Here is a 72,089-nt window from a genome sequence, read left to right as displayed (position 1 = left end):
ATGATGATAGTCACAAGTCTAACTCTCTTAGCAATGAACTTGCATCCGCAAGTGAATTCTCTGAGGTCGAAGAATCTTCCCCAAGTGAATATGAAGATGATGCAGAGGTAGATTTCTCTCAACCTCCAATCTATGACTCAAGTGATGAGGAAGACATAGAAGACTTTGACCAGGACACAGATACAATTGAAGATCTCTGTAAGGAAGTGGAGGAATTCACAGAAGAGCATAAGGAAACGGAACTTGCAGAACCACCAAAAATACCTATCCCAAGGCCATTACCACCTAATACAAGCTTCAAGTGGGTACAATCCTTAACTTATAACTTTACTTATTCACTTGAATATGGTTTGCTTGAAACAGATGGCCAGCTTAGAGCTCTCTACGGCTTTAAGAGTAAGAGGGAAATGGCTCGTACTCAGAGCTGGTGCACAAGGTTCAATAAGGTTCCACGCTTCACTTCGAAGTACACGGATTGGTATCATGCTCAATCACATGGATCACGGAAAATGTTTGGTCACCAAGGTGAGATTCTACTTTTTAACCCGCCCGAATGGAAACATGCAGATCAAGACGGAGGCGGATTTAAAAGCAAGGCTTGGAATCCTGGACTCTATCCTGACATTCGTAGTCCCGGGAGCTTGAAAATCTGTTTGGAGCTGCTCAGAAGCTTTGCATGCTTGGTTTGGGACCCCGGAGGCTATTGGCATTCCAAGCACTGGTGGAGATTTTTGGACGAATTTAAACATAAACCACCATAACTGGATTCTCCTCCAATGTCCAACTTAAGGACTTTAACTAAAAGTGCTAGGTGGGAGACAACCCACCATGGTATGGTCGCTTCTTTTTCAATTTATTTCTTATTAATTGCTTTCATTTTTCCTTTTTCATTTTAATTTATTAAACCTGGAATCATGCATAGCATTCATGTTAATCATTGCATTCTGCATTTTTCATGCATAAAAAAAAAGGGGTGCACGACGCGACCGCATGCCCATGCGATCGCGTCATATTGCGAAAAACACCACCCGCGCGACCGCGTGACCCACGCGGCCGCGTGATATATATATCGGCGTAAGGATCCAACGAACAGAAAGTTAGGCTGGAATCGTGCGGCCCTTGTGCGTTTCGCACAAATTGGCCCACGCGATCGCATGCCCCATCCGATCACGTCACTTGCACAATACCAATCCCACACGACCGCGTGAGCGACGCGATCGCGTCGCATGGATTGCACATCACCCCAAAAGGAGACAGAGAGTTGCACTAAAACGGCGCTGGAGTCGTGCGTTTAGCACGAATTCCAGCGACGCGATCGCGCGACCCACGCGATCGCGTCACCCCTCTTTTCCCCCTCTCATGCGATCGCGCGCCCCACGCGATCGCATCACTCCCATTTTCGTCCCAACCACGCGACCGCGTGCCCCACACGACCGCGTGCCCCACGCGGCCGCGTGGATTCGAAAATATAACCCCCCAGCCCGCGAACCCTATCAGTCGCGAAGCCACCCCCTCCCCTCCCTTCTTCTCCCTTCGTCCTCTCCCCTCCCCTCTCCACTACTGCCTCCGCGACCACCGCCCCCCCACCGCCGGCCATCCAGCCGCGCCCCCCTCCTTCGCCACCCACCCGCAGCCCCCCTTCTTCTATCACTAACCCAAAACCTTCTCCGCCACTACCCCCCTCAGCCGCCATCGCGACGCCGTGCCCCGCCACCGCGCCGGACGCCGCCGCTGCCACCTTCTTCCCCGTTCCACCCCCCCCCCCCGCCTACCAGGTTCCACAAACCGTAACCCCTTTTTATCCGTTCGTCATTTTTCTGTAATTTTTTCCGTTTCTGTTCATCATTAGGATAGATAGATATGCATGCTGTAGTGGAATTTTTAGGTTGTTAGGTAGCTTAGGCTGTGGTTAGTGGATCTAGGTCTGTTTACTTGCACTGTTCCTGTTTCTGTTTTATCCTAACTGCTATTCTGATGTTCCTGTGACCTCGTTCATATGCTAGGATTTCTTGAAATTGCTGCTTGTTACTCTAAATTTTCCTGTTTCTATTCATTGCTGGTAACTGCAGCTAGTTTTTAAATTCATATGAACTGCTATGATTGCTGTTTATTTCCCGGGATAATCCAATTTTAGCCGGAATGCTGCCCAAATTTTTTAAAAAATTTTTTCATTCATGTTTTGGTTTGGCATTTCTGAACTCTGTTTTACTCTACTTTACCCAAACCATTTCATGAATGCTATGGCAGACTTTCTTATCCTCTTTAATTTTCTGGTTCATAAACTGCATTTGTGATTCACTGATTCCAATTTTAGATTTCTTTATTTCTATTCGAATCAGCATCACCCTATTTTTCTTGTTCGATTATGAGTACTTCTATTCTTACCTGTGAATCCTTGTTATATGGAATTTTTCTATGCCACTTACTTTAACCCGCACTTTACTAACTCACTAATTTTAATTTACTAATTTCTTTTTCAAATTCTAACCATACTAACCCTTTTAATCTCTTTTCTGATTATTTTCACTTTCCTCTAACTTTCTAACCATGGCATATTATTTATTTTTCCATTTAACATGAATTCAATCACATTTCATTTACTCATTTTTCTTATTCTATTTCTCCCTTGCCACTTTGAGTTTCCTTTATTTAATTGCCTATTTGCTTTCCTATTTTATCCATATCCTGATTTTTTGTTTTTCAGGATGTCTGCCTCACAAAGGAAAGGAAAAGGCAAGGCTACTGGCAAGCGCAAGAGAGGAGACTCATCCCAGTCCATCATTGCTCTAATGTACGATTCTTCATAGCGGGAGAAGAACTTCACCCAGCAGGAAAAAGCTGACCAGCTGCTCCCTGCGAATGATCCTATCAAATTTGCAAACCGGTACTGTGAGCTGAAGTACCCGGCTTTTGCAAACTCCAAAAATCTATACCTGGAACGAACTCTGAAGATTCCAGAAGCCCTCCAGTAGTACACAACTGAGCAAATCAAGCAAAGGGGCTGGTTCTTTCTGGAGAGAACACTGACAGAGATCAATTCATCTTGGGTACGGGAATTCTACTGCAACTACTATCTCACTACCCTAGATGCAGTGCACCTGGGCGGAAAACAAATTCTGGTCACTGAAGAGGCCTTAGAGGACATTCTCCGGCTCCCAGCCAAGTCCGATCAACCTGATGGTTATTCAAAGGCTGAGGAGGACATGCGCCAGATGCAGTTTGATTGGGATGCCGTAAAGGCACGGATAGCTCTCGACCCGACAGTTCCTTGGGAGATGGGTCAGGACACTACCATGCCTAGAGGGATCAAGAGAGCATACTTAAATGATGAGGCTCGGTTATGGCATCAGATCTTGAGTAATTATGTGATGCCGAGTACTCACGAGACAGAGATCCCGGCTGCTATGATCACCCTCCTTTGGTGTGTGCTGGAGGGTAAGGACCTTTATCTGCCACGTTTCATTTGGCATTATATGGCCAGGGTCCACGTCCGAGGCACCCTCCCTTTTTCATATCTAGTTACACAGCTTGGCCGTCGAGCTGACGTGCCATGGGAGGCTGCCGATGAGAGACCACCAGCGGCAGATTGCAGGAAGATCATTCCGCACAGCCGGAACTTCTTAGCCTTGGGCCACAGACCACCACCATTCACTGCTACTGATGAGTCTGCCCCACCGTCTGCTGGACCCTCTTCCTCCACTGCTGCACCACCTACCCCTGCTACCACCACTGCACCTCCACCTGCCACAGAGCCCGTCTATCATCTGGTGCACCGCTTGTTCTGACGACTTGACCAGATGGAGCGTCGCAACAAGCGGCGCTATGAGCACCTAAAACTGATGATACGATCCGGTGACATCCCCTCCGAGCCCGACACACCATCCGAGGCATCTGAGGAGGAGGCGGATGCACCCGAGGCAGAGACCCATCCCCAGGAGGCAACACCAGCCGCACCACAGGCAGTGGTTCCACATCAGATTGAGGCTGCGGATCTTGAGATCTCGAACCAGTCAGCACCGCCTCCACAGCAGCCAGACCCTCAGCCCACCACCACCATTGAGATTCCAGCTACCATCCCTTCCAGTGATGACACTCCTTCACACCCGGCTTGATTGAGCATTGGGGACGATGCTTCCTTTTAAGTGTGGGGAGGTCGCCATCTCTGGCGTTTATTTTGGTGAACCACTACATACTTTTTCTTTTATTTTGGATATTTTTCTGTATTTTTCTTTTTATTGTTATTTTCTGAGTACTTATACATTGCTTTTATGTATTTTTACTCTATTTTCTGCATTTTGCATCTTGAGTTCATATTTCAGCCATTTAGTTTATTTTAGTTATTTAGTTTAGTTTGCAATTCTGATTTATTAGTGGATTAATTAGTATAGTTTATCCTTTTTAGCATAAGATAGTATAGTTTAAATTGAAAAATATAAAAAGGAAGTAAGCTAGGAAATTGAACATAACAGATTTAAATCCACAAAGCTTGTATATAGCATTACATGATGTAGTTAAGCTGACAACATTTCATTAAGGAGGAACATTAAAATTTTAAAAGCTACCCTAAATAATTTTTTTTTTGAGAATAATGGGAATTTTTAACTAAACCTGCATACAATATATAAATGATATATGATGCTTGAGTTAGAGAACACACAGCCTGTGAGTCTTGAGCTTAAATTGTATGGTTGCATTCAAACCATAATTTCATTTCTGTGTGTTACATTTCTTTTTATTCTGATGTTCTTTCCTTTGCTTTAATCTATATGTCCAATTATAGAATATAGAATAGATACATACCAAGAGAATGATTGAGGCCATCATTTGATTTTAGCTCACTCACCCCAAATTAGCCTACCTTTTACATCACCCTTGTTAGCCCCATTGAGCCTTTTAAAAACCCCTTTATTCTATTTAGCCAAATTACTAGCCTTAAGCAGAAAAACAAAAGAAAATCCCAAGTGAATCCTTGGTTAGCTTAAGATAGAAAATTATGAATAGAGTTAAATGTGGGAAACCTGTTGGGAACATGGATGATAGAAACAAAAGGTAAAAAAGTTAAAAGGAATAAAATAAAATTTGGAAAGCATGCTCATGAGAAAATCTAAGTGATTCAATTACCATGTGCATTAAATTTTTTTTTTTTTTTAATAAAAGGGGATACAAAAGAAATCCCCCAATGCAAAATAAAAACAATGCACATGGGATAAAAATAAAGAGTGAAACATGAGCATGTAACAATAAGTGGGATCATATGGTAGAATAGGTAAAGAAGTTTTATCTTACTAAATATGTATGTTAGGTGAGATCTTAGTCTAATTAAGGATTCACTTATTAGCTCACTTGACCCTATACATAAATCCTTACCCTTACCTTGACCCCATTACAACCTCAATTAAAGACCTCATGACTTTTTGGTATGACTATATTCTATAATTGTTGATTGGTTAGATGAAAAACAAAGCTATAGAAATTAAGAATAAAAAGAAAAATAGAGTGAATAAACCCAATAAACACTGGGTGACTAGAGAGTAAACACAAAATCCAGTGAGGGTTCTATAACTCATCAACATATATCTGTGCTTAATTTACTAATTGTTTTGCAAGTTTGTACAATATTTTCTTTCCCATCTCATTTGCTAAAATGCTTTATTATTCAAGGGTTAGCTATATATATATATATATATATATATATATATATATATACATGACTCCTTGAGAATGTGAATTAACTTGACTACATGTAAGCTTTATATATGAGTGAATAAATTAGAGTTGTATGATGCATCATTCATTTAGGTAGTTGCATTTAAATTAGGTTGCATTGCATGACATTCCATCACTTTAACCCTAATTATTTACCTTGGATATAGCATGAGGACATGCTAGTGTTTAAGTGTGGGGAGGTTGATAAACCCATATTTCATGAGTTCTTTTGTGCTTAATTTGAGTGATTTATACAATCCTTCACCTGCTTATTCACATTAATTGCATGGTTTTACTTTCCCTTCCTTATTATATCATATTGTGAAAAACATGTTTCCTAAGCTTTAAAATTAATTAATTTGATTACCTTTATTTCCATTCGATGTCGTAATTAGTGTGTTGAGTAGTTTCAGATTTTCTAAGGCAGAATGACTTAAAGGATGGAAAAGAAAACATACAAAAATGGAAGGAGAAAGCAAAACGGAGCTTTAAGGAAACTGGTATCCACGCGATCGCATGGATGACGCGATCGCGTGCCAAGCACGAATCAGCAGCGACGCGGCCGCATGACTGACGCGACCGCGTGCCTTAAGCAGAACGCACATGACGCGATCGCATGACTGACGCGACCGCGTGGCAAGGAAAAGCTCCAAATGACACGACCGCGTGACTCACGCGGACGCGTGACAGAGGCCACGTATCAGAAATTACAGAATACGCCCCCAGCAAATTCTAAAGCCCTTTTTGGCCCAGATCCAAGTACAGACAGCATAGACCAGAGGTTATAAAGTGTGGGAATGCATCCATTCAAAGAGAGCTCGCATATTTTTACTTTTCAATGATTTAGATTTAGTTGAGAGGGAGATCTTCTCTCTCTCTCTTTTAGGATTTAGGATTTCTTCTTGTTTTAAGAGTAACTCTGGATCCCAGGTTTAATGTTCTTTTATTTTAGTTTTACTTTTATTTATTTATTCCAACATTTGAATTGATTATTATAATTTGATTTATGAATTATTCCATGTCACAGATTGTTCTTTGAATTAATGATAATTGAGGTATTTTCAGTTTATGATTGTTCTCTTTGATTTAAGTCACCATTGCTTCCCATCTAAGGATATTTTTATTATTCCAGCAATTTTACTTTTTTCCCTTTTGGTCCTGGTTAAGAATTCAGTAACTCAACAGTTATTAAACTCAACATAATTGATAATCGTTATCTTGCTAATTGAGCTGAACTTGAGTAATCCCAACCTTTTCTTAGGAAATAAATAGGATTCAAAGGTCAATTTAATTAGTCCCTTGACTTTCCTTTGCCCTAGTACAGGTTGATCAAGTGGAGTTTAGATTCAACTTTCATTATAGTTGAGAGAGATAACTACGTTGGACCTCCAACTTTTCTTACCTTGCCAAAAGTCTGCTTTATAGTATTTATTTATTTTAATTGCCATTTACTTTACTTGTCATTTAAATTACTTGCTTCTCATCTTCTAAACCCCGATTACAACCTTTATAGCCAATAATAAGAACATACTTCCTCGCAGTTCCTTGAGAAGACGACCCGAGGTTTGAATACTCGGTTAACAATTTCTAAAGGGGTTTGTTACTTGTGACATCCAAAACGTTTGTACGAAGGGATTTTTGTCGGTTTAGAGACTATATCTACAACGCGACCATTTCTATGAATCTCTTTACTGGTAAAAATCCTCTCATCACACGTACATAACAAATGGAGTTATAGTAATACCTAAAATCGTATCCTATTAATGAACAGTTGCTAATGATACATTCAGCCACCTAAACCATAAATTGTATACTATTTTTTGGCAAGTATCCTAACCATGGCTATACATATATGCAATAACATAAATGTGAAGATAACAAAACTAAATGCGAAGTCAGTTGCCCCGACGACGTGCCATATCGCATTCAATCGATTGATGTTTGGATCACGTTTATCTGCACACGCCATCTTAAAATTACTCAATAATATGGTCAGAAAATGATATTTTTTGGTAAATAGATGGGGTCAAAGACCTGGAACAATAGAAAAGAAAGAAAAAAGGCAACGAGAGGCCTTACACTCACCTCTCATCCTAAAGCAGCCAAAACAATCAAAGCAGATCTTCTACATAATATCAAGGAAAAAATATAAAAAATGTACAAACCTAAAGGGAGGTTCTGACCTTTTTTGCAAGAGAGTCAGCCACACAATTACCTTCACGAAGAGTATGGTTCCAAATTATATCTGACACCCGTCTAGCGAGGATATGAATATCTTGTAGAAGGGGCATACATGGATGATACGTTGGGCAGCCGTTCTTGATGAATTTAATACTCGTTTGAGAATCAGTTTCAACGATGATATGGTTTATACCATTTGCCACAGCAATTTGGAGGCCTTTAACCACACCCTACAGCTCCGCCTGCATGATTGAGCAACTTCCGAGATTACACAAAAATGCTTTTAAAATTTTTCCCAAGTTGTCTCTAAAGATGCCACCATAAGCAGCACTGTTATTTTGATCACAATAAGAGCCATCTATGTTTAATTTCACAAATCCTTCAAGAAGGGGGTTCCATCGAATGAGGGAATCCTGACTGGTTTGGGAGTCCGAAGCAGGGGACCCTTGGTAAAAGACCTAAGGATTTCCTTTGTATAGGCCTGAATGGGTATAACTGCGGCAACTTGGGAGGTGAATTTCCCTTCAAACACCAGCAAGTTACGAAAGTTCCAGATAGAGGAGGTGACAACCCCGAACACGCAGCTCCAGTTATCCCTCTTGGAGAGGTTTGACACGATCCAGTCATTAATATTAAGGTTAAAGAAATGTGCTCTATACTCCTTTGGCATAATGTTTCTCCAGATGCTTCTAGCATAAAAACAATCCCAGAGGAGACAATCCAAGATTTCATCATTCTCATTGCAGCGAGGATAGGTTGCTATATTTGTCATATGGCGTCTTAACCTTGAAACATTTGTAAGAAGCGCATCATTTATGACCAGCTGTAAAAAATATCTGATTCTTTCTGGTCCTCTCCACTTCTAGATCAAGTTGAAGCTAGGATTTGGCGAGGCTGGATTCTCAATCAGTGACTGATAGGTAGACTTGAGATTAAAAGTACCCTCATTGGAGAGGGCCCATGCAATCTAATCCTCCTCTTTCCATGGGGAGGGAGCTGCCATAGCCATGATGCTCGTAACAATCTCATTCAGTAGCCACTCTCGGAGTCTCATTTCATCCCAATGACCTGAAATAGCAAGAAAATCATTCAGAGATATATTGGCTTCAAAGGAATTTGTTACCTAAGTGGTATGCCGCCGCAGTCCAGCTTTCAGAACCTAGTTGTGTTCCCAAAAATTTATGCTTTGCCCATTTCTAATTCTCCAAATAGTGTTGCTTTTCACATCATTCCAAACTTGGCAAACTCCTTTCCAAAGGTTGGAATCCCTATTCCTTTTTCTGACTTCTGGTACAATATCACCACCACATATATATTTAGATCTTAATACTTTTGTCTAGAGGCTGTTTTTGTTTTCAACTAAACCCCATCTGACTTTCATCATATAGTCTCGGTTCAGATCTCTCGTGTGCCAAATGCCTAACTCACCTGAATTTTTCGAATCCTTAATCTTCCTCAAAAAGTTGGAATGGGCCGGAAACGTGATATGAACGACATGTATATATAAGCCGCGTCCACTCTTATCTTGTTTATCGTGTAAATGAGATAAATTTATATATATCTTGTTTACATTGTAAACTAGATATACACGTGTCATTTGATCTGTCTTATCTCATTTACACTGTAAATGAAATATGAGATGCAACGTATTTTCGTAATTATTTTACAAATTATTTATTTCAATAAATAAAATATTTTTTATTTATTTAAAAAAATTGCTCATTAAAAAGATATGATTAAAATAATCCAAATTTTTAATACTTAAAAGAATACATACAAATTTAATTTTAAATTCGCAACAGGTACAAAAAATATGTATATTTAATTTTTTTAATACTTAGAAGAGTATATCAAAATTTTATTTAAATTTATTCAACTTACAATTCTTTTGATTTGACATCTTCTTCCACCACTTATTTAAATCTCTGGTTTATTGATTTTTCTTCCTATAAATTAGATTTGAAACCGCCCATTATTCTGTTTAAAAAGTAACTACGCGCAAAAAAATAAAATATTGAAATAATGTAGGGAGAGTCTCGCTCTTCGCTCCTCTAGGAAAATAGCCCCCAGTTTCAAATCCTCGTACTCCCGCTCTTCACTCTTTCTAGGGAACGTGAGAACTTGTTGTTTCAAATTCTCCTCAGAAGATAATAGTGGTTTCAAACACAATTTAGTGGGAACATGATGCATGAAAAATTGGAAAACATGAAAAACCGTATTTAGTGGGAGAGGATTTTGACGCTAACAAAACAAATACAATTTCTGTAACTACTTCTATATTTGATTTTTTTTTTAATTTAATGATACAACGTTAATATTCCATTCTATCTAAATAATAGCAAAATATATGAATTTTTTTAAATCGATCTAAATTAAATTATTAATATTTTTATTATTTTAAAAATTATATTTTTAAACCTATAAAAATGATATTTTTATACTTACAAATACATATCTCGTTTACAGTGTAAAAGAGATATATAGAGTACGTCTATTCTCACATATTACGTGATATGAGTTTAAAAAGTTGTATCTTATCTCATTTATAATGTAAACGAAATATACTCATAATTAATTCGTATATACGGTAAACGAGATAAGTAATAAGATGCAAAAATATAAATGGTGTCCAAATTATCTATATTAATAAATAAAATATTTATTTAAAGAAAAAATCTGCTAATTTGTGGACCATTTTGTAGTTACTACTTACTAGATTTGTCTATTTAGTAAAATAATTTTTATAATTATATTGTTGGATATTTTGAAAAGTAACTTCCATTTCTATCCACCAAAGTTGAAAACGCTGATACATTTATCCATAGAAAAAGGAAATTACCATTTGTATCCATGAAACATGGCTTCCACACAATAAAATTATCCAAAGACTAAAATATTATCTAAAAACTCCAAATTACCCTTATTATCATCGGCATCATCTTTTTCTCTCCGCACTAACTACTCCATCACCCTTATCTGCTCATCTCCTTACCACCACCACCACTACCACCACCACCACCACCATCATTAACCCCATCCTCTCTCTCCTTCCATTTTCTGAGCTCGTCACCGCCGCTAGAGTCCTTCAACTCTGCCAACTCCTTTCTCTCTCTCTCTCTCTCTCTCTTTCTCTCTCCCCCCTTTCTGTATTTTGCTTCTCTCTCTTTTGTTTCTTCGAATCCTTAACTCCAAAATAAATCTTTCATACAGCATGGCTGACAATAATCTCTTGCCATATCTCATATTTAAAAACTCACTTAAAATAGAAATCCTAGAAAAAGGGCTTCCTTTAGAATCGACATACAAGTTAAAACGAGAAGATAAGCACAAACACATAAAAAGAGGCGTCATTAAATGAAGAAAAGAACGAAAATAGAAAATTATAGTTATGGGATTTCAGATTCTGCATTGATTGAGTTATGAAAAGGGGAAGAAAATAAAAACAGAAAACTCATGACGGTGAAGGGTGTGGATGAGTTGGGCCACGAAAGTAACAGAAAAAAAGTTGAAAGAGGTGATAGTGACTGTTATGGGAGTGCCATCTTTAAAATTGCAGTGTCTTCTCCGCTATTTGAAATCACACTGCAACTACAAATTTCTTCCTTCTCAATTCCATAGTATTTGCTTCTCATGTAGATCTGTCACTGTCTTTTTCGTTTTTCTTCTTTGCTTTTACTGTTATTGTTGTTGTTGTTGTTGTTGCTGCTGCTGTTGCTTTATATGAAGAAGATAACGATGGAGGTATAGTGGTGATGGTAGTGATAGTGATAAAGGAAATATGGTGGTGGTGCCCTTGAACTTAGAGTTTAGCTCAAGTGAGGATTGCTGAATTCATTCAATTCCCCACATGGCCTGTTTGGGTTTTGCAATTGATTTGTTGCAAGGGCATTAGGTGGTAGTACTCTGTTCTGAGTTCAATGAATAGTTGAAAACGATGATGATAATGGTAATTTGAAATTTTTAGGTGATTTTTTAGTGTTTAGATAATTTTATTATGCGGAACCCATGTTTTATGGATACAAATAGTAATTTTCTTCTTGTATAGATAAATGTATTAGCATTTTCAATTTTTGTGAATAAAAATAGTAGTTTATTCATATTTTGAATGATAGAATATTTAAGGGTTAAATACTTATATAATAACATTGTTAGTGTGAATAAATACCATAAATGCTAATAGACATATCATATTAATTTTATTTCAAATATATATAGTGTAAAACTCTTCTATTATGCATAATTGCATCTGATAAACATGAAGTATTCTTTTAACGGCAATAAATACAAGAAAGAAAAAACTTTTTACTTCAAAGTAATAACATATCAACTCAGTTTTTTTAAGTCAAAATTAAAAGGAAGATGTAAGAGTGATGAGAATTATAACGTATGAAGGTTATTTCTTGTTTTTTTTAGATAAATATTAGAAATATTAATCTAATTCATATTTTATAAAAATTTATAAATAATTATTTAAATATTCATAGATGTTCTTAGCAAAAAATACTAATAATTCACTGATTTATTTAAGTTCTTATATCAGTTGTGAAATCAATTTTAGCAATAGTTTATTTGATAGTATTCATACGTCCAAATCAACAGAATAAAATCTTCTAGTATTCTTAATAATGAGCTAATTTTGAAATTAGAGTACCCATTATATATGCTTAAAATTTTGATAATTCTTTATGTCTGTGCTACAAACCTACAATACAAGATTGGTAGTTTTTAAGCTTGGAAATCATGTAACCGAAAGCAAGGACTTAACCAAGAAAAATAAAGGAATTTTTTTATGAAAAAAGTTTATAAAACAGAAAAATTTATTATTTTTTGTCATTATTTTTAGTCATTAATATACTTTTAGTCTATATTTTTAAATATTAATAATTAATTACTAATTAAAAATAATAATTTTTTTTGGTATAAATAATATAAAATTCTATTAATTCTTTACTATCCTTCTTGTTTTATTTCAAGAATGAGTGAATGACACACCTAACATTCGCCTCCCATAAATTCTAGAGAAAGTAATTTCCTATTATGTTCTCTTTGGCCATAACAATAAACAAAAGTCAAGGTAAGCTTTTATCAAGGGTTAGACTGTTATTGAAGAAATATATGGCGAATCATATCTAGAAAAGGTTTGAAAATTATAATAATTTGTAACGTGAATGGAGAATTTTGCAACATTAGAAACAATGTATCCTATTAAATACCCATGCTTAGGAAGATTTTATTCCCACCATGAAAGGTGTGAATATTGAATAGCACATTATCATGTAACATAAAGTAAGCTAAAATATCAAAATATTAATACACCCATCAATTGTTAAATCTAAAAATTAATTGAATTAGTTGAATAACCAATTTATTCGAACGCTTAAATAAGTATTTAAAGTTTGAATTCTACTTTCGAATTTAAAAATAACGTGAATAATAAAAAAATTTATATGTATGGGATTCCTTTGGGTTTTAAAAGGCAAAGAGATCAGATCCCATCCAATAAAATAGAGCTGTACGCAAGAGTCAAATCCGGGGACATGGATATTTCCGAGTTCCAACGCTACAAGAGCAAGATATGCAAAAAGATTTCACCTTTCCCTTTAAATTATTTATTTATCAATTTCTGAAAAACAAAATAATATTCTTTCTTGTATTTTAATATTTTCATTTTCATTATATACAAAAGGGAGGCACGCAAAAGCTGAAAGATATATAAATAACTAAATAAGAGAAAAATATATTTTTTTCTAGTATTAGTAATTTTTTAAAATATTTTTAATAATTTAATTTTATTTTTAATATTTTTTATTAATTTAATTTTATTTTTAATATTTTTAATTTGTGTAAAAATTATTTTTAAAAATTTTAATTTTTTTAACATTTTATATAAAATTAATATTCAGAAATAATTTTATTATAAATAAAATGAAAATATTATGAACAAAATTAAATATAATTAATATTATAAATATTTTAAAAAAATAAAAAAAAATCAAGAACAAAAAATATAATTTAACTTATAAATAAAAATAAATATTAAAATATCAAGGAAAGTAGATGAGAACAAAATCCAAGAGAGAGAATGATGAAGAAGCTGTTGAGCTGTAGTACTCTGTGCACAGCACCGAAACCTTGAAATCCAGAAAATTCGAAGACCCCAAATCGCTCAAATCAACGAAGCTTCTGCAAAGTTTCTTCCTTTACTTGTGATCCCTCTTATCACTGGTTCTCTATTCTCTGGGTCAATTCTCCTCCGATTATTGATCATACTACAAAAGACCCCTTTTTCAATACACATCATCATCATCATCATCATCATCATCACCAGCACTTTGTTGTTTCAGAAGTAAAAAAGAGTTTTTTTTTTTTCCTTTTTGGATTTCTCAGTTGGGTTGGTTCTGTGACACTCAAGGGACACTCAGCTATTGAGTAAGTGAGCTCATACTTGTTGTTTATTTTCCGTAGAGAAATAAAAAGTTTCCTTTCTGTTATTTTGCTCCTATCATCATCACTGTGGTTCTTTCTTGATTATTGATCTTGTTTGTTGTTCCTTTGCATGGTCCCTCCATTGTTAGCTATATGATTGTAATTTGTAATCACAGCCTCTTAATACTTGATAATTTGTTAAGTATCCTTCTTTTTGTTTAGGTTATTGCTGTGATGTTAACACTTTACATTGTTCAGTTGTCATCCCTGCAAAATATCCTATATATAGAATGCTCCTTCTTGCGCTTCTCCTTGTTCAGCTTTGATGATAATCTTGTACTTGACTTCAGATTAATCCTAATTCAATGCTAGTCTCCTTGAATCCTGAGAGTGAGAGTGGTAAAAAAAGAAAGAGAGAAAGAAATATTGAGATGACCACTTTGTGGTTGGAGTCTATTTAGTTTCCGACTTCAAAGCATTCCTTGATCAATAATTTCTTTAGAAATGTAACTGGAATTTGGCATCCTAGGATGATTAGGAAGATGTTTTAGGTGGATATAGTGTAACTTCATAGTTAGTATTACCTGTGACATTGTAGTGCTAGTTCTATATTTCCCTTTTCAATGCTCCTTAAAATTCATGATGCTTCCAGAGCTACAATATTGCATCCTTGTATTCTTTTTGACTTAGTTTGGTATACGTTTTCTTCATTTTCTTGTTTTTTAAATAAATTGAAGTATGCTCACATGTTATTGTTTGGACAGGAATGGGAATATATCTAAGCACACCCAAAACTGAAAAGTTTTCTGAAGATGGTGAAAATGACCGTCTTAGATATGGTTTATCATCCATGCAAGGCTGGCGTGCAACAATGGAAGATGCTGTGAGTAATAATTGAAAAATTGCTAGGTTTTTATATATTGAATCTGCCAATGCATTCTGAACCTGTTTGACAACTTTAGTCTAGTTGCATTGAATTGTTTGCTGGATTGCGGCAGCATTGGTTCCTGCTTCATTTAGCCTTCCGAAATGTTGGTGTATTTTCAATGATGTTGTTTAAGGATTGACAAGATACACTTTTTATGTTGTATGAAATTAATCTGTTGCAAAAATAGACAGGAGGAACCAAGAATTATATGCTAATAGTTATTTCTTTTGTGAGCTAATTTCTCTTTTTTTTAACGTTCTATACTCTGATCTAAGGCATTCATGGTGGGCATCGTGATTTGTTAGTCATTCTTTTTGTTATTGTTTTTGACAGCATCTGATGTTAGTAGTGTATTTGTTGAAGTAGCATGCTGAATAAGCTTTGGCTTATATTTTGGTTGAAAGATGCTGTTGTTTTTAGGGGACTAGAAGATATATATGCGAATATACTGCAATTTCGGATTTTAATTTTTCATGATTTTTATTCTATTCAGTGATAATCTTTCCATTTTTCCACCCTTTTGTTAGCATGCTGCATATACTGATCTGGATGATTCTACTTCGTTTTTTGGTGTCTACGATGGGCATGGAGGTATGTAAGATCTGTAATAGCTTGTCTACTTGGATTGATGATAGAATGCCTTTTTTACTACAAGTGATAAATTACCAATGGCTTGTTTTACTCTGTATATTTCATGCCTTTTGGAAAATATTTAAACCTCCTATTCCTGCCTCTTCTGCGGTGGTTGCAAAATTTTAGGTAAGGTGGTTGCAAAGTTTTGTGCAAAGTTTCTTCATCAACAGGTGCTCAGAAGTAAAGAATATGCAGATGGAGATATAGGAACCTCTCTTCAGAAAGCATTTCTAAGGTTAGACGAAAAGGGGGCCTCATACTATGCTTAATGACAATTTTCTCTGTCCTTATAACAGGAACTTGTTTTCTAAATATGTTTAGTATCAGCTGTTTTCGGTACCATCTAAAACCTTTGTTTGGATCATGAGGGTCTCACACACAGTCTGTTTGAAATGTTTCACACACTCCGGTTATTAGTGTTGTGTATTGTTTAATTTATTGCATTATCTGAGCTATTGCACTATATCTTCTGTCTCCTGGTCTAATCGAGACAGAAGAAAATGTGGTCACCGAATCCGTCTCGAAAGGAAGTTATGAACTGGTTCTTCTGATATTATGCAGAATGGATGACATGATGCGTGGTCAAAGGGGATGGAGGGAATTATCAGTGTTGGGGGATAAGATAAACAAGTTTACTGGAATGATAGAAGGGTTGATTTGGTCTCCAAAAGGTACCGATGGTGGTGACCAAGTTGATGATTGGGCTTTTGAGGAGGTAGGTATGACATTTGATTAAGTTTTACTTGATATTGTCTCAGTTTCATTGGATATACTTGGTTTCTCTAGAGGTGCATGTTTTATGTGCGTCTGATAATTTGAAAATTTAGTAAACATCTCCCTTTATATAGTTTACTTTTCTTTTTTGGCATTCTTTAATTTGATTTTGTTTACTGTATTTAGGGACCTCATGCTGATTTTGCTGGCCCAACTTCAGGAAGCACTGCCTGTGTTGCTGTTATTAGAAACAACCAACTTTTTGTTGCAAATGCTGGTGATTCGCGTTGTGTAATTTCTCGAAAGGGTCAGGTAACTTTAGAAAAACGAAATTCTTGAATTTTGATTAAGCTTTCACTGCTTACACAAGTACTGATGAAGTATAAATTGCTCATAATATGCATTGTTTCTTTCTTCCTCCCCGCCCCGGAACACTTCATATATATGTCAAGTTTTAAATGTTACAGATCTTGGTGAGTTATGTAAGATGTTTTACTATGACTCTTCTCTACAGGCATACAATTTGTCTAGAGATCACAAACCTGAGCTTGAGATTGAAAAGGAAAGAATCTTAAAAGCTGGTGGTTTTATTCACGCAGGACGAGTTAATGGAAGTTTAAATCTTGCAAGAGCTATTGGTAACTTTCATACTATGCATCTGACTTTGTAAAGATTAATCAAATAATCTTTTTTAGTATGCTGCTCTTCTTTCAATTTTAACTTGAGTGAGCACAGCTTAGGTATCTAACCTTTAATATTTTATTGCAGGTGACATGGAATTTAAACAGAATAAATTTCTTCCCGCTGAAAAACAAATTGTAACTGCCAATCCAGATATAAACACTGTAAGTTTTTGTTATACAATTCGGCAAATTCGTTTAAGTGGTGCACAGATCCTTGTGACAAGGTTAATTTTGCTGTATCATATAATGAATATTAAGATGCATGATTAGCACTTACTGCGACTCTCGAGTATTTGACTTCAAGCATTCATCTATTATGACTGATGCGTTGTTTTTGTTGCGACATTTATTATAGGTCGACCTTTGTGAAGAAGATGAATTCATGGTCCTAGCTTGTGATGGCATATGGTATTTTTCTTATGCTTTAATATGTGCATTTGATTCTAACTATAATTTGAGTCATTTATGCTGTTTACACTTTACAGTTTACACTGACTGTGTTTGATTCTGAAAAAGATTCTTTCTGCAAACGCTCCTTCACGCCATCGTTCAACGAATAATTTATTTTCTCATGATACTTTTCAGGGATTGCATGTCAAGCCAACAGTTGGTAGATTTTATTCATGAACAATTGCGCTCTGTAAGTTCTCACTTAGTTTTAACGTTTTCTTCAGCATTCAAATAATTAGCCATCATTCTGATTCATGTACTATGCTTATTGGTCTGGAATCTGGATAATGCATCCTCATCAAGTTCTTAACTTAGGGCTTAACTTAGGCTTATCCCATTAGATGGGATCGGCTATATGAATCTAACAACATCATTGCGTCTTGTCCATGAATTGGGATTCGACAAAGTTTTATGTCGGATTTCGAAGGCCAACACAACTCTTCTTTTTTGTTAATGCATCTTCATCGAGTGGTGTGATTACTTTTCGTTGCAGGAAACCAAGCTTTCTGTAGTGTGCGAAAGAGTACTCGATCGGTGTTTGGCTCCATCAACCGCCGGTGGCGAGGGATGCGACAACATGACGATGATCTTGGTGCAGTTCAAGAAGCCAGCTCAATCCAGTGCACCACCGGAAGAGCAGCAATCCTCTGCAAACGAAAAAGCTGAAGAAGCTCATGAACCAAAAGCGGATAGTAGTGAAAGTTAGGGTGTTTTTTCTGAAGCAATAGTGCTCATATGTATTATATTTTATTTTATATCTCATATATAGTGTGCACTGGTGATTACACTGCCTCTGAATGGTCATGTTCCTTTCATCTAACACTACATACAATTATTCTGATCACATAATAGACTCTCTCTCTCTCTCTCTCTCTCTCTCTCTCTCTCTCTCTCTCTCTCTTATAGCTCTTGCACGATATTATAACATGAGATTTTTATTTTATTATTATTAATGGAATACAACATGAGGGTATTAAGTCAATTACAACTTGTCATATAAAAGACAATATCACATTCTTAGTATCTATTTATCTGTAAAGCTGAGTAGGTTTCTGGCTATACAGGAGATGCATTTTTTTTTCTTGATCGTGAAATAGAATTTCAGATCTAATTTAACTTCAACTTGGTGCATGTTACAGTGACATCACAGGGTTGCAACTTGCTGATGAGCGAAAATTAAAGCTTACAGATATCGGCAACGGCAACTTGGTGCATATGCATATTATTCTGAAGCTTTGGGCGTTACTATTTTTTAAGTCCAAAACTCCTAAAAACATAAAATACTTTTTCAACTTCAAATATTTAATTATTTATTAAATTTTATTAGAAATCATAAGAAATTTAATTCAAAATCTAAAAATAAATAAAAAACCCTAAATTATTTAAGATGATGTGTCATCACTTGCCTCACATAACGGTGTTAAATATAATTACATATATCAAAAGAAAATTTGTAATATTTGAATTGTATATCATTTTTATGTTTTCCCACTCTTAATAATACTTCTATTAACGATATTTTCAATGTTCTTCTAAGTGGCTACTTATTATAGGAAACTTAGTCATGTTTAGTTGTGTATATTGTTCAGCCAAAAGAAAACCCTTTTATATTCATTTGATTGCATATTATTACAATTTACAATTTCTGATCTAACACTGCTTTTACACTTTACATATGATTACAATTTCAAATATACAAATCTTTAAATTGCTCGGGTTTAGTTTTGCACAAAAGTCGAACTTCATGCCTTTCCCATCTACACATATCCCTGCAATCGCATAGAAAGATAATAAGTAACCATAAACAATTAGTTTGTATTATAACCATAAAATAAATTTATCAAACTGGCAGAAATATACTCAATAGTTCTTATAGAAAGAATTGGTCCTTAAAAATCATAGCAAGTACTGTGTCTGCACAAGTTAAATACTTCTACCATTAATCAGCAGCAGTTGCCAGCATATGAAGTGAATAATTTGCACATTAATACATATACACACAGCAATGAGGCAAAGGAGCAGAGTATCCCTGAAGAAACCAAAATGATATAAAGTTACCAAGATATCTAATATTCTCATTATCATAGGTAGTCAAAAATTTTCTTGGTAAAAAATATTGATAATTACCTTAAAGGCCTCTATCATTGAGATTAAAGGCTTGCACCAGAATGATCCTGTGAGTGAAATCAGCATTTATTAGGAAGTTGAGCAAAGGTTTGTCTGTTGGGGCTGCACCCCTGTACCATCATCTTCTTGTAGACATTGAAAGCTCTGTCTTTGTTTCCCGACAAACTATGCCCTCGAATGAGAGCATTATAAGTGAAGACATTAGGTTCCAGACCCCTTGCTTGCAGTTCCTCGTACATCTTTCCGGCTAGGTCCACCTCTCCAATGATCCCAAGATGGAGAATCAATGCATTGTAAGTGTAAAGATCAGGAGAAATTCCCCTACACTTCATTTCGCTGAAAAGAGAAAGAGCATTGTCCAACCTGCGTGATCTTCCGAGCCCATTGATCATAAGATTGTACGAAACTCTATCAGGATCAAGGCCAGTTGACTTTAGTTCCTCAAAGTAGTACACGGCATCGTCGACTCTTCCGGCCAAGCATAGGCACTCTACAAGAATTGTGTAAGACTTCAGGTCTGGCCTTATTCCCTCTTTAACCATCCTCTTGAACATATCACAAGCAACATCAATTTTTCCAGCTTTCCCAAATCCATTGATGAGAATATTGAAAATAGCACAGTTTGGCTTGCATTGATAGTCTAGCATCTCCTCAAAGATCTTCATTGCTTCCTCAAATCTCCTGCTCTTTAAAAGTCCATCTATAAGTGGTCCATAAGTGCAGGGAGTGGGAGAGAAATCACCACTTACGAGCTCATAATACAAATCTAATGCCTTATTGATGCTATTAGATTTCACAAGCGCAGAGATGATAATGTTATGGGTTATGGCATTAGGCTTGCATCCCCTACTCTGCAGTTCATTGAAAAGTTCAAGGAGTTCATCAATCCTCCCAGATTTACCATGAGCATCGAGCAGCAAGTTATACGTGAAAATATTTGGATGACAACCTGCATCCTTCATCTCCACAAAAAGATCCCAAGCTTTTTCAGTCATATTAGATCCAAGAACCCCATCCATCAAGCAATTATATGATTCAACGGTTGGGCGAACTCCAAAAGTTTTGGTGAACTTATCAAATAATTTTTGAGCATCAAGGATCTTGTTCCGCTTACACAAGGCTTTAATTAGAGGTAATATTACACAGTCATCTTGGAAACCAGAAGCACTTACCAATCTTTCAGCAAATAGAATGGCATCTTCAATTTTCGCTTCAACTAAAATGGATTCCATTAGTTCTTCCAAGGATTGTTTGCCTTTCTCTAAACCTGCCTGATAAACAAATTCCATGACAATCTTGATAGCATCCTCTATCATTCCATACTGTACAACACCAGGAAGGAGGGTGCACAAAGTTACGAGATCAGGGTAGAGAGATTTCTTCATCTGATGGAAAAACCAGAATGCATAACTAATTCTGTCTTCTTTGATCAACCCATAGATGATGGCGTTATAAGTCAGAACATCATGACTACAGTTCATCATCGTCATTCTGCATAGCATTTTCAAAGCCAAATCAACTGCGTCGTTCTTGCAGAGACAATCAAGGAGTGTGTTGAAAGTTATTGTGTTAGGAGGACATCCAGACTCTGTCATACTCCCAAACAGTTCAAGAACCTTTTCGACTTTTCCTTCTTTCCCCAAGCCAGCAAGTAGAGTATTGTATGTCACTACCGTCGGAGCCAGCTTCAAATCCTTCAATCTCCCAAACATTTCCCAGGCCTCATCAACTCGATCGGCCTTGTAAAGCATATAAATTAACGAATTAACCATAATTATATCTGGTTCACACCCATTGCTTATCATCTCATCCAAAAGCTCTATGGCTTTGTCTATTTGACCTGCTTTGCTATAGCACTTCATCATCATATTATAGGTTACTGAATCTGGTGAAAGTCCGCAGTTGTAAAGATCGTTGAATATATCATTTGCTTCTCTGATCCTACCCATTTCTGCAAGACTATATAAAGATACATTACATGCTACTATACTAGGCGCAATTCCTCTCTTTTTCATCGTTTCAAAGGTCTCAAGAGCTTTTCCTGGATCACCGGACTTTCCATAATAGTCGATGAACAGAACATATGAATAAGCAGTAGGTTCAACGCCCAAAGATTCCATATTATCGAAAAGTTCTAATGCCTCATCTAATCTTTTCCTCTTCAAAAGTCCAGAGATCAAAGTGTTGTAAGTATGAAGATTTGGAAAAGTTCCTTTCATCTTCATCGTTTCTAACATAGCAAAGGCCTGATCAATGCTCCCAGATTTGCATAAAGCATCAATGAATGTTGTGTAGGAAACCACGTCAGGTTCATAACCATCAGCTTCCATCTCCCTCCAGAATCTTTTCACCATATCCAAGTTGCCACAGTTACTGAACTTGTCGATCAAAGTAGTATATGTTATCTGATCAGGTTTGTGATGGCTCTCTCTCATCTTTGTATATAATTCCTCGGCCTTATCAAGCTTCCCCGCGTTACAAAGAGCATCAATCAGAACTGTATAAGTGACAACATCAGGCCCGCATCCTTCATCATCCATTTCCCTTAAAATCGCACAGGCATCATCAATTTTCCCTACCCTACCAAGTGCTCTAATGCATATGGTATATGTGTACATATTTGGCTTCAATCCCAAAGTTTTCATCTCTTCCAACAAATCCATAATGGTTCTGGTATCCCTTTTCTTCCCTAGTGCTACCATCAGTGCTGAGTATGTCTTCATGCTAGGCTTAAGCCCTTCCGAGATCATTCTTCTATAAACCTCCAAACCCTCTCTATAAAACCCAGGTTGGAGTAGTAAATGGATCAGCCCATTATATGAATAAGCATTCAGGACGAAACCAGCTTCCCTCATCTTTCCAAGTGCAAATGGCGCCTGCCGAATCCCACCTTTAACTGAAAGAGCCTTAAATATTGTGAGATACGTATTCAAATTTCGATTAATAACTTGCTTTTGCATTACATCAAAGACAAAGACCATATCCTGAATCCTCATGTGAGCCCTCAACAACTCAAGCATGTAATTGCATGCTTCAGTGGTATGCAAAATATTTGGCAACTGAGCAACCATCTTGAAGTAGGAAAGAGCAGAATTTGGATCCAAAATAGACTTCAGAACTCCAATAACTTCTTCAGAGAACACTCCCATTTTTCTCTTGCGTTTTTCCACAACCACGTGTGCACACTTTGTGCCAAAGGCATGAAGACCCACTTGTCTTCTTCCAAGTTTCTTCTGATTTAGTGAAGACCCATTAGTCAAAATCTTCACTTTCACAGAACTGCTTCCACCCAAGAACCCATTATTTCTCAGAAGATAGACATTGGGGTCAGCGAAGGCACAACAATATGACATACTGCTAGAACACAGGGTTGAAGAACAGAGTATTAAGATGACCATAAAAGCTACACAATTATCTAAACAATGAAGAAAAGAAGCAAATGGAGTGAATGAATTTAATTGAAGTGCATATGAAAGCAAAAGAAGAGGTTTAACCTGTTATGCAGGGATGAATGGATGGAAGGTGCAGAAGCAGGGACACAGACATAGACGCTTTACAATGTCTAAGCAGATTCAGGCATGTCGATGACCAATTATAAAAAAGTTTTCGTCTTTGGTTTGGATAATTTTGCAGCAAGATAGATAGTAAGATAGATAGATAGATAGCATCATGCTCTGTGAGGTGAGGTGAGGTGAGATTGTGAATGGACCAACGGATATTTTACGGTTCGGCCGACGTCATCAGTAACTATAGAAATCAAGGTTCTGAAAACCGAATCGGTCATCAAACCTCTCTGGTTCAGTAGTTCAACTGGTTCGACCGTGGTTCAACCAAAAATATTGTTTTATAATAAAATAATAAATAAAATAGAAATAAATACACTAAAATATAATTATAGTCTAATATAAACTTTAAAATATCATCCTCGTTACATAAACCACAATGTTATGATCTCATTCAAATACAAACTCAAAAGTCAAATAACAAAAAAAAAAAAAAAAACAACCAAACACAAAATGCCAACATCCAATAACAATAACAATATAATCCATACCTAAAAATTAGCAGCAATCCAATAACAATATAATCCAATCTAATAACAATCACAGCAGCAATAACAGCAGCAAAATTCAATCTAACAACAATATAATCCAATCTAACAGCAATTATTCAACCAATAACAGCATGCAAATTCAGAAATTAATTAACAATTATTCAATCCATAACAAGTTCACAGATTAATCAACAATAATTAATTAATTATTCAACAATTATTGTTTAAAAAAAACCTAGAAATTAGAAGGCAGAAGCATAACACAGAGGGGTAACAGCAGCAATAACAGCAGCAAAATTCAATCTAACAACAATATAATCCAATCTGCCAACAATTATTCAACCAATAACAGCATGCAAATTCACAAATTAATTAACAATTATTCAATCCATAACAAATTCACAGATTAATCAACAATAATTAATTAGTTATTCAACAATTATTGTTTCAAAAAAAAAACCTAGAAGCTAGAAGGCAGAAGCATAACACACATGGGGAACCGGTTCATAGAACTGACCTGTGGAACCACGTGACGCCGGCGACGGTGGAACAGAAGTGCGCGACGGAGGCAGGAGGCGAGCCCGGCGATGGTGCTTCCCGAGCTGAAACGGCGATGATGGTGGAGAGCTGCACGATCGGCGACGAAGCTCCAACTTGCGACGGCGGCGGGAGCAGTCCAGCGACTGGACGGTTGTGACGGAGACAGCTTGCCGGCGGTGACAGGAACGACGAGCTCGAGGGTGAAGGGAGGGAGAGGGACTGCTGCGCCGCTGTGCTGGGTTGGGTGGGTTGGGATTGGGAGACGTTGGGTTATGGCGTTATGCTAAAGGGTTAGGGGTTCACACGTTTAGGCAACCAGAGCGAACAAAACGGTGCGTTTTGCTTAAAATTCAAAAATCGGCCGGTTCACGGTCGGTTCGACCGACCGGTTTTTGGCCGATTTAGCGGCCTAACAACGATTTTCTGATTGGACGGTTTTGGCATTAATCTGAACCGACATTCTCTTTGGTTCGCGATTTGACTGGTTCGACAGTCAGTTCGAACTAGTTTTTAGAACTTGATAGTAATATCATTTTATTTTATTTGCTTAAGTTTTTAGCAAAATAATTAAATAAGTATTTGATAATTTTAGTATTTGATAATTATTAAGGTTTTAAAAATTAAATCAGTCTGGTTATTAATTTATTGGTTTAATTGGTTTAATTATAATTTAATTTAAAATAGTTATTTTATAATAAAATAATAAATAAAATATAAAATAAAACACACTAAATTATAATTATAATTTAATATAAATTTTAAAATGTTATTCAAATTTAAAATACTACATAAAATGACATCAATCAAAATCTTATGATCTTATTAAGATACAAATTTAAAAATTAAATAACAAAAAATATTCACATATGTATTATTATTAGTAGGTACTTTATGATTGATACTATTATGATAACTGAAATTGCAAATCATAAAATATATAAATAACATTTTATCTTATCAATTATTAATAATTTAATACCTATTATATCACTATTTCAATCAAGAAGGTCACAATTTAAATAAGAGGATAAATACAAGACTGATTATAATGAACAAGTACAACAGTATTGAGTAGTAGAGTCCAAAATACATAGCACAACAGCGATGAAGACACAAACCAGAGTACAATATATTACATCAGGAGCGAGCAAAGCTAATCGATAAGACAACAATCATTCGATAATCAATATAATTTGATAATTTCTAAAAAAAAAGCACAAAAAACAGGCTAGCAGCGAACAGAGAAGCATTACCTTCGATTGGGCAAAGTGTGAGAGAGAGCGGCTAGACGACAGTGACCAGTCGACGAGCACAATGACAGGCGACGACAGAAGTGCAGATAAGCAGACGAAAAAATCAGATACCGACGCCGAGTTCGAGGAAGAAACTGCCGATCGGTGAATGAGGATATGAGTTGGAGACTTGGAGCACGACAACCATACGATAACGAAAGCTCCTGAATGCGACGAACGGCCGTAGAAGTGTAGTTGAGCAGACGAACGACGAATGCCAAGCTCAAGGAAAAAACTGTTTTGGTAAGACCGTGAGAATGAACAGGGGTTGGAGAGTTGGAGTACGACAATAGCGCGATGACAGACGATTTGGTCCGATCGACCGGATCAACGATTCTCAAATGTTTTCTGAAATGGCAGTTTTTCTTTCTAGATCAAACGGTAGAAGTTTCCAGTTTCAGTCCAACCGATCTAGTCTGATTTTTAGAATCATAATAATTACATAAGAAATTAAAAAAATTGGTTTGAAAAATATTTTTTATTTTTATTTTTAAAAAATAATTTTCATTTCTAACTTTTCATATTTTAAAAAACGCAATAAATTTGTGAAAAGTAAAATTCATTTTTACGCATCGAAAATAATAAAAACATATTTGTTGGTTCATTTTCAAAATATATTTTTAATACTTTAAAATTATATTTTTATTAAATATACGATTTTAGTTATTTAATTTTTTATTAAGTTAATACCTAATTTTTATATGGTATTAATATGAAATAAATTATTATTTTATTATACTATTTTAGAAAATTTTGTATCTCTTGTATATATGTACCTGGTTTTATATTATTTATGACACTATATAACACTAAAAAAAATCAATTGAAAAAAATAATAAAATTTACAATCAAAATTAATTCTATTCTACTTATTTTGTTATTGATTCTTTATATTTATACCAAAAAAATTAATTAATTAATATTAAAATTTGTTGATGCAGACATATTTTTTTAACAAATAATTTATTAATAAATAATAAATAAATAAATAACTATTAAAGTTAAAAAATAAAAATTTAAAACAAAAAGCCAACTTTTTTGTTAATATTTGTTTAAGTTTTTTTTTATTTTTTTAATTTTACTATTGATACTTTTATAATTAATTATTAATTTAAAAATTTATTTTCATAATAAATTTAGTTTTTTAAATGAGATAGTTTTGTCTTTGAGAAATTAAATGTCAAAAATAAAAGAATTCAGCAAATACATATTAATTTGGAGAGCAATTTTAATTAGAGCTTTACTTTTGTTTTACTTACCTTGTCTCTGTATAGTCCAAAGATATAAAAATCGAACCTAAAATAAAAAAAAATCATAAGAGTCAAATAAAATTAAAAAAAAATTTAAACAATACTTCACCTTTTTAAAAAGATATATGTATAATTTGGAGGTAAATAATAGGGTAAATTGTCACGACCTTGGACACACTCCAACGCTACCGTACCAGCACTCGAACTTACTTAACCTCTTGAACTAAGACTAAGTCAGCCTAACCCTCAATATTTAGCAAAAAAGTTAAGAACACAAGAGAACACAAGAAAAAGGAAGCTTTGGTGAAAAGAACACTTTATTACTCAAGTGTTTGTTACAAATGACTCACACATACACAAACTCTAACTCTCACCTCTATTTATAGCCATCCACCTCCTCAATGGATGGTTAGGATTAAATCTAATCAACGGTCCAGATTAATTATCCAAAACCTTCTTTACAAATATCTATCCTACCACAACTTTCTAAATGTTTCTAGATTATTCCATACCACTCTTTATACTTCTATATCTATCTACACTCTTCTAGAATATTCTATGACCTTCCAGAGTCTTTTAGAACCTTCTAGGGTATTCCGGGACCTTTTAGGACATTCTAGAACATTCAGGAACCATCTAGAGCATTCTCAAACACTCCAGAAAACTATACAAACACTGTTAAATTTAACCTTCTAAAATTTACCGTGACATTCTCCCCCACCTAATGCGCAGACGTCCTCGTCGCGTTCTGTTCATGATAGCGCCCTAGGTGTTCTTGGAATTGCCACAGATCTTCACGAATTTTCCAGCTAGCTTCGGTTATCGGGAGTCCTTTCCACTTGATCAAGTATTAGATACTTGGTAGTACCCCTCTTCTTCGCACGATGCGATTGGCTAAGATCTCTTCGATTTCTTTATCAAAGGATCTAATCACCACGGGCGGAGCACGACTCGAGTCACCTCTACTCGGTTCGTCTTGGTCTCCATGATATGGTTTAAGCATACTCACATGGAAGACCGGGTGGATCTTCATAGAGTGAGGGAGTTGTACTTTGTAAGCAACCTCCCCAACACATCCAATGATCTCAAATGGCCCTTTGTATTTGTGGATTAAACCTTTATAAACTTTGCAAAAGGCTTTGAATTATTGTGGAAGAAGTTTGATCATTACCTTGTCTCCCACTTGATAGCTTGCACGCCTCCTCTTCTTATCTGCCCATTTTTTCATCCTCTTGGCAGCTTTGTCGAGGTAAGAACGAGTGACATCTGCTTGTTCATCCCATGACTTAATCATATGATAAGCTCCAGGGCTCTTCCCTGAGTAAGAGGAAGAAAGAGAGTGAGGTGTAAGCGGCTGTTGTCCAGTCACAATCTCGGATGGGCTCTTCCCTGTAGACTCACTCCTTTGCAGATTGTATGAGAACTGAGCAATGTCTAGGAGTTTTGTCCAATCCTTCTGATTGGCGCTTACAAAATGCCTCAAGTAACACTCAAGTAAGGCATTCACTCTCTCAGTCTGCCCATCAGTTTGAGGATGGAAGCTTGTTGAGAAATGAAGCTCCGACCCAAGGAGTCTGAACAGCTCTGTCCATAGTCATCCTGTGAAGCGTGGATCTCGATCACTAATGATGCTCTTAGGCAATCTCCAGTATTTCACCACATTCTTGAAGAATAGTCGTGCTGCCTCCTCTGCAGTGCAGTCAGTAGGAGCGGGTATAAAGGTAGCATACTTTGAAAATCGATCCACTACCACGAGAATAGATCTAAACCCCTCGGACTTCGGTAAGGCAGAGATGAAATCTAGAGAGACACTTTTCCACGGTCGCTCTGATGGAGGCAGAGGTTCCAACAACCCGCTTGGTGTCTTGTTTTCAATCTTATCTTGTTGGCACACAAGACAAGTCTTCACATAGCTCTCCACTTCATCTCTCATTTGAGGCCAATAATAAGAAGATTCAATGAGTGCCAAGGTCCTTCGCTGTCCTTGGTGACCAGCCCACTTGGTGTCGTGGCATTCCCGCACTAATTTTCTTCTTAGATTTTTCCATTTAGGGACGTATAATCTTCTTCCTTTAGTGTAGAGAATGTTGTTTTCTAACCAAAATCTTTTGGTCTTACCTTCTCTAGCCAACTCCACCAACTTCTTGGCTAATGGATCGTGATGCAACCCTTCCTTGATGGTAAGCATAATATCTCCTTCAACCATAGAAATGGCCGCTAACTCAGCCTTGCGACTCAGCGCATCTGCTACCACATTAGTCTTTCCTGACTTGTATTCAAATTCGAAATCAAACTCAGCCAAGAAATCTTGCCACCTAGCTTGTTTAGGGCTTAACTTCTTTTGAGTTTGAAAGTAGCTTGTAGCTACATTGTCTGTCTTGACAATGAAGTGTGAACCAAGCAAGTAGTGACGCCAAGTTCTCAGACAATGCACTACCGCAGTTATCGCCTCTCTATATCATTCAAATTGTGACTCTCAAAGGCAATCGGATGTCCTTCTTGCATCAGAACCCCTCCAATAGCATAGTCAGAAGCATCAATGTGGACTTCAAAAACCTTTGAGTAGTCGGGTAGTGCTAGTACTGGTCCTTCTGTGATAGCAGCCTTCAACTCATCAAAGGCCTTTTGACACTCCTTTGACCATTCCCAAGAGTGATTCTTCTTGAGAAGATCAGTTAATGGTGCAGCCTTGGTGGAGTATCCCTTGATAAACCTCTGATAGTAATTAGCCAACCCAAGGAATGACCTCAATTCAGATACCTTATTTGGCGACTCCCACTCTTTGATAGCCTTCACCTTTCCTTGATCCATACAGAGAGTTCCATCTTTAATGATGTGTCCCAAGAAGTGGATTTCGTCCCTTTCAAAGGAACAATTTTCCTTCTTCACATATAGGTTATTCTCTCGCAAGATCTTGAACATGGTTCGTAAGTGTTCTACATGTTCTTCCAAGGTATAACTATAGACAACAATATCATCCAAGTAGACCACTACAAACTGATCAAGGTAAGATCGAAAGATCTTGTTCATCAAGGTACAGAAGGTCGCAGGAGCATTGGTCAAGCCAAAAGGCATGACCAACTACTCATACGATCCATACCTCGTGACACACGTGGTCTTAGACTCATCACCATCGGTAGTTCTCACTTGGTGATATCCTGACCTCAAATCTAGCTTTGAGAACCACTTGGCTCTACCAAGTTAATAAAACAAATCGGCTATCAAAGGAATGGGGTATTTGTTCTTGATGGTTACCTTGTTAAGTGCTCGATAGTCGATGCATAGTCTCAATGAACCATCATGCTTCTTTTGGAACAAGACTGGTGCGCCATAAGGTTCCTTTGATGGACGGATGAACCCAGCATCTAGCAAATCCTTGAGTTTCTTCTTCAACTCCTCAAGTTTTGGCGGTGCCATCCTATAAGGTGTTGAGGCGGGCGGCTTTGCTCCTGACTCCAATTCAATCTTGTGGTCCACCTTCTTCCTAGGTGGTAGTTGTTTTGGCAACTCGGGAGGCATCACATCCTTATTTTCTTCAAGGATTTCCTTGATTTTGGGAGGAACGTCTTCTCTTTCGAATATTGACTCTTCTTGTAATAGAGCCAAATATGTAATCTCTCCCTTCTTGAACCCTTTCTTGAGTTGCATAGCAGAAAGTATCGGTGGTCCGCCAACTTTAGAGACTGTAGGGACCATGCATGGAGACCCTTTCTCCATGACGCATACTACGTCGTAGTATGGCATAGGTATTATATTTGCCTTCCTTTGCAAATCGAGCTCGATGACTATGTTAAAATCGTCCATGGGTGCTATTGAAAAATCCACAAGGCCCTTCCAAGAACCAAGAGTCATCTCAACCACTTTTGCTACTCCCTTAAGGGGTTCACCCTTGGTATTCACGGGTTTGAACCAGCCATTCTTTTCGGTGATCTTCAACCCAAGCCTCTTTGCTTCATTAGGCGTGATGAAGTTGTGTGTAGCACCAATGTCGATCATAGCCATGACAGTTTTTCATTGATAAAGGCTTTGACATATATCAAGCCTTTCTTTTCTGTAGTGCTTGCCTCTTTGCCCTTCACAGTATTTATGTGTTGGATAGATCCAACACACTCAGTTACTTGAGTTTGAACTTCTCGTTCCTCGGCGATAGATGCCAAAGTCCCTAGCTTGGGACAATCCTTCATTTGGTGTGGTCTCTTGCACACGAAGCATCTTCCTTTGGGCATGAAAGCCTTCTTCTTTTTTCGTACTCTTTCTTTGAAAAGTATTTTTCTTCCTTCTTGGTTGAGAAACTCTTTCCCTTGTCTCCCCCACCTTTAGCAGAACTAGGCTTGGAGAAAGACTTGGATTTAGAGTCTCCCCTATGATACTCAGTGAGTGATTCGGCCACCACGATGGCCTCATCGACATCCTTAACATTCCTTCTTTGTAGTTCTTGCTTTGTCCAAGGTTGGAGTCCATCAATGAAGAAGAACAATGCATCCTCTGATGCTAAGTTAGGGATTTAAAGCATGAGAGTAGTGAACTCCTTTACGTAGTCACTAATCATACTCTTGTGCTTCAACCCCCTCAACTTCTTCCTTGCTTCATAAATCACATTCTCAGGGAAGAATTGTCTTTTCAACTCCCTTTTGAAATCTTCCCATGTGGCTATGTTGCAAGTATCATTTTCCATATCTACACACTTTCTCCTCCACCATAAAGTAGCATTATCAGAAAGGTAGAGAGCTGCAGTGCGTACCTTTATTGCTTCTTCGACCACCCCTTGGCCTTTGAAGTACTTCTCCATTTGCCATAGGAACTTCTCCACCTCGCGAGCGTCTCTTACGCCCTTGAACTCCTTTGGCTTGGGGAGATCAATCTTTGTCGTCTCCCTTATAATGGTTGGTTGAGATTTTGCCTCCTCGAACCAAACTCGAACTTCCTCAAATAGCTTTAAGGAATTCTCAAGCTTCTCTTCGATTTGGAGCATGCTTTCTTTGAAAGCGTCTAGTTCTCCTAACACGTGAGCCTCGAGGGTCTGCTTATCATGTTCTATCCTTTGGAAACGCTCATTCATAGAGGATAGAACATTCTCCAACACAGAAACTCTCTCTTCTAAGAAGTTAGAGTCCTTACCTCTAGGCTCACTTGAAGAACGGACCTTCTTGCCTCCCCATTGAGAAGGAATAGCATTCCTTCCCATTTGAGACTCAACATGCTCCATGGTGATACTAGAAGCCATACCCACAAGCGATTTGTGCTCCCTCTCGAACCTTGCTCTGATGCCAAATTGTCACGGCCTTGGACACACTCCAACGCTACCATACCGGCACTCGAACTTACTCAACCTCTTGAGTTAAGACCAAGTCAGCCTAACCCTCAATACTTAGCAAGAAAGCTAAGAACACAAGAGAACACAAGAGAAAGGAAGCTTTGGTGGAAAGAACACTTTATTACTCAAGTGTTTATTACAAATGACTCATACATACACAAACTCTAATTCTCACCCCTATTTATAGTCATCCATCTCCTCAATGGATGGTTAGGATTAAATCTAATCAACGGTCCAGATTAATCATCCAGAACCTTCTTTACAAATATCTATCCTACCACAACTTTCTAAATATTTCTAGATTATTCCATACCACTCTTTATATTTCTATATCTATCTACACTCTTTTAGAATACTCTATGACCTTCTAGAGTCTTCTAGAACATTCTAAGGTATTTCGGGACCTTCTAGGACATTCTAGAACGTTCTGAAACCATTTAGAGCATTCTCAAACACTCCAGAAAACTATACAAACACTGTTAAATTTAACCTTTTAAAATTTACCGTGACAGAATGCTACGGTGTAGATAAAAAATTCTTTCTACACCTATAGATGCCAAATGTCGATAAATTAATCTTTTTGTTAATATTCTTTTTCTATATTAACAGAATAAATATATATTATAGGTTAAATTGTTAATTTATCCATTAAAAATCAATTAAAATTGATAATTTTTTTTGAGAATATAATTGTATTTTGAATAATTGTTGGGATGTTTAAATTTTTTTAATATTTTTTATTATTTTTTTAAATATATTGACTAAATTTATTATATAAAATTAAAAAATATTAATAAATTTTAAATTTTTATTTATAAAAATTAAATAAAAAATATATTAATTATTAACATCTCAAATAAATATATTCTAAAAAAAATTATTAATATAGGAATTAATTAGTTTTCCAATATTAAAAAACAAATGTCAGAATTAATATTTTTTTTTTTGTTAGGGTCTCCTTCGAAGGAATGACGAGAGACCGACCTGGGTGTATACTAATAAAAAAAAAGGGGTATGTTTATCGATATTTGATTATCGGGTAATTAACGTGTGTATAGTGTATACACAGTTACACGCAGTGCCACTAATCAACCTTAAAACCAAGGCGCAAGCCCTAGCTTTTGTTTTGTTTGCGCCATAAAAATACCTACAAGATAGTTGAAAGCAGAAAACCGAAAATGGTGAAAGCAGCAAGTGAAAGTGCGAGCGGTGCAGTCCCTGAATCCGTCATTGATTCAGTGAACGAGACTCTCTCAAACCTTCAAGAATTGAAGCAACACTTTCAGCAATTCATGCCTCTCTTCTCCGACCCTCAAGTCCTCTCTCAAATGCCCCCTCTCCACCGTGCTCACTCTTTCTTCCTCCTCAGCCAAATCACTTCTAATCTTCTCGCGTGTAATTCCAAATCCCTTCAAAAATGCACAAAGTTTACCTTTTTATCATTCTGTAATTTTACTATGCCAATTTCTTTTATTCTGCTTCGATGCAAAGTTTTGTTTTTTTTTTTTTAGTTAATATTATTGTTTTTGTTGTCTGCAGTGAATTTGAGGTGTAGCGGGGTTCACCCAGATGATCATCCTATTAAATCAGAGCTTGTAAGTTTCTGATAGTTTTGTGAAAGGGCTTGTGTGGTTTACATTTTTTTATACCAAAAGTTGAAATCTTTATGTTCCTGAAGCACTTCTTTGTGAAGATTTTATCAGAGCATATGTTACAGCTTATAAAATGTAACCAAATGAACTCTAACTCTGTTGCATGCTTATTCCTTTCTTATTTGTTTGATTGAATTGCTCGACTTCTGAATTCTTAGGATAGAGTGAACTTATATCAAGACAAACTGGAACGTTTGCTAGATTTAATGCAAGGTATGTGTTGCTTTTTTTTTTTTTTAACAATGTGTTGAATGTGTGGTGGGTTTGAAGAGGCCTTTTAGTGAAAGAATTCCAGTTTGTATTAGCATTGTCCTATCCTTCAGTTATTTTTGTCTGAAATCCGATTGGAGTGCTTTCCATTTTGTGTGTGAAGCTCCACTTCGACCGTCTACCACCTTGAATTATCAGGCCGCTACGCGATTTATAGAACACTCTCTCCCCGACCTCACTCAAGGTGGGTAATGAATGAAGTATTTAATTTCTTTCTCAGATCATGGGTGTTGATCTTTTGTATGTAATGAGTTTGTTATTTCATGCAGAGCAGAGGCAAAATATGAGGAGCATAAGTAGAGGGGAGAGACGTCAAGGGTGTGCTGGTCAAAAGAGGAAGTATCAGTCTTCTGAAAAACAATCTGTTCAAAATGCCACCAAGGAATTCTTGGAGAAAGCAGCCCTTGAGCTTTTTGGTAATAATCCTGACAGTATTAAGGGACCATTACGATTTGACATGTCAGATGACGACAGCCATGATGATGACGACAACGACAATGAACAAACTGTAGCCTGATTTTTCCTGAATTCTGGTATTGTTTTCATTTCCAAAAGTCTTTTTTGGTTGTAGCTGCCATGTGAATCTAATATATGATTTAGAGTGTTTAGAAGTTTTACTGTCAGCAAGCATTATAATTTATAGTAATACATGTTGAAGATCTTTGTGAATTTTGCCTTTGTATCCACTAGATATATATATACACTGGCTAGGAAGCCGGAGTTGCATTTCGGTTTTAGTAGTACTAAACCATGATGAGGACTAAACCATTAACCCAGAAATATAAGTTGACAAAAATTAGCTGAGCAATTGCCGAATATATTAAAACTTAAAGGGCTAAAAAGCAAAACAAAGTGTCCATTATGGAATCCCTCTTAGGCCAATGGTAATTCAATGGTTACTTAGTCATCAACAGCTGCTACCTCACTAAGCTACCGGGCAGAGCCTACAGATCACTTAGCTGCTAAAAATGGATAAGATAATAGAGTATCTTACCAGGGAAGAGAGCTGGACTCAATCTCAGTCTTCATTTTCGGAAAGTCAATGACAGACTTTTGTTTTCAAGACTTTACTAGCTTTCTACTTTCATACTTGACTTTACTACCTTAGCTGAATTAGGACGGAAAGTGTGACATACTTCAAATCGATAATTAATCCCTTCTAAGGCCAATCTTCCATACGATGACAGAAAAATGGGTCACGAAGGCTCTTTCCTTGAAACCTAGCTTTCCTAACTCTAACTACCAGACCTTTTGGTCAAGAGGCATTCTCTAACTGATCTATCAAATGCTCTTTCTTTAACAGCTAATAAATCAAGGGCAGGAACTGACCTACTATATAGCCCTTCTCTAACTTGAAGCTATCCTTTCAAAGTGAAATTGAATCCCTAACTTCCCAAGGAGTGGAGAATATGAATATAGGATCCGATTGAGCTGCTAACTTGAACTTCCTCAATTCAACTGCAGCCTTTCCTCCCTTTTTAGTATTAGTAAAAGACCAAGAGCTAGGGGTTTACTCAATGAGTGGGAGAAAACGGGCACATTCTTAAAAAATACATGACTCTGGCTTCTATGTCTTCTCTTGCAGCTTATGACTGATTAATGAATGCTATAGTCATTCTTACTTCGTAGTGCTTAATGCTCAGCCAAATAAAACGAAAACGAACAAGGAAGCTCCTTATTCTCAAGTACTGGCATGTAACAAAAGAGAAGTAAGATTACAGCCTTCCAGGCCTACTTTCTTCCAATGCATTCGTATTTCCGTAAGGAAGTGCTTTCTTTCTTACTTTAAGACTTCCCTACCTATGGTCTTTCTGTAACTGAAAAATCAATTAGTCTGGATCTTAGCGCTAACTTCAGCCTACTAGCTTGATTCTCAATTTCCTCGAGCACAACAAGATAAATAGGAATCGAAGCCTGATCTCCGGCTTTCCTAAAAGCTGCTTCGGTCCCAAACTATTTGTTTTTTTGAGTTACAGCTCATAATATCCATACTTCTCTCAGGACGGAAGTCTAACTTACTTCTAAGTACTTTTAGTACACAAAGGTCAGTGTAAAAAGAGAAACTACTTACTAAGTCCTCAATACTTAACTTTTTGGTGTTTTGTGCTATCTTAAAGCATTAAGCTTAATTGTTTTTAATTAATCTTATGAGGATTCCACGCACTTACAAGTTACAATTCTAACCATTACCTTTTCTTTTTTTTTTTGGTTGAAATCTCTGTCTTTTCCATCAAATTTAGGATTCAATGCAAACTGGTATTATTTGGATAGCTATCTTGGCGACACAGACTCACTGTTCATGACATGGTGGCATGTTGGTGGCCTGTGTGAAGTTATTTTCATTGTTCGCAAGAGAGGAGCACTATGTCTGTGTATGCTTGTTATATCGTGTTCTAGGTTGGATTCTATACTTTTCAGTTTTCACTGTTTGTGTATATGCTTCAATTTTGGATGATAGTTTTTCTGCTTGATTTATTTTTGCTGATGCATCGTTATTTTAGTACACATTTTTGCATAACTGGGTTTCCACAAAACAATTTCAGAATTTTAGCTCCTTTTCAGTATCATAATTTGTTAGCAGCCATTGCTGGTATCTCCTTCCTGCTGTTTTTAAAACAAGTGAGGAAAAAAAAGATCATTTTTAAAAGTTAATTATCCCAAATTACTATAAGAAATTTTTAGTAGGGCATTCCAGGTCTTAACAAATTTTAATCACCAAATCCCTACATCAAAATTATTTTCTTTTTAAAAGTGGATCGGTTTGAAATTTTTAAAACTTTAGAGACTGTATCGAATAAAGATAGAGATTGATTTGTCTAATTTTTTACCAAATTTTGACATTGAGTGTCTATCAAAAATAAAATAGTTAAAATTTATTACTCGATTAGTCATTATGAATTTCTTGAAAAAAAAATCCTTAATTTCTATAAATTTGAATCAAATACTTAAATTTGAAAGAATATGCGCACGAGGTAAATTTCTTATAAAAAGAATCATATGATAAATTATAACAAAACTAGAAAGAATAAGAAATCACAGTAATCTCACTGTGACGCACACTCTCACAGAAACCTATTAACTTGTATAAAATGCAAAATTGGAGGGTAATTCATTCACATTCACATCAGAAAACAGCCCACACTCATAGCCACCACTCCCAGAGCCATCAGAAGGCCACTCTTCAAAACCGTGGCATCACTACTCGGAGCAACAGCTGGACCTTCAAACTCTCCTGATGGTGCCGGAGAAGGCGCTGGAGAGAAACCAGCAGACCATCTTCCTCCCCTCGGAGACATAACGACGACAACGAGCTTCTGGCCTTTCTCGCAGTGACCCTTTGCCCCACTGATGAAGTAGAATGCGCCTGGACGGTCAAGCTCCACCTTAGTGATGCCATCATTGTACTCCTTCATTGGGTTTGAGGTGCTGCAGTTACCATAGTCTTCTTTGTCCACTTCCAAAACCGAGTCTTTTCTGCCATTGTATTTCCACACTGAAATGACAAAGTATGTCAGTGATTGAAGATTGAGATTATTATGAAACAAGAAAAAGAAAGAAAGAAAAGGTGATGCTATTATTTGTCACCAAGATGATCGCCAACTTGGAAACGAGATCTTTCAGCCCATTTGTTGAGAGAGTTGGCTTCAGAGGATGGAATCTTCCAAGCATCAATCTTGCCACCAACCAAGTGCTCCTTAGCTGAGGAGAATCCAAAGAGAAGAAACAAGGTGAAGATTGCAGAGGAAACTATTGAACAACCAGCCATTGTATTATTTTGAGAAAACAAAGAAGAAAGAGGTGGTTTATGTTGTTCTTTCGGGCTTTGTTGTGTTGTGTATACTATATATATATATAACACTAACCAAGAGAAAGTAGCCGTTGAGGCAGAGACTGAGAAATGCCTAATGAGTGTGGGGGCCACTGTAACGGTACAAGCGCTCATGGAAATTGCACTCTCTCTCTCTGTAACACTGTTTCCACATATGATGAAAAATGAAACGAAAGAAAACGAGAAGAAAAATAAATACAAGGGAAAAAAATAGAAAGAAAAATAAATTATTTTATGTGTTGTTTGGATAAAAAAATAGAGGAAATTTTTTTCTGTTTAGATGAAATGAAAAGTGAGAAATGAAAAGTGAGAAGAGCAAAAATTATAATAGAAAAAAATTATATTAATACCTTTAGATTTTTTTATTTTTTGAGTGAAGTATCGTTTTTGTTCCCCACGTTTGTGGTAAGTCCTAAAGTTGTCTCTAACGGTTTAATCGTCTTATTTAAATTCCTAACGTTTCAAAATTGACTCAATGTTGTCCTGCCGTTAGGGATCCGTTAACAGAATTGACGGCAGGACAAAATTGAGACGATTTTGAAACGTTAGGGACTTAAATAGGATGAAAACGTTGGGGACAAAAACGATACATAGAAATAAATTTTAATTTTATCCTTCAATAATATCAATTTTTTACTATACACAGTATTCAATTATTTTTTAATCACATCTAAGTAAATTACACTTAATTATATTACTTTCATTCTAAATAGATTATTTTTTTTATAATTTTACTCTTAAAGATTTTTAGTTATCATGAAATATTTGTAGAATGATTAGTATATAAACTTGCAGAAAAAAAATATATATAATAAAATATAAATTATATCTTTTATCTCTAATGTATCAAAATTATTTAAAATTATAAAAAAATAATTTATTTAAAATAAAAATAATGTGATTAAGTGTAATTTACTTAAATGTAATTAAAAAATAATTGAATACTATGTACAGTAAAAAATTGATATTATTGAAAGACAAAATTGAATTAAAAATTATTTTTATGTATCATTTTTGTTCCCAACGTTTTTGTCCTATTTAAGTCCCTAACGTTTCAAAATTGTTTCAATTTTGTCCCGCCGTCAATTCTGTTAACGGATCTCTAACGGCAGGACAACATTGAGTCAATTTTGAAACGTTAGGGACTTAAATAGGACGATTGAAACGTTAGGGACAACTTTGGGACTTACCCAAACGTTGGGGACAAAAATAATACTTTACTCTTATTTTTTTTTATTAATCAAATGGTGAATTAGTAATTTTACCTTTATTTATACATTTTTTCTTTATTTTCATCAGAAGAATAAATTTTGGTAGGTGGCACACTATTTTTTGTTGAGTAAAGTATCGTTTTTGTCCCCAACGTTTGGGGTAAGTCCTGTTTGTGTCTCTAACGTTTATATAGTCTTATTTGTATCTTTAACATTTGTAAAAGTGATTCAATTTTATCCTTCCGTCAATTGCACATCATGAGTTTCGGTTAGAGTTCTAGAAATCTCTTATTGAAATTAGAATACAGATGTCTGTCTGACACAAAATCAATGATTCACCCTGAGTAATAGCTCACACAATTCTGTTTGTGTTTCTAACGTTTATATAGTCCTATTTGTATCCTTAATATTTGTAAAAGTGATTCAATTTTATCCTTCCGTCAATTGCACATCATGAGTTTCGGTTAGAGTTCTGAAAATCTCTTATTGAAATTAGAATATAGATGTCTGACACAGAATCAATGATTCACCCTGAGTAATAGCTCACATAATCAATGATCCACCCTGAGTAATAACTCATCAAAAGTTGAAACTAATCCCTGCGATATTTAATTAATTTTTTTTAGGGATATAATTGAATCTGAAGATAAATAATGGATACAATATTAAAACTGAATACATCCAAGTGAGACATAATTAAAAAATACAATCTGATCTTTTAGTGTAGTTGACGACACAAAAATATTGAATCACTTTTACAAACGTTAGAGATACAAATATGACGATTTAAATGTTAGGAATACAAATAGAACTTACTCCAAATGTTGGGACAAAAACAATATTTTACTCCTTTTTTTTTTCTTCTATTCAATTTTCCTTTCTCGTCTAAACAATAAAAAATTCATATTTTCGTCCATTTTCTTTCTTCACATTTTCGTCCTTTTTTTCTTCCATTCAATTTTCCTTTCTCGTCTAAACAAAAATGATACATATAAATTAGTAATCTATTGACGCCTTGACAGTAAAATAAATTTCTTTCTTTTTATCATTAATTATAAACAAATCTAATTATTTAATATATCATTTTTTTTAAAAATAGCATCGATTTGTGTTAGTATTAAAACACGCTATGTATAACATTAGAATCATAATAATTTTTTAAAATATATAAAATAAAATATTAAAATTAGTAATCCATAAAAATATAAAAAAAAATCATAATAATTAGTAAAAAAATATTAAATAAAATATTAAAATTATTAATAAATCTCAATATAATTAATCCATAAATATTAATTTATATATGATTAATGACGTCATATTTTTTCAAAAAATAGTTAAAAAGAGAAAGGTATTCAATCGAGCACTAAAATGGCCCACGTTAGTATATTTGGTATTATAATGTAATCTGTTGAAAAATTAGAGTTATTGAGATATTAATTATTGATAATTGACTCACTAAAATATAAGAAAGAATTATAATAATAATTACTAAAAAAATATAAAATAGAATATTAAAATTATTGACAAATTTTAATATAAATAATTATTAAATGTTAATTTATGTATGATTAATTATATAATATTTTTTAAAAAATAATTGAAAAAAAAATGTATGCAAACGGACACCAGCCACGTTAGCATGCTTGGGATAAAAATATAATTTATGGTAGAATAATACTTGTGTATATATCCGTATACGAGAAATATTTTTTTATTTTGGTATTATGTTTGAAATATGCTTTTGAAAAAAAAAATTATAAACATATTTAACTTATTTAACATATTTTTTATTTATGTGATTACACATATACTCGATGAATTATTTTATAAAATTCTCATAGAGTGTGAATCTCAACTTAGATCCATCTCTATAACACATTAAGACAAATTTAAAAATAACTTCTTATATCAAATTTAAAAATATTTTTATAACTATTTCAATTCAACATTACTTATCAAGTTCTAGCACAATAAAAATACCGCACTACTAAAGTTATTATAGATTTTAAATTTTCTTTTTCAGTTAGAAGTCCTATTATATCTATAAAAAAGGATATCTTCGAAAAACGATATTTATTATCGATTTACAAAGAAGGGTAAGAATTCAAAAAAAAAAAAAATCAACGAAACCGAAGATAAAAAGATATTGGTATCGAAGAAATCCCTTGTAACAAAATTTATTTTTATTTTAGACGATAGAAGTGGCCGTTACGATATATAAAAAAAATGCTCGATTTGTGTTACGGACTGTCAAGTCCAGCCCAAGAAGTCGCCGGGTCGGGGCATTGCCCCACCCAGGCCCAAACCTCCAGCGAAAGAGTTCCACGGGTCGGTCCCCCATACCCGACCCAGGGCCCGACCGACTTACCACCCAAAGCGTGCTATCGCTCGGGTCGGTGTCCTCAGGGTCAGTACCCGGCATCCCGACCCAAAGTCCGGGATGACCTGCTCACGTGGGAAGCGACAGCTCACAGCTCCTCTATCAATGGACTCAACCATTGATAGGCCCACCCAACGTAGTATATAAGGGGAGAGGACAGCTCTCCCCCCGAGGTACGTCACTTTCTTACCTAATACAGCCATCCTCTGGTACGGACTCTGACTTGATCGTCGGAGTGTCCTTGCAGGTGGCCACCCCCTCGCTCCGTTCAGCCTCTAGCGTCAGCACACTTTGATTCTCGCTTCACGTCAGCTCGGGGTCTCTCCCTCTCTCCTACTGATCACCACCCGACAACCCGAGAACACCAGGTAACGAACAATTTGAAAATGTCACAACAAAAAAGGGTGCAAAATTCTTTCATCTGCGTAATGGATATAACCCGAAACAACACTCACGCATGAATGATCAAAATATATTTAAACCAACTAATTTAAATATGAATGGTATGACCCTTACTTATCAAGTGTGAGTTATCGCTTTTCTCTTAGAGTATTTTTTTTTGTTTGATACAAAGCAGAAAAGAATTTGATAAAATTGGAGAGTTTTGAGTACAAAATGATATTTTTTCTAAAGTAAATTCTATATTTATGGCTAGTTGATTTGAACTTAATCTTATTTGATCGACATCAACGTTGATCATATCATAAACTCTCACTTAAGATAGTTTTTTTTCCCTTAAATATATATATATATATATATATATATATATATATATATATATATATATATATATATATATATATATTGTGCACTATATAGGATACTCTTATAAAATAATATCAAAAGAAAGAATTAATTAATAATTGTGGAGTTTAAAGAACTAAGAACAAATCAATTGATGATAACTAAACATTATTATTAAGTTAACAACCCAACTAGGTATGTGATTAGGTTGTTCATGATGCAGAAAATTATAGAAAGTAAACCTGGCCTAATAAACAAGGTAACACAACCCAAAGAAGTGACAATTTTGTGTGGTTAGTGAGTAGAAATCAATATGGACCAAAACTAAGTATCACGCCCAAGTCCATTCAAATCACTCACTCACAAATAGCCTAAAGTATGGTTGCTAGTCACTAACTAAATTGAAGAAAAGTAATTCACTTCCCAGTTCTCTCTCTTCTCTTTTCTCTACCCACGTGAATCACCTCCAAAAAATAAAGCAAGAAAAAGGAACTCTCCTTAGAGCTCAAATCAAAGATGAAAAAGTGGGTTACCAAAATCAAGCAAGAAGAAGAAAGTCAAATGAGTTAGGGCTATAAGCAAAGATCAAATCCGAAGCCTACATCTGAGAAATATTTTTCTCTTTGTGCTTTATTGAAGATTGTTGAAGAAACCTTTCCTCTACATGCACCGAATTGGTAAAATGAAGGTTATAGAACTCTGCTATAGATCAAGGGTCAAGAAAGAAACTTGGAGCCAAAACACAAATGAATGGCTCAGATTCTTGAAGAAATTTAAAGAAGGATGAAAGAGAAGAAGGTTGGTATGGATGCATGTTTACTGAAATCACTGCCACAATCCCATGTCTCTTCTACACCGCCACTGTTGCTGATTTTGGGAAAGAAGAAGTTAACTGTTCAAACCAAGTTTCAAACTTTAGAAGCTTTACTCCTCTATTAAAGGGGTAAACGGCCAGAGATTGATTCGAGGAGTGAGCACATAGTTTGGGTTCTTGTAGCTTACAAAGCTATCCCTTCTTCTTCTTGAACGAGTTTACATTAAATTTTTTGTTCTTCGGTGATCATCTTTTTTTGTTTCTTTTTAATGGAAAAAAGGCATTAAGTGACGAATTAGTAAAAACCATTGAGATAAAAGACAAAGAGAGTTATCAGATAAAAGCCAGAAAATTATGCCAAAACTCTTTTGTATGTTTTTCTATTTTGTACATATGATCTTGAGGGGATTTTCTTGCTAAGTTGGATGAGCACTTAGTGATTGCAAGTCTAGAGAGTGAACCTAGCCAAATCTAGCTTGGGTAGAAGCGATTTGTCATAGATAGGATTGGGTTGAATCCTAGAAAAATTAGTGTTTGTAATCTTTTAAAGACAGTGAAATATTCTACCATTGTTATGGGAGAGACTGGATGTAGGTCACATTGCACATGGTAGCTGAACCAGGATACATGGCTATGTGATTTTCTTCTCTCTACTCCCTTTTGGTTTTCTACGATAAGAGACAAAACAAAAATGTCTCTTGCATTATCTATATTTCTGAAGTCACAGCTATCCTCAAACAGCGAAGTTCCTCTGTGATGAGCGGATAATTTATACGCTTTTTGGCATTATTTTTAGTATGTTTTTAGTATATTTTAGTTAGTTTTTATTATGTTTTTATTAGTTTTTAAATAAAAATTACTTTTCTGTACTTTACTATGAGTTTGTGTATTTTTCTGTGATTTCAGGTATTTTCTGGCTAAAATTGAGGGACCTGAGCAAAAATCTGATTCAGAGGCTGAAAAAGGACTGCAGATGCTGTTGGATTCTGACCTCCATGCACTCGAAGTGGATTTTCTGGAGCTACAGAAGTCCAATTGGTGCACTCTCAATTGCGTTGGAAAGTAGACATCCTGGGCTTTCCAGCGATATATAATAGTTCATACTTTGCTCGAGATTTGATGGCCCAAACAGGCGTTCCAAGTCAGCTCAAGAATTCTGGCGTTTAACTCCAGAACTGGCACAAAAGCTGGAGTTAAACACCCAAACTGGCACAAAAGCTGGCGTTTAATTCCAAGAAAAGTCTCTACACATGAAAGCTTCAATGCTCAGCCTAAGCACACACCAAGTGGGCCCCGGAAGTGGATTTTTACACTAAACACCCTAGCTTACTCATTTTCTGTAACCCTAGGTCACTAGTTTACTATAAAAACTACTTTTAGTGATTCATCTTGTACCTCATGACACTTTACACGTTTCATATTGTATTCTCTACGGCATGAGTCTCTAAACCCCATTGTTGGGGTGAGGAGCTCTGCTGTTCTTCATGAATTAATGTAATTACTACTGTTTTCCATTCTATCACGCTTGCTTCTATTCTAAGATATTCATTCACACTTCAACCTGATGAATGTGATGATCCGTGACACTCATCATCATTCTCACCTATGAACGCGTGCCTGACAACCACCTCCGTTCTACCTTAGATTGAATGCATATCTCTTAGCCTCATGATTCAGATCAGAGTCTTCGTGGTATAAGCTAGAATTATTGGCGGCCATTCCTGAGATCCGGAACGTCTAAACCTTGTCTGTGGTATTCTGAGTAGGATCTGGGAAGGGATGACTGTGACGAGCTTCAAACTCGCGAGTGTTGGGCGTAGTGACAGATGCAAAAGGATCAATGGATCCTATTCCGACATGATCGAGAACCGACAGATGATTAGCCGTGCGGTGACAGCGCATTTGGAATATTTTCACTGAGAGGATGGGAAGTAGCCATTGACAACGGTGATGCCCAACTTAAAGCTTGCCATGGAAGGAGCCTTGCGTGCATGAAGAAGAAGATAGTAGGAAAGCAGAGATTCAGAAGACAAAGCATCTTCAAAGCCTCAACTTGTTCTTCATTACTGCATAACAAGTATTTATTTCATGTTCTTTTACTTTTTACAATTAAATCTGAGAATTATTGATATCCTGACTAAGAGTTACAAGATAACCATAGCTTACTTTAAGCCGACAATCTCCGTGGGATCGACCCTTACTCACGTAAGGTATTACTTGGACGACCCAGTGCACTTGCTGGTTAGTTGTGCGGAGTTGCAAAAGTGTGATTGTAATTTCGTGCACCATGTTTTTGGCGCCGTTGCCGGGGATTGTTCGAGTTTGGACAACTGACGGTTTATCTTGTTGCTTAGATTAGGAATATTTTATTTTTGTTGGTTTAGAGTCTTTTATTTGAGTTTAGTTTCATATTTTAAGTTTGGTGTCAATTGCATGCTTTTATTTTCTTTTAATTTTTCGAAATTGCATGTCCTTAGTTCTTTCTTGATTTAAAAAAAAAAATTCTAAGTTTGGTGTCTTCTTTGTGTTTTCCTTTAATTTTTCGAAAATTTATGTTTGGTTTTCTAAAAATTTTAAGTTTGGTGTGTTTTTGTGCTTTTATTTACTTAAAAATTTTTCAAAAATTTGTTCTTGGTGTTCATCTTGATCTTCAAAGTCTTCTTGGTGTTCACCTTGACATTCAAAGTTTTCTTGTTTGTCCTCTCTGTTTTGATCTAAAATTTCTAAGTTTAGTGTCATTTTGTTGTTTTTCTCTTTCTTCATTAAAATTCAAAAATAAAAAAAATATATTTTCTTTATTTTACTCATAATTTTCGAAATTTGGCATTAAAGTAGTCAAAGATTTTCAAAATCATATCTTTTCTTTTTAGTCAAGTCAAAATTCTAATTTCAAAAATTGATCTTTTCAAATCTTTTTCAAAAATCAAATCTTTTTAATTTATTGCAATCATATCTTCTCAATCAAATCTTTTTCAAAATAATTTTCAATCATATCTTTTTGATTGCCAATTTCAAAATCTTTTTAATTAATTAATTAATTTAGTCTTCAATTTGCTTTTATTTTATTTTCTTTTTTTCGAAATTTTATTTTATTTTATTTTCTATTTATTTTATTTTATTCTATTTTAATTTCGGTCACTTTTAATTAAATAAATAAAAATATAATTTATTTGTAATTCATATCAATTCATTTTTCTCCATCATGGACATAAGTGGAAATGAACAGTCCAGAAGGACTCTGGGGTCATATGCTAACCCCATTACAGCTGCATATGGGAGTAGCATCTGTATACCTCCCATCAAAGCAAGCAGTTTTGAGCTAAATCCTCAGCTCATTATCATGGTGCAGCAAAATTGTCAGTATTCCGGTCTTCCACAAGAAGAACCTACTGAGTTTCTAGAACAATTCTTATAAATTACTGACACAGTACGTGATAAAGAAGTGGATCAGGATGTCTACAGATTATTACTGTTTCCATTTGCTGTAAAAGATCAAGCTAAGAGGTGGTTAAATAACCAACCCACAGCAAGCATAAAAATATGGAGACAGTTATCAGACAAATTCCTGAATCAATTTTACCCTCCAAAAAGGATGACACAGCTAAGGCTGGACATCCAAGGCTTTAAACAAGAGGATCATGAATCCCTTTATAATGCCTGGGAGAGGTATAGAGGGATGCTAAAGAAATGCCCCTCTGAAATGTTTTCAGAGTGGGTACAGTTAGACATCTTTTACTTTGGACTTACAGAAAGAGCTCAAATATCTCTAGACCACTCAGCTGGTAGATCTATACACATGAGAAAAACAATTAAAGATGCTCAAGAACTCATAGATATAGTTGCTAGAAATCAACATCTGTACTCAAACAGTGAGTCCTCCATAAAAGAAGAGGCTATGGCAGTAACTACTGATCCTAATCCTCAAGAACAGATTGTTGAACTTAATCAGCAATTACTCCTTATGACAAAACAATTAGCAGAATTCAAAGAGATGCTCCAAGACACTAAAAATGCTAACAAGAATATAGAAGCACAATTGAATCAGACAAGACAGCAGCTATCTAAACAGATAACAGAAGAATGCCAAGCTGTCCAACTAAGGAGCGGGAAGACATTGAATAACTCAGCTCAAAGTAGCAAAAAGTCAAGAAAGGAACAAATGAAAGAGGATGACCAAACCACTGCCCAAAATCCCTCTGAGGACATCAAGAGCCCAGAGAGGAATAACTCTGGCATTCAAACGCCAGAAAAGGGGGAAAAGTTGGCGTTAAACGCCCATCCAGCACCCAATCTTGGCGTTCAAACGTCAATGAGGGATCAGACACCTGCAAGTGCTGATAGTAACCCCTCTAAGAAGGCTTCTCCAACCACTCTGTAGGGAATAAACCTGCAGCAACTAAGGTTGAAGAATATAAAGCCAAGATGAATTATCCTCAGAAGCTCCGCCAAGCAGAACAGGATAAACAATTTGCCCGCTTTGCAGACTATCTCAGGACTCTTGAAATAAAGATCCCGTTTGCAGAGGCACTTGAGCAAATACCCTCTTATGCTAAGTTCATGAAAGAGATCTTAAGTCATAAGAAGGATTGGAGAGAAACTGAAAGAGTGTTTCTCACTGAAGAATGCAGTGCAGTCATTCTGAAAAGCTTACCAGAAAAGCTTCAAGATCCAGGAAGCTTTATGATACCATGCACATTAGAGGGTGCTTGTACCAAGACAGCTCTATGTGACCTTGGAGCAAGTATCAACCTAATACCTGCATCCACTATCAGAAAGCTTGGGTTGACTGAAGAAGTCAAACCAACCTGGATATGTCTTCAACTTGCTGATGGCTCCATTAAATATCCATCAGGCATCATTGAGGACATGATTGTCAAGGTTGGGCCATTTGCCTTTCCCACTGACTTTGTAGTGCTGGAAATGGAGGAGCACAAGAGTGCAACTCTCATTCTAGGAAGACCTTTCCTAGCAACTGGACGAACTCTTATTAATGTACAAAAAGGGGAAGTGACACTGAGAGTCAATGAGGATGAGTTCAATTTAAATGCTGTCAAAACTATGCAGCATCCAGACACATCAAATGACTGCATGAGCACTGATATTATTGACTCTTTGGTGGAAGAGATTAATATGACTGAGAGTATTGAATCAGAGCTAGAGGACATCTTTAAAGATGTTCAGCCTGATTTGGAGGAACCAGAGAAAATAAAAGAACCTCTAAAAATCCCTCAGGAAGAGGAGAAACCTCCTAAACCAGAGCTCAAATCACTACTACCATTCCTGAAATATGCATTTCTGGGAGAGGGTGACACTTTTCCAGTGATCATAAGCTCTGCTTTAAATCCACAGGAAGAGAAAGCACTAATTCAAGTGCTAAGGACACACAAGACAGCTCTTAGGTGGTCCATAAATGATCTTAAGGGCATTAGCCCAGCAAGATGCATGCACAAGATCCTATTGGAGGATGATGCTAAGCCAGTGGTTCAACCACAGAGGCGGCTAAATCCAGCCATGAAGGAAGTGGTGCAGAAAGAGGTCACTAAGTTACTAGAGGCTGGGATTATTTATCCTATTTCTGATAGCCCCTGGGTGAGCCCTGTCCAAGTTGTCCCCAAGAAGGGAGGCATGACAGTGGTTCATAATGAAAAGAATGAACTGGTCCCCACAAGAACAGTTACAGGGTGGCGTATGTGTATTGACTATAGAAGGCTCAATACAGCCACCAGAAAGGATCATTTTCCCTTACCATTCATAGACCAGATGCTAGAGAGACTAGCAGGCCATGAATACTACTGCTTTTTGGATGGCTATTCAGGCTATAACCAAATTGCAGTGGATCCTCAAGACCAAGAGAAAACAGCATTCACATGTCCATCTGGAGTATTTGCTTACAGAAGAATGCCTTTTGGTCTGTGCAATGCACCTGCAACCTTTCAGAGGTGCATGCTCTCTATCTTCTCTGACATGGTAGAGAAGTTCCTGGAAGTCTTCATGGATGAATTCTCAGTATTTGGAGACTCATTCAGCTCCTGTCTTGATCATCTAGCACTTGTCCTAAAAAGGTGCCAAGAGACTAACCTGGTCTTAAACTGGGAAAAATGTCACTTTATGGTGACTGAAGGAATTGTCCTTGGGCACAAAATTTCAAGCAAGGGGATAGAGGTGGATCAAGCCAAGGTAGAGGTAATTGAGAAATTACCACCACCTGCCAATGTTAAGGCAATCAGAAGCTTTCTGGGGCATGCAGGATTCTATAGGAGGTTCATAAAGGATTTTTCAAAAATTGTAAAACCTCTAAGCAACCTGCTAGCTGCTGACACGCCATTTGTGTTTGACACAGAGTGTCTGCAGGTGTTTGAGACCCTGAAAGCCAAGCTGGTCACAGCACCAGTCATCTCTGCACCTGCTGGACATTACCATTCGAATTAATGTGTGATGCCAGTTACCATGCCATTGGTGCAGTGTTGGGACAAAGGCATAACAAGCTTCTGCACATCATTTACTATGCCAGTCGTGTTCTAAATGACGCACAGAAGAATTACACAACCACAGAAAAGGAGTTACTTGCAGTGGTTTATGCCATTGACAAGTTTAGATCCTATTTAGTAGGTTCAAAAGTGATTGTGTATACTGACCATGATGCTCTTAAATATCTACTCATAAAGCAGGATTCAAAACCCAGGCTCATAAGATGGGTGTTGCTTCTACAAGAGTTTGATATAGAAATAAGAGACAGAAAAGGGACAGAGAACCAGGTAGCTGATCACCTGTCCCGGATAGAACCAGTAGTAGGGGCGTCCCTCCCTCCTACTGAGATCTCTGAGACCTTTTTGGATGAGCAACTTTTTGCCATTTAGGAAGCACCATGGTTTGCAGACATTGCAAATTATAAAGCTGTGAGGTTCATACCCCAGGAGTACAGCATGTTGCAAAAGAAAAAAACTAATTTCTGATGCAAAGTACTACTTATGGGATGAACCATATCTCTTTAAGAGATGCGCAGACGGAATGATCCGCAGATGCGTCCCTAGAGAGGAGGCACAGAAGATCATGTGGCATTGCCATGGATCACAGTATGGAGGACATTTCGAAAGTGAGCGAACAGCCACTAAAGTCCTCCAATGTGGCTTCTATTGGCCTACTCTCTATAGAGATGTCCGAGAGTTTGTGCGTAACTGTGACAGTTGCCAAAGAGCTGGTAACTTGCCTCATGGTTATGCCATGCCTCAACAAGGGATCTTAGAGATTGAGTTGTTTGATGTATGGGGTATTAACTTCATGGGTCCTTTCCTACCATCATACTCAAACACTTACATTCTGGTGGCAGTAGACTACGTATCTAAATGGGTGGAGGCAATTGCCACACCCACTAATGATACCAAGACTGTGCTGAAGTTCTTCCAGAAATATATTTTCAGCAGATTTGGTGTTCCCAGAGTACTAATCAGTGATGTGGGCACCCATTTCTGTAATAAATAGCTTTACTCTGCTATGGTTCGATATGGAATTAGCCACAAAGTAGCAACTCCGTATCATCCACAGACAAATGGACAGGCTGAAGTCTCTAATAGAGAACTAAAGAGAATCCTGGAACGGACTGTAATTGCCCGTAGAAAGGATTGGGCAAAGAGCTTGGATGATGCTCTGTGGGCATACAGAACAGCATTCAAGACTCCTATAGGAACCTCTCCATACCAGCTTGTGTATGGCAAGGCCTGTCATCTGCCCGTGAAACTGGAACATAAAGCCTACTGGGCAACCAGATTCCTAAACCTGGATGCTAAGTTAGCTGGTGAGAAAAGATTGCTCCAGCTAAATGAGCTAGAGGAGTTCAGACTCAATTCTTTTGAAAATGCAAAAATTTATAAGGAAAAAGCAAAAAAGTGGCATGACAAGAAATTGTCATCCAGAGTCTTTGAGCCAGGACAAAAAGTTTTGCTGTTCAACTCTAGGCTCAGATTATTCCCCGGGAAATTAAAATCCCAGTGGAGGGGACCATATGTGATTACAGGAGTGTCACCATATGGATATGTTGAGCTTCAAGATATTGATTCTGACAAAAAGGTCATTGTTAATGGACAGAGAATCAAACATTATCTTGAAAGCAATTTTGAGCAAGAATGCTCAAAACTGAGGCTTGAATGAATCTCAGTAAAGGTCCAACTAAAGACAATAAAGAAGCGCTTGCTGGGAGGCAACCCAACCATTAGCAAGTTATTTGTTTTAATTAATACTTGTAGAAGTTTGATATACATTTTTTTTCAAAGGTTAATCATCAAAATTGAAGAAATTCACAGAGTTACAGAAGGATTCAGTGCAAAAAGTAGAGAAAAGGAGCTTGCTAGCAAGAAAACGCTAGTAAAGGGCATTTTAGGCATTAAATGCCAGAATGGATACCATTCTGGGTGTTTAACGCCAGAATTGTAGTATCCTAGGCGTTCAGAAAAATTCCCAGTGATAAAGGGGTTTCTGGCGTTTAACGCCAGCCAGGGTACCTGGCTGGGCGTTAAACGCCCATAATGGCCAACAATTGGGCGTTAAACGCCAGAATGGATACCATTCTGGGCGTTTAACGCCCAAAAGGCAGGGGGAGGAGATTTTATTTCCAACTTCAAATATTTTTTTTCAAATTTTCATGTTTTGACTCATAATTTTCTGCATAAACATGTTTCAAACTTTCATCATTCCCCCTCAATTTTCCAAAATTCAACAATTTTCTAAATCTCTTTTCAATTTTATTTCAAATCCTTCCCAAATCTTTTCAAAAACTCAATTATCCTCTTAATTTCTTTCCAAATCTTTTTCAACTCATCATATCATCTCTTATTTCTTAGATGCATAACCAAATTTTCAGATTTAACATCTTTATATCTTTTTCAATTACAAATGTCATCTTTTCCATATCATGATTTTATTTTCTTCCATCAATCATATCTCTATGTCATATCTCTTTCAAATTTTTCAAAATCCCTCCCCTCCTCCTATAAATATACATTCGGCCATCCCCTCCTCTCCACCATTCGAATTTGGCTCTTCTCCTCTCTCCCTTTCCTTTCTTTTGCTTGAGGGCAAGCAAACCTCTAAGTTTGGTGTGCTTTTCCGTGATCACTGAGCTAAGACTCATCAAGATCATGGCACCTAAGGAAAAATAAACCAATTCAAGAGGCAAGAAAGAGAATACTCCAAAGAGTCTTTGGAATCAAGAGAGGTTCTTAACCAAAGAGCATGTAGACCATTACCACAAAATAATGGGTCTGAGGTCAGTGATCCCGGAAGTTAAATTCAATTTGAAAGAAGATGAATATCCGGAGATCCAAGAGCAATTTCGAAACAGAGGATGGGAAATTCTATCCAATCCTGAGACAAAGGTTGGAAGAAATATTGTTCAGGAATTCTACTCAAATCTGTGGCTAACAGATAAGCAGAGAATAACTGGAACCACCTTTCACACCTACCGAACTATGGTCAGAGGGAGGCTTATTTACTTCCATCTGGACAAAATAAGAGAGGTCTTCAAACTGTCTCAACTACAAGATGATCCAGAATCCTTTAATATGAGAATGGTGAGAGTAGATAAGGGGTTGGATCAAGTTCTAGAGGACATATGCCTCCCTGGAACTAAGTGGATAACCAATTCAAAAGGTGTCCCAAACCAACTCAAGAGGGGAGATATCAAACCAGTTGCAAGAGGCTGGTTGGACTTCATTGGGCGTTCTATATTGCCCACTAGCAACCGCTCTGAGGTCATTGTAAAAAGAGCAGTGATGATTCATTGTATTATGCTGGGAAAAGAAGTGGAGATTCATCATCTGATTTCTTGTGAGATTTACACAATTGCAAACAAGAACTCCACTGAAGTCAAACTGGCCTACCCAAGCTTAATTTCTCTGCTATGTAAAGATGCTGGGGTGAGGATGGGAGTAGATGAATTCATCCCAATCGAACACCCAATCACCAAGAAGTCAATGGAAGGACAAGTGCAAGACAAATCCATCAAAAGGAGGGCGCAGGAGTTCCTCCCAAAAATTCCTGAAATTGACTACTAGATCCGTCTAGAAGCATCTGTTACCAAGCTGCAAGAAGTTATGGAACAACTTAAGAAAGAACAGTAGAATCAAAACTGCATGCTCTGCAAGCTGCTGAAGGAACAGGAGAAGTAGGGGCATGAGCTACAGGAGCTGAAGCGCCAGAAGCTCTCCCTTGAAGGACCAAGCACCCCACAGATTGAGGGAGCATCCACTTCTCAAAATCAAGGTTGTTGAGTCCTAACTCTGTGATAACCTTTATTATTAAGAGTCTATTTTAAGAGTCATTCATTTTTCTGCTTTTAATTTTCTGTCTTCTATTATTATGGGTCTGCTCTTATATTTATTTTTGAGTCTTATTTTTACTCCATAATCAATAAAATTTAAAGTTTATGTCTTAAAGCTATGAATATCCCATGAATCCATCACCTTTCTTAAAAAAAAATGTTCTTAATTGAAAAAGAAAAAGAAGTACATGAATTTCGAATTTTAAAATAGTTTAATTATTTTGATGTGGTGGTAATACTCTTGTTTTCTGAATGAATGCTTGAACAGTGCATGTTTTTGAATTTGTTGTTTATGAATGTTAAAATTGTTGGCTCTTGAAAGAATGATGAAAAAGGAGAAATGTTATTTGATGATATGAAAAATCATAAAATTGATTCTTGAAGCAAGAAAAAGCAGTGAATAGAAAGCTTGCAAAAAAAAAAAAATGCGAAAAAAAGAAAGAAAAAGAAAAAAAAAGAAAAGAGAGCAAGCAGAAAAAGCCAATAGCCCTTTAAACCAAAAGGAAAGGGTAATAAAAAGGATCTAAGACTTTGAGCATCAGTGGATAGGAGGGCCCACAGGAATAAAATCCTGGCCTAAGCGGCTAAACCAAGCTGTCCCTAACCATGTGCTTGTGGCGTGAAGGTGTCAAGTGAAAACTTGAGACTGAGCGGTTAAAGTCGTGGTCCAAAGCAAAAAGAGTGTGCTTAAGAGCTCTGGACACCTCTAATTGGGGACTCTAGCAAAGCTGAGTCACAATCTGAAAAGGTTCACCCAGTTATGTGTCTGTGGCATTTATGTATCCGGTGGTAATACTGGAAAACAAAATGCTTAGGGTCACGGCCAAGACTCATAAAGTAGCTATGTTCAAGAATCAACATACTTAATTAGGAGAATCAATAACACTATCTGGATTCTGAGTTCCTATAGAAGCCAATCATTCTGAACTTCAAAGGATAAAGTGAGATGTCAAAACTATTCAGAGGCAAAAAGCTAAAAGCCCCGCTCATCTAATTAATACTGATCTTCATAGATGTTTTTAGAATTCATTATATATTCTCTTCTTTTTATTCTATTTGATTTTTAGTTGCTTGGGGACAAGCAACAATTTAAGTTTGGTGTTGTGATGAGCGGATAATTTATATGCTTTTTGGCATTGTTTTTAGTATGTTTTTAGTATATTTTAGTTAGTTTTTATTATGTTTTTATTAGTTTTTAAATAAAAATCACTTTTCTGGACTTTACTATGAGTTTGTGTGTTTTTCTGTGATTTCAGGTATTTTCTGTCTGAAATTGAGGGACCTGAGCAAAAATCTGATTCAGAGGCTGAAAAAGGACTGCAGATGTTGTTGGATTCTCACCTCCATGCACTCGAAGTGGATTTTCTGGAGCTACAGAAGCCCAATTGGTGCGCTCTCAATTGCGTTGGAAAGTAGACATCCTGGGCTTTCCAGTGATATATAATAGTTCATACTTTGCCCGAGATTTGATGGTCCAAACAGGCGTTCCAAGTCAGCTCAAGAATTCTGGCGTTTAACTCCTGAACTGGCACAAAAGCTGGAGTTAAACACCCAAACTGGCACAAAAGCTGGCGTTTAACTCCAAGAAAAGTCTTTACACATGAAAGCTTCAATGCTCAGCCCAAGCACACACCAAGTGGGCTCCGAAAGTGGATTTTTACACTACACACCCTAGCTTACTCATTTTCTGTAACCCTAGGTCACCAGTTTACTAAAAAAACTACTTTTAGTGATTCATCTTGTACCTCATGACACTTTACACGTTTCATATTGTATTCTCTACGGCATGAGTCTCTAAACCCCATTGTTGGGGGTGAGGAGCTCTGCTGTTCTTCATGAATTAATGCAATTACTACTGTTTTCTATTCTATCACGCTTGCTTCTATTCTAAGATATTCATTCGCACTTCAACCTGATGAATGTGATGATCCGTGACACTCATCATCATTCTCACCTATGAACGTGTGCCTGACAACCACTTCCGTTCTACCTTAGATTGAATGCATATCTCTTAGCCTCATAATTCAGATCAGAGTCTTTGTGGTATAAGCTAGAATTATTGGCGGCCATTCCTGAGATCCGGAATGTCTAAACCTTGTCTGTGGTATTCTGAGTAGGATCTGGGAAGGGATGACTGTGACGAGCTTCAAACTCACGAGTGTTGGGCATAGTGACAGATGCAAAATGATCAATGGATCCTATTCTGACATGATCGAGAACCGACAGATGATTAGCCGTGCGGTGACAGTGCATTTGGAACATTTTCACTGAGAGGACGGGAAGTAGCCATTGACAACGGTGATGCCCAACTTAAAGCTTGCCATGGAAGGAGCCTTGCGTGCATGAAGAAGAAGATAGTAGGAAAGCAGAGATTCAGAAGACAAAGCATCTCCAAAGCCTCAACCTGTTCTTCATTACTGCATAACAAGTATTTATTTCATGTTCTTTTACTTTTTACAATTAAATCTGAGAATTATTGATATCCTGACTAAGAGTTACAAGATAACCATAGCTTGCTTCAAGCCGACAATCTCCGTGGGATCGACTCTTACTCACGTAAGGTCTTACTTGGACGACTGATAAACCACTATTTTATGGTTAATATTGTGTTTAATTGTGTGGTTTTATCATGATCCTTACCCACTTATTCATTAAATTAGCATGAAATTATAATCCCTTCCTGAATTTATAACATGTTTGAAAACTGCTTCCTAGAGACTTTAATTATGTATTTTTAATTCTCCTTTATTCCATTCGATGTCGTGATCTGTGTGTTGAGTGTTTCAGACTTTATAGGGCATGAATGAGTTGGAGATTGGAAAGGAAGCTAGCAAAAATGGAAGGAACACAAGAATTTGAGGAGATAACCAGCGAGAAGTGACGCGGTCGCATGGCTCACGCGACCGCGCGAAGGAGAGCAAATCGCAGTGACGCGGCCGCATGGCTCACGCGGCCGCGCGGATTGGAAAAGCTCAGGCGACGCGGTAGCGTGGACGACGTGAACGCGTGGCCAGGAAAAGCGCGAATGACGCGTCTGCATGGATGACGCGATCGTGTGACATGTGCGATCTGCATAATCTGTAGACTTCGCTGGGGCAATTTTGGACCTTATTTCGACCCAGTTTTTGGCTCGGAACAGCAGACTAGAGCCAGAGAATATGCAGAAACAAAAGGAGAACATTCATTCTACACAGTAGACAGTTTTAGATCTAGTTTTTCCTCCTCTAGGTTTTAGAATTTTAATTTTGGGAATTGATCTTAGCATTGGAACATTGAGAAGAGTTATTTCTCCTCATCAAGACCTCGTCATTCTAGTTCGTTCTCTTAACTTGGTTTTATTCTTCCATGTTCTTTGCTTTGTTCAACTTTGTCATTTGAATACTTTCATGATTTTAATTTATTTCTTTCAATTTAATTTATTTTCCATTCCAATAATCATGTCTTCTTTTAATTCCCTTTCATGTGTTATGGATTTATTATTTACAATGAGTGAGTAGTTCCCCCACTTGATAGGGAGTTGATTGAAAGGAACTCTTGAGTTGGAAGGATTGAAAGAAAAATTGTAATTGGGTTAACCGTTGGATTGTTATCTAATCACTAACACCAATCCCTTTGAACTAAGTGGGTTGCAACTCATGAACAGATCTAACATTCCAACTTGTTTGACTTTCCCTTACATAGTAAGGGATAACTAAACAGAACAACCATTAATTATAAATTAATCTTGAGATCATTCCATCAGTAATAGAGACTCCAACTAATCAACTCCCAGTCAAGGCTTTTATTCATATTATTTGAATTTTCTCAATTTAATTTTCCACCTACTTAACTCAACTTCTTGGAACATCTGATTAATAAAATAGCACACTTTTCTGCAACTCGTTGGGAGACGACCTGGGACTTAAACTCCCAGTAATTTTTAATTTAAACTCTCTGTGACATATTTCTAAATTGATAGGCAGATTTTCGGTGAGTTAAGAACTATACTTGCAACGTAACTATTTTAATAATTTTTAATTCGCCAATTTCTGCATCTCATCAACGACCCAGTGTACTTGCTGGTTAGTTGTGCGGAGTTGCAAAAGTGTGATTGTAATTTCGTGCACCACTCTGTTCCTGAACTCATCGTGAAGAGACAAAATAAAATTGTCTCTTGAACTTTTACTTGGCAGACTAAACAACAACTAAATTCTTATTCCAGTCAGAAGCATAAGCAAAAAGGTTATCGAAAGGAGGCCATAGATTCAACCCTATTCTCTAGGCCATTTACAAACCTTCAATTGTTGTTAGAGCTTTGGTCTCAAGGAAATCAAGCTTCACAGCTTGGAGCAAAGATCCACAACGGCCAACAACTTGGGTTTGAATGTCGTGGCTTACACACTCACTAAAGGTCAATCTAACAATAGACCTCGCTTCTTCAACAGAAAGAACTACAACTACTGGAAAGAAAGAATGCAGATATTCATTCAATCAGTAGACTACAATATTTGGAATATCATTATGAATGGTCCACAAATTCCAACAAAACAAGCGCAGAAGAAGTTGTGTATCCTAAAGAGAAAGCTAAATGGAATGATGAAGAGAAGAAAAAGGTGGAGCTGAACGCTAAAGTAATCAACATGATGCTCTGCTCAATCAGTTTTGAGGAGTTCCAGATGGTATCAAGGTGCAAAACAGCAGAAGAGATTTGGGATAAACTCTAAGTCACTCATGAAGGCACTGAACAAGTGAATGAAACAAAGATTGACATGCTGAGAAAAGAATATAAGATGTTTGCTATGAAGGAAAGAGAAACCATCGATAAAATATTCAATAGATTCTTAGTCATCATCAATAGCTTGGATGCTATGGGGATAACTCACACTGAACAAGAGCTAGTGAGAAAAATTTTGAGAAGCCTTACCAAAGAGTGGGAAGCAAAAGCTACTATTATAGCTGAGAGTGGTAACGTAAAATAAATGTCCTATGATGAAGTGAGAGAAAAACACCTTGCCTATAAAACCACACACATAAACTGTGACCCAAAAAGGAAAGGAATAGCCTTAAAATCTACTGTTGAGTCATTGGAAGATGATTCCAATGATAGTTTATCAGATGGTGAAATTGTATTTTTTGCTAGGAGGCTAAAGAGGCTCATGAGAAGCAAAAGAAAAAGTAAGGGTTCAAGCTCAAAGGAACCGAAGAAAGACCTTAGTAAAATAATTTGTCATCACTGCAAGGAGGTTGATCATTTCAAGTATGACTGTCCCAAGCTCAAGAAAGAAGACAAGAGGAGAAAGGACAAGGGGAAGGTGCTAATGGCTTCATGGGAGGATCTGAAAAATGACTCAGAAGAAGAAGATTCTGAAGATGAAGCTCATACGTGCTTCATGACTGATCACGATGAAGTCGAAGAGGTAGAACATCATCGAACATCCTCTCTTAACTAATGCTAAAATATGTCAAATGATTGATGATTTAATTGGATATATTAGAAATGGTTCATATATATGTCATGAACTTGAAATTAAAATTGATTCCTTAAAAGCTGAAAATGCATACCTCAAAGAGAAATTGAATGAAGTTGAAAATGCTGTTGATTTAATGGAAAAAAATAAAAGGCTTAAATATGAACTTGAAACTTTTAAAGGCAATCATTTAGTTATTTCTATGCTGGACAACATTAATGAAAAAGAAAGGTTGCAACAAATAATTCAAGACTTAAATTAAGACAGCTAAATTTGCCAAAAATTTCGGCAATTTGAAAAAATTATTAGTTAGTCAAAGACCATTGTTTGAAAAATCTGGATTGGAATATTTGGATAAATATGAAACTATTTTTGAGAACCAGATTTGAAAAAGGAAGCATCATCTTCCAAAGACAAAAGATTTCAAACCTCACATCACTTTGAAAATTCTGTAAAAAGCAATCAATGTTTAACTTGCAAGAAACATGGACATTCATCTCATCATTATTTCATTTTTGAAAGAAAAATTAGGAATAAAGTGTACAAGGTTGTTAGAGATTTCAATGCTCTTGGACAACCAAGATAGTTTAACATTAAGGGATCCAAATTGATTTGGATACCTAAACTCACCTAAAGTGTTGTGCAGATTTGCCTAGTATCCAAGAAGAAGAATGACATGTGGTACTTGAATAGTGGATGCTCAAGGCACATGATCAGAAAATCTACATTCTTCATCAAAATCAACAAGTATGATGGTGGTTTTGTGACTTTCGATGATGACGGCAAAGGGAAGATAATAGCTGTAGGTAAAATTGGTAAGAATTTTTCCACTTTCATTGATAATGTATTTTTGGTAGAAGGATTAAAGCACAACCTACTTAGCATCGGCCAACTATGTGATTTGGGTTATTGGGTTACTTTCAAGAAGTTGGAATGCTTGGTAGTTGATGAAAATTATGGTGATGTCTTGTTTATTGCAAAAAAAATGTAACAATGTTTATGGTCTTACAATGGAGAAACTTAAAGAATAAAATGTAGCTTGCTTTACTTTCATGGAATCTGAAAAGTGGTTATGGTATAAGAGACTAGGACATGCTAGCATGTTCCAAATCTCTAAGCTTGTCAAAAAAGACTTAGTTAGAGGTCTTCCTAAAATTCAATTTGACAAAGATATCACTTGTGATGCTTGTCAAATGGATAAACAAACTAAAAATTCTTTTCAACCCAAGAAAGATGTTTCTACTAAAAGACCATTGAAATTGCTACATATTGATCTTTTTGGTCCTACTAGAACTCAAAGTCTAGGAGGTAAACACTGTGGCTTAGTTGTGGTCGATGACTATACTAGATTCGATTGAGTCCTATTCTTAGCTCACAAGAATGATGCCTTTTCAGCCTTTACTGCATTATGCAAAAAGATTCAAAGTGAAAAATATTTAATAATTGCTTCTATTAGAAATGACCATGGAAAAGAGTTTGAAAACCAAGACTTTGAATCTTTTTGTGATGAATTTGGTATATCTCATAATTTTTCATATCCTAGAATACCTCAATAAAATGAGGTTGTTGAAAGGAGAAATAGAAATCTTCAAGAGATGGCACGAGCCATGCTTTGTGAGAGTGATGTACCAAAATTCTTATGGGTTGTAACTGTGAACACAACTTGTTATATACTGAATCGAACCATCATTCGAAAGTTTTTAAAGAAAACTCCATATGAGCTATGGAAAGGAATTTCTCCTAATCTTAAGTATTTTCATATTTTTGGATGTAAATATTTTATTTTAAAAACAAAAGACAATCTTAAAAAATTTGATCCAAAATTTTATAAAAGTACTTTTGTAGGATACTCAACTACTAGCTAAGCGTATAGAGTATACCTCAATGAACATAGGACCATTGAAGAGACTATTCATGTTACCTTTTATGAATCTAACTCAATTTCAAGTATTGTAGAAGATAATGATGCAGGAAATCAAGGTGAACAGAATCAGAATGGAACTAAAAATCAAGAAAAATCAAAATGCTTGCAAGAAGTCCCTGATCCTGATTCTGCAAATCAAAATGCAGGAGACAATTTTGTTTTGTCTCCTACCGCAGTAGAAAATTCTGAAACTTTCAACAATGCTGAACTAGATCAGACCGAATATACTCTCACTACACCCAAATCCAAAGAATGGAAGTTCTTGGAAAACTATCCACAAGAATTCATAATTGGAGATTCATCATAAGGAGTCACCAAAAGATCTTCAAATAGAAGAAAGGTGGAACAAAATGATCTTTCTGTTATTTCTTAATCCCCAAGGAATACCGAGAATTTTGGTTATATGTTCATTCCAAGCGTCAACCCTCTTCCCTAGGTTAATCGATATTGAATCAATCAAACGAACTTCTAATACCTGTTTAACTTTTGGAAGAACTTGGATTATATCACTTGATCTTATTTTTTAGATATAAATGTTACTAATATATCTCCTTCAAAAAAGATTTCTCTAAAATGCCCATGAATTGTTGCTCCTGGAGTCGTCAAATAGGTATTAGCTGATCTTATTAATATGGAATCTATTTTAACAATTAAAACTTGTCTTGATTTTAATTTTAGTTCTAGTCCATTTTTTGTTTGAGATAGACCTATATTTTCACAAATAAATTGTCCCAGGCTAATTATTGTAATAGTTTTTTCACAATATTTAGAATCATAATCATGATGGAGAAAATCCCAATTCAAACGGAATGTATTTAATTTTATATTACTACAGGGATTGGGCTTATAAATTATCTCAGTTTCGTCTATTAAAAAAAATTTTAATGCTTGACAAGTTTTTTTTTAACTTGTCAAGTTTCAAATTTTTATTCATCTGTGAAGGAAGCCCTTGATGATCCATCATGGGTCAAAGCAATGAAAGAAGAGTTGGTCAAATTTGAGAAAAATGAAGTTTAGACATTGGTGGCAATCTCAAATGGAAAGAAGGTGACGGAAACCAAATGGATCTTTCAAAACAAGTTGGGTGAGGATGATAGCATTGCAAGAAACAAAGCAAGGCTAGTGGCTCAAGGGTATGATTAAGAAGAGGGCATTAACTTCAATGAATCTTTTGCTCCAGTTGCAAGAATGGAGGCAATAAGATTATTACTTGCTTATGCCGCTCACAAAAGGGTATAAACTTTTTCAAATGGATGTCAAATGTGCATTTTAAAGGGTATTATTGATAGAAAGGTATACATGGCTCAACCTCTTGGTTTTGAAAACGAAGTCTTTCTAAACCATGTTTACAAACTCTTAAAAATTCTTTATGGTTTGAGACAAGCTCCTAGAGCTTAGTATGAAAGACTTAGCTCTTTCTTATTGAAAAAGGTTTTCAAAGAGGTACCATGGATATAACTCTTTTTATTAAAGAATCTAATGATAATTTTATTCTATTTCAAGTTTATGTGGATGACATTGTGTTTAGATCGGCTAATGAAGCCTTGTGTGTTGATTTTGGAAATTTAATGACTAGTGAGTTTGATATGAGTATGATGGGAGAACTCACATTCTTTCTAGGACTCCAAATCAAACAAACTTCTAGTAGTATTTTTGTGCACCAAGGTAAATATGACAAAGAGTTAGTCAAGAAATTTAGTTTAGAAAATTCCAAACTAATGAGTACACCTATGCATCCAAACTCTAAACTTGAAAAGAGTGAAAATGACAAAGATGTGGATGAAATAAGGTATAAAGAAATGATTGGATTTCTCTGTATCTTACATCCTCTAGACCGGACATTGTTTTAAGTGTTGGAATTTACTCTAGATTTCAATCGTAACATAAAGAATCCCATCTTTCATCTGTCAAGAGAATCATTAGATACATTAATGGAACTTGTGATTATGGTTTGTGGTATCCAAAATCTAATGAACTCTATGTAGAGGAATTTGTGATGCAGATTTTACCGGTGACTGAATTGATAGAAGAAGTACATATGAGATTTGTTGTTTCCTTGGACAATCACGAAATGTGGGGTCCAACAAGAAACAAGCTACTGTTGCATTATCTACAGCCGAGGCTGAATACATAGCTGCTTCTTTTTTTTTGTTCATAATTGTTATGGCTTAAAAACCAACTTGCAGATTACAAATTACAAGTCAATAGTATCCCTTTAATGTGTCACAATATAAGTGCAATAAACATTTCCAAAAATATAGTTCTGCATTCTAGAACCAAGCACATTGAAGTGAAATTTCATTCCATTAGAAAACGTGTGCAAAAGGGAACCATTGACATTCAATTTGTTAAATCTAAAGATCAAATTGTTGATATATTTACAAAATCACTATCTGAAGATAAATTTTGCAAGTTGAGAACTACCTTGGATATTGTTTGTGCTAAATCAATAAATTAATTTGATGATGTTGCTTTTTGGTTGATTTTGTCTCTCAGATTAATAGGAGACAAAACTGGACAAATAATGACTCGCTGTAGGTTCTTTGGAATCAGACTGAGTGTTGGGAAAAATAATTAATATGAGACAAAACTGAATCTTTGATGGTCCTTTGTGTTTCCTTAAAATCGCCATTGGGCCCAAAATGAAGAAGTTCTAACTCTATGACGTGGACCTCATTGTTTGTTTTGATCATAAATTAAAAAATTATTTGTTTTAGGATTTCTCATCAAGTCAAATTAAATTCTTGACTTGTCTTTTCAAACTGTTTGCTTGAATATCCTTTCAAAATCAATTTTCTTTGAAATACCTTTTAATTTTATTTAAATATCAGTTATGTGTTTTCAAAAATTTCCAAAGCATTTATAGCAGTTACTCATTGAAAATCTCTCATCTTCTTCAACCTCCACCACTCCCATAACTGTATTCATTAGATTTTACAAAGATGAGAAAGAAGGTTGCTACACGAATAGCCTCAGGAAGTTATCGTACTCCACATAACCCTCCTTTAAAAGGCCAAACCCACACTCATATCCATATTCATTCTCATTCTTTATCTCACTCCTCTCCTATTCCAGAACCCATGGCACGGACCAAGACCATTTTGCGAAGACCATCGACAGCACTACCAGAAGCATAAACTTCTAGGGCAAATGTCGCCAAAGAAAAGAAGCCCATGAACGAAGAAGAATCTTCATTGTCACCTCCTCCTCGTTTTTCATCTCATCCTCAAGGATGTTCTGCACCTTCTAATTGCCCGTCCAAAGGTAACTGAAGACTTTTTCTCAACTCTGTAAAAGAACCTGTAAATCCTGATCTTATAGGTTTCAAATTTAGTAATCTTCCACATTCTTACTATGATCCACTCTGTTTTTCTTCTAGCATGAACTTTGAATTCCATAGAGAAATTATTTTTAAAAGACCTTTGTGTTCCTCATATGTAACTAATTTAAATGCTCTTGCTAATAAAGGGATAAACATTTTTTGAAAATATCATTTATCTGGACTGGGAAAAAATGTTTGAAATCAAAAAACCAATCCACTCTAATTTAGTTAGAGAATTTTATGCAAATATGTACTATCATGAGAAATTTGTTCACTCATATGTAAAAGGCTAATTCATTTAAATAAAGAATCCATTGGTGAAGCCCTTGATTATTATGATGTTGGCATCAATGCCTACATCACTGGAAAGTGGGACAATGATTTAGGAATATCACACAAGGATGTTCTGGCTAACATTTGTGAGAACATTTTTCTCATGGATGGTGTTACTCCTAATCACTGAGCCCTAGGTCCTGTCAAAGCCTAGTTACACCGTATCATTACTCACATTCTCTTGTCTCAAATCGGTTCGTATAAATGCGTTATACTCTGTGACACCTTAGTTCTCTATGCCATTCTTAACAAAGCTGAAATATCTTTTTCATATCTTATGTTGCGTCATATGTATGATTGCATTAAAAGTGATAAAAATATTTCACTATCATATGGCATGTTTTAACCTATTTCTTTGAACACTTTGGTGTTGATCTAAACAATGAGAGCTAAGAGAATAGAATTTCATCTCTTAAAGACGGTGGTAAAGTCAAACGGACAAATGGAAAAAGGGACTAAGGCTGTCAAAGAGACGGTTATGGAAGAAGAAGAAGATGAAAGTATCCTTCCTCCGTCAGATGCCGATACATCAACTTCCAACAAGTACTTGGTTAATAGTATTGTCAAAGATGAGTTACAAGAATTTGTGAACCTTACCAAGCACATGATCTCTTTTAGCCAACAAGCTAGGAGACTTGCAATTCAAAATGAAAATTCATTGAAAAAGTCTCAAAGTAGAGTTGAAGAACTTCTAAAGTACCTTGAATCATTGGAAGATGATCAAATGATGTCTGAGCATGAAGAAGAAGACATTCTGCGAACCGAGAATGAGGGATCTGATGTGTAGCTCTCTATTGATGCTGTTGTTTTCTAAGAAACTATTTTTCTGATTCTGGTCTTTGAATATTTTTAATTTTTTTGGATGATTGTAATAGTTGTAGACACTTAACTCTGAACTATCTGAACTGCTGATTTGCTCTAAAAGCCTAACAGATTTTGTACAGGGACTACTAACTTACTTTAATGACAAAAGGGGAAGTGAATGATGAAAATGAATTGTTCAATGTTAAGTTGATGTTTTATGGAAACTGAAGTATGGCTGTCAGGAATTTTTGGAACTATTTGATTAATGCTTATGTGAATAGTTCTTGAAATTTTTTTTTAAGAAATGATTTAGATTGATTGACTAGTGTTGATATTAGGCTAAGTAAATTCATGAATCATTGATCCTATATTGCTTTCAGCTTTGATCCCTAAATCTGATTTTTTTATCACTGGTTTGATTAACAATTGCTGTATACTTGATGTTGAATAATGCTCTTAGATAGCTTTTGTTTATTGAAAAATGATTCATTGTGACTGTTCTAATTTGTTTATAGCTCTAATTTTGAAACTTTGATTAAATTGTTTGTGCTTCATGATGGTTGATGAATGATCTTTTTTAGAATTGAAAAGCTTACAATTTTTGAAATATAAGTCATCAGGCTGGATCATTTGATAAGGATATTTGAATGGCTGTTTGAATATTTAGCAAAGTTCTTATATAAATTTTAGGTTTAATTACTCTGTTGATCCCTATAGTTTTGTAAAATTTTCAATTAGGTTCCTATACTTTTTTTTCTTTTAATTTAGTCCCTGCACCAATTTCTTTTTCAATTAGGTCCCTCTTAACAGTAATTAGTTCAATTGTATAAGGACCCAAGTAAAAAAACAATTGGTACAGGGACCCAAATAAAAGGAAAAAAAAGTTTAAGGACCCAATTAAAAAAAAATTGGTATAAGGATTCAATTAAAAGGAAAAAAGTATAGGGACCTAATTAAAAATTTGGCAAAACTATAGGGACCAACAGAATAATTAAATCTAAATTTTATTGATCACAGGTTGAGAAAATGCTAACATTAAGGGGGAGCTAAGTGAATGAAAGAAAGGCGGAGTTTAATTCAAAGATTGAATCATCAAAGGGAAATTCACTAAAACTCTTCTCATTTCTTTTGTTTACAATTTATTTTATAATATTTGTCATCAAAAGAAAGATTGTTGAGTTTAAAGAACTAATAACAAATTAATTGATGATGATTAAAAATTATTATTGGGTTAAAAGTCCAATTAGGTGTGTGATTAGGTCAGAAAATTATAGAAAGCGAACCTGGCCTAATAAACAAGCTAATGCAACCTAAAGAAGTGACAGTTTTATGTGGTTAGTGTGCAAAAATCAACATGGACCAAAACGAAGCATCAGGCCCAAGTCCATTCAAATCACTCACTCACAAATGGCCCAAAGTATGGTTTCTATTCACTAACCAAATTGAAGAAAAGCAATTCACTTCTATTGGAACCAAATCAAAGCCACCAAACTAGTTCTCTCGCATCTCTTTTCTCTACCCACATAAATCACCTCTAAAAAGTAAAGCAAGAAAAAGAAACTCTACTTAGGGTTCGAATCAAAGATAAAAAAGTGGATTATCAAAATCAAACAAGAAGAAGAAAGTCAAATGCGCTAGGACTCTAAGCAAAGATCAAATCCAAAGGCTACATCAAAGAAATATTTTCCTCTTTATGCTTCATTGAAGATTGTTGAAGAAGCCTTCTCTCTGCATGTACCAAATTGGTAAAATGAAGGTTATGGAGCTCTGCTACAGATCAAGGGTTAAGAAAAAAACCTAGAGGCAAATCACAAATGAATGGCTCAGATTCTTGAAGAAATTTCCAAAAGGATGAAAGAGAAGTTGCTAAAATCACTGCTACAGTCCCATGTCTCTTCTGTGCTGCTGCTGCTGATTTTGGAGAAGAAGAAGTCAACTGTTCAAATGAAGTTTCAAGCTTTGGAAGTTTTACTCCTCTATTAAAGGGGTAAACGGCTAGACATTAATTCAAGGAGTGAGATACAGTTTGGATTCTCATAGCTTACAAAATTATCCCTTCTTCTCCTTTAATAAGTTTACATTAATTTTTCTATTCTTTAGTGTTCATCTTTCTTTGTTTCTTTTCAATGAAAAAGAAATTAAGTGAGGAATCAGTAAAAGTCATTGAGAAAAAAGGCAAAGAGAGTTATCAGATAAAAGCTAGAAAATTATGTCAAAACTCTTTTGTATATTTTCTGTTTTGTACACATGATCCTGAGGAGATTCCCTTGCTAAGTTGGGTGAGCACTTAGTGGTTGTAGGTCTAGGGAGTGAACCTAGCCAAATCTAGCTTGGGTAAAAGCTGGGTTTGTCCCAGATAGGATTGGGTTGAATCTTAGAAAAATTGGTATTTGTAATCTTTGAAAGATAGTGAAAAATTTCACCACTGTTGTGGAAGAGATTGAATGTAGGTCACATTACACATGGTGACTGAAACAGAATACATGACTGTGTGATTTTCTCTTCTCTATCTCTTCTGGTTAGAGACAAAACAAAAATGTCTCCTGCATTATCTATATCTCTAAAATCACAGCTATCCTCAAACAACGAAGTTGCTCTGTTGCTGAACTTATCGCAAAGAGACAAAATAAAATTATCTCCTGAATTTTTACTTGGCAGACTAAACAGTAACTAAATTCTTATTCTAGTCAGAAACATAAGCAAAAAGATTATCAAAATGTGGCCATAGATTCAACCCTCATTTTCTAGACCATTTACAAACCTTCAATAATTGTACACAACATATAATTGGTTTATTCTTGATATATAAATATAATTACCTTTTTATCAATTAGAACTATTTTGATTAGAGCTTTTTGTATCCATGTTTCAAATTGTTTTTCACTCCACAATCGAAGTACTCTAACTTTAAGTTTTTAAACTTTATGTTTGAACGTTACTTTGACATTGCTAATAAGATTATACTTATAAAAAAATAAAAAAATAAATGTAAAAATTTTATATAATACTCTATTTAACAATTTATTAAATTGAATATTAGAACATAATCTAATAGTCATGACAATTATTATATAATAATTTAATTATCTAATTTTTAAAAAAATATATATAATTATAGTACAATTTATATAAATCACATTTAATGCATGTAATTAATAATAAATTAAAATATTATCCTTCTTCTACTAATGTAATAATATACTTTTTTCTATTAATTGATTTAAAATATTACTGCACGCATCATAACTTTAATAATATATAATTTTTTCCGTTTATATACTAATATATTAATATGCATGTTCTATCTATTTTATTATATACTAAATTTATATATTATATTCATTTATGTTTAGTATTATTTAAAATATTCTTTTACTCTTAAAATTGACATGAAATATAACACCCTTACTACCAGAATGTCACGCTTTTGGCTGCGCCACTCTGATAGTGAGGAGTATTATGACGACTTCCATATATTTAATAATAAAATAGGAACCTTTGAAAAACTCGAAACCGTATAAACTATTCTTTTTTTTAAAAAAATAGAAATACTTTTTGTTTGAAATTATACATACATACAAATCAATCACAACCACTTCAATATATATAAATATATACACAATAACTAGGTTCTTTATACCATAACTTATAAACATAGCCATCAAAACTCCTAACCCTCTTTACAAGATACAATATTAATGGCGAGGATAAATAAATAACAACTAAACTAATATAATAATATCGTATAAGCAAAATGCAATTAAACTCTTCGTAAGCTTCTTCATCCAATTCCTGGAAAAGGTAAAGCTGTAGAGGGTGAGAACCTAACAACATGGTCTCACCACGGATTTTCAGAATTATTATAAGAGGATATTTAATAAGAAAACTATTTTCAAACACAGTGATCATCGCTTGTCTTATTAATCTTTTGAAAAACGACGGTTTAACATCCGAAAATCCAAAACTTTTTTAAAAAAAATCAGTTAATTATCCAAAATTCAAAATCTTTTTTTTCTTATAAGAAAATCTTAAAAATTTTCCTAGACTGTTTGAATGACCAACCTGTTCCAAATATAGGTTCATTAAGTCTATGCTGAACCAGCTTGATTTTTCATACTTAACTAAACCTCAATCAGAAACCAATCACGGCCTCACGCCCCTTCACGCAATCAATCAACACTATCATCAACTTATCACCAATACTCAAACTTAAAAGTACCACACCAGAATAACCCTCAGCGCCTCTTTCACCCGCCAGAGGAATCTCTCAGAAGCAAACACAGGCAAAACAAATAAGAAAAGTACATGTATAGATAGCAGTTACAGCAAATAGCTCAGATAGTAGTTAATAGCAGTTAAGCAATTAGATAAGTCAAAACAAATTCAAACTCAAAGCATACAAATGCATATGATGCATGCCTGTCCTACTGCCGATGATATCATCTGTCAGTTATATAGCAAAATCCGACATGTCCTGGTAGCTAACCTTGGACAGAAACACCCCATCGCGAAGCAAGTGGGTCTGATTCATAACTCCCTTGCTACTACCCGCTTAACCTAGAGCAAGTGGAATAAACCACTACTGCTGCTACTACCCAGGCAAATGTTTAAAAATTTAACCTGGAGCAAGGGGAATAATTCACTACTGCTGCTACTACTCAAGTGTCACAATCACTAACCTAGAGCAAGCGAGACGAACCACAATCCTTGCTACTACCCAGGTATCTCAATAATTGACCTGGAGCAAGTGGGACGAACCAGAATCTCTGCTACTTGTAACACCCTACCACACAGAGCTTTACGCTTAAGTCGTAAAACAGAGGTGGTGTGGTATTACGATCTCTAAAATAAAATATATACATAATAATAGTTGAAGGAATTTAATACTCGAGGAGCCTTAAAGGATAGTCTAAACAAATTCACGCAAAGAAAAGCCTAACGCTCACGTAGCAAAAATTTGCGTACAAAGAAAAGTAAATACACGCATATATATATATATATATATATATATATATATATATATATATATAAACCGTATAGAGTAGCAAGCTCCGAGCTCAACCTGTGAAGCCAAGGCTGGCCGGAGAATATTTACATACATATATACAATCTCAAGTTTTCCAAAATACTGAAAATAAACCTTAATTCTCCATCAAGCCTCTATGAGGTACAAAAGTAAAGCACATATATTAAGGAAAAATCTATACATACATACATACATACATACATACATACATACATACATACATACATACATACATACATACATTCATACATACATAGCAAAACACAAAAGCCAATGACCCAACTTCGCTGAAACTGAAACTCCAAATGCCTAGCGTGATGCCTCACAACCTGCATCTAAAAAAGACAACATATGTATAGAATGAGAACCAGAGGTTCTCAGCATGGTAATGGTGACCACATAAATAATATATAAGGTCTCAGAAAAATAAGAAGCAATCATAGAACTTCGACACTCAGATTTAAACTTAAAGAATAAGCTAAACTAGATTTTGGGTATATAATCTAAGGTTTGTAAGTTTAAAACTCAAATCCTAACTTAATCCTTCAAGTTCTGCTTTCTCCAGCCCTCTGAAACACTGGTAGAACTGTCCTCGTCACTCCTCCATCAGACAAAGGGCCTCTCAATTATACAGACAAATAATACAGATAAGAAAAACACAAATAGGATGCAGTTATAGCTGGTAAAGCATATAGCAATTAAGCATAGATAATCAAATAGGTAAACCCAAGTAATGAAAACTCAAAGAAGACAAACAAATGCATATGATGTATGCCTTTTTCTACTGGCCGTGAGCTCACGCGTCGGTTATACTGTCAGAACCCGACACATTCTGGTAGCTAATCCGGATGCCGTCTCTCATCTGCTCATCTCTAGGAGGTATAAAATTAGGGGATTAGTGTCCTACCACCTTCTCCTGGAGGCATACATCAGGGAGAATGAATCGGGAGATTAGTGCCCTACCACCTTTTCCTAGTAAGGCCGTGCCATACCGGTCGGGGGATTAGTGCCCTACCACCTTGCAGATAGAGAGAGAAGATGTGAGAAAAAATGTCAGGGAATTAGTGCCCTACCACCTTTCTCACACCCCACACAACACAATCAAAGGGAATGCGGTGGAATGAATCGAGTGATTAGCGTCCTACCGCCTTGCCCACATCCAACACATCACAATTCATCAAATTATCAACATTCACATTTTCACATTCATTATTCTCATCCATCATCATCAAAATCATCATTCATTAACCCATTTCAAGATAACTCAACAATTTCATTAAGATTTCTAACACTTAACATACATATATGCTTCAACCTATCCTCTGGTCGTCTAGCCTACGTTTTCACAAAAAATTATATATTATCTACGAGAAACCAAAATCATACATTGGCCAATTCCTCCTTAAGCCCGGAACACCATAAACATCGCCGTCCCAAACACCAAAATGCACATCAACAACAACTCAGTCTCCAAGGTCCAAAATCAAGCTTCCAACACCACCAATTTAGTTCCAAATCACATATATACAATCTAATCACACACTAACATTACTAAAATCAATATAGGATTTACTAATTTAATAATTTCACAAGGGTTGTTGGAGGTTCTCACCTTACCAAGGAGAGTTTGGGACAAGACCCGGCAAGCATATAAAGTCAATTCGATCCTAAACACCAAAATTACATAGTCTCTCAAAACCAAAACCTCAAATTTTCGAAA

The 72,089-nt window shown here is 35.8% G+C and overlaps 5 protein-coding genes across 15 annotated transcripts; 2 read left to right on the top strand and 3 right to left on the bottom strand.

The window, feature by feature from the left end:
- The first annotated feature begins 13,925 nt into the window (after positions 1–13,925).
- LOC112783191 (probable protein phosphatase 2C 60) lies at positions 13,926–18,570 on the top strand. The gene is made up of 11 exons (XM_025825999.2): positions 13,926–14,316; positions 15,078–15,196; positions 15,769–15,832; positions 16,001–16,109; positions 16,436–16,589; positions 16,775–16,900; positions 17,103–17,226; positions 17,357–17,433; positions 17,627–17,679; positions 17,857–17,911; positions 18,215–18,570. The coding sequence occupies exons 2-11, from the start codon at positions 15,080–15,082 to the stop codon at positions 18,425–18,427; spliced, it is 1,092 nt and encodes a 363-aa protein (XP_025681784.1). The 5' UTR covers positions 13,926–14,316; positions 15,078–15,079; the 3' UTR covers positions 18,428–18,570.
- A 732-nt stretch (positions 18,571–19,302) lies between these two features.
- LOC112782698 (uncharacterized) lies at positions 19,303–24,761 on the bottom strand. 11 transcript variants are annotated; one of them, XM_025825213.3, is made up of 5 exons: positions 24,420–24,759; positions 23,343–23,658; positions 19,849–23,202; positions 19,659–19,750; positions 19,303–19,490 (listed from the first exon to the last, which is right to left on the bottom strand). In XM_025825213.3, exon 3 carries the CDS (start codon positions 23,199–23,201, stop codon positions 19,908–19,910), a length of 3,294 nt encoding a protein of 1,097 aa, XP_025680998.1. In that variant the 5' UTR covers position 23,202; positions 23,343–23,658; positions 24,420–24,759; the 3' UTR covers positions 19,303–19,490; positions 19,659–19,750; positions 19,849–19,907. The 11 variants fall into 11 exon arrangements, with proteins under 11 accessions (XP_025680998.1, XP_025680999.1, XP_072087610.1 ...); XM_025825214.3 differs by having other exon boundaries at positions 23,343–23,612; positions 24,420–24,743; XM_072231509.1 differs by having other exon boundaries at positions 19,582–19,750; positions 24,420–24,719.
- Positions 24,762–29,426: 4,665 nt separating this feature from the next.
- Positions 29,427–30,401, bottom strand: LOC112786212 (uncharacterized mitochondrial protein AtMg00860-like). The gene is made up of 2 exons (XM_025829615.1): positions 30,240–30,401; positions 29,427–29,981 (listed from the first exon to the last, which is right to left on the bottom strand). The coding sequence occupies exons 1-2, from the start codon at positions 30,399–30,401 to the stop codon at positions 29,427–29,429; spliced, it is 717 nt and encodes a 238-aa protein (XP_025685400.1).
- A 2,872-nt stretch (positions 30,402–33,273) lies between these two features.
- Positions 33,274–36,738, top strand: LOC112782999 (uncharacterized). Its single transcript, XM_025825715.3, has 6 exons — positions 33,274–33,693; positions 33,838–33,893; positions 34,109–34,163; positions 34,324–34,404; positions 34,490–34,753; positions 36,461–36,738. The coding sequence occupies exons 1-5, from the start codon at positions 33,477–33,479 to the stop codon at positions 34,735–34,737; spliced, it is 657 nt and encodes a 218-aa protein (XP_025681500.1). The 5' UTR covers positions 33,274–33,476; the 3' UTR covers positions 34,738–34,753; positions 36,461–36,738.
- Positions 36,739–37,170: 432 nt separating this feature from the next.
- On the bottom strand, positions 37,171–38,036 carry LOC112782998 (early nodulin-like protein 15). Its single transcript, XM_025825714.3, has 2 exons — positions 37,806–38,036; positions 37,171–37,713 (listed from the first exon to the last, which is right to left on the bottom strand). Exons 1-2 carry the CDS (start codon positions 37,984–37,986, stop codon positions 37,340–37,342), a joined length of 555 nt encoding a protein of 184 aa, XP_025681499.2. The 5' UTR covers positions 37,987–38,036; the 3' UTR covers positions 37,171–37,339.
- Positions 38,037–72,089: the final 34,053 nt, after the last annotated feature.

This window comes from Arachis hypogaea, chromosome 20 (genome assembly GCF_003086295.3).
Source record: "Arachis hypogaea cultivar Tifrunner chromosome 20, arahy.Tifrunner.gnm2.J5K5, whole genome shotgun sequence".
Taxonomy (NCBI): domain Eukaryota; kingdom Viridiplantae; phylum Streptophyta; class Magnoliopsida; order Fabales; family Fabaceae; genus Arachis; species Arachis hypogaea.
Note: the sequence above shows the minus strand (reverse complement) of the source record. Positions and strands in the feature narration are given on the sequence as shown.

Bases quoted from the DNA above. Each gene is read 5' to 3' on its own strand.
- LOC112783191 (XM_025825999.2), top strand. From the start codon at position 15,080: ATGGGAATATATCTAAGCACACCCAAAACTGAAAAGTTTTCTGAAGAT. The intron at 16,110-16,435 runs GTTAGACGAAAA...GATATTATGCAG, and splicing joins CTTCAGAAAGCATTTCTAAG to AATGGATGACATGATGCGTG. The intron at 17,434-17,626 runs GTAAGTTTTTGT...CATTTATTATAG, and splicing joins CCAATCCAGATATAAACACT to GTCGACCTTTGTGAAGAAGA.
- LOC112782698 (XM_025825216.3), bottom strand. From the start codon at position 23,201: ATGTCATATTGTTGTGCCTTCGCTGACCCCAATGTCTATCTTCTGAGA.
- LOC112786212 (XM_025829615.1), bottom strand. From the start codon at position 30,401: ATGGCACCGCCAAAACTTGAGGAGTTGAAGAAGAAACTCAAGGATTTG. The intron at 29,982-30,239 runs GTAACCATCAAG...TACCTTGATCAG, and splicing joins ACTATCGAGCACTTAACAAG to TTTGTAGTGGTCTACTTGGA.
- LOC112782999 (XM_025825715.3), top strand. From the start codon at position 33,477: ATGGTGAAAGCAGCAAGTGAAAGTGCGAGCGGTGCAGTCCCTGAATCC. The intron at 33,894-34,108 runs GTAAGTTTCTGA...CTGAATTCTTAG, and splicing joins ATCCTATTAAATCAGAGCTT to GATAGAGTGAACTTATATCA. The intron at 34,164-34,323 runs GTATGTGTTGCT...TTGTGTGTGAAG, and splicing joins TTTGCTAGATTTAATGCAAG to CTCCACTTCGACCGTCTACC.
- LOC112782998 (XM_025825714.3), bottom strand. From the start codon at position 37,986: ATGGCTGGTTGTTCAATAGTTTCCTCTGCAATCTTCACCTTGTTTCTT. The intron at 37,714-37,805 runs GTGACAAATAAT...TTGTCATTTCAG, and splicing joins CCAAGTTGGCGATCATCTTG to TGTGGAAATACAATGGCAGA.